The sequence below is a fragment of the Chionomys nivalis genome, chromosome 2, assembly GCF_950005125.1.
Source record: "Chionomys nivalis chromosome 2, mChiNiv1.1, whole genome shotgun sequence".
Lineage (NCBI taxonomy): Eukaryota > Metazoa > Chordata > Mammalia > Rodentia > Cricetidae > Chionomys > Chionomys nivalis.
This window is the reverse complement of record NC_080087.1, coordinates 113,541,382-113,613,470: the sequence shown is the minus strand read 5'-3', so window position 1 is coordinate 113,613,470 and position 72,089 is coordinate 113,541,382. Positions and strand designations below refer to the sequence as shown.

Here is a 72,089-nt window from a genome sequence, read left to right as displayed (position 1 = left end):
GTCATTAGGTTGATAGCAGGCCTAGCTGGCTCCAGTGCTGTAAAGAAGACAATGGTGTTGGCCCTTGACAGTGACCTTTGAATTTGTTCTTATTTTCTCCTTTCCTCTCCCCAGACTTTATTTGGCAAGTCCTCTGAAGGCAAAACCTATGCTTCACCTTGACTTGTGGACATCTCAGAAGCCCACAGACGATCTGGCCCAGGGGTTTCCTGAGGAGGCCTGTGGTCTGTAAGCCCTGCCCACAGCTCACAGAAGGACATGATCTGATCACTGAGAGGGAAAATGGAAGGTTTCCTGTCACTGACAGCCTATTCCAGTTCCTGGAGCCCAGAATTCTTTTCAGGAATGTTCAGCCCTTTTGATTCATTTTCAGGAATGGTAAACATGACAGAAATATGCAGAAGTCAAGGATATCTGAGAAGAGAGATAAATAAGAGGTGGTGAGATTCTCACACATACAGGAAGTCAGATGACAGAGGAAGTGGTCACGTGCTCCTTGCTGGACTCCCCAGCACTGGGATAAAAGGAGTTCACCCAGCAGGGAGGGTCATCACATCTCTCTTTCCTCTCCTGAGTCTCTCTCCTCACTGCACCTGAGTCCTCTCTACTGACAACATGGGTTGCTGTGGCTGTGGAGGTTGTGGTTGTGGCAGCTGTGGCTGTGGTGGCTGTGGTTGTGGCAGCTGTGGCTGTGGTAGCTGTGGCTGTGGAGGTTGTGGCTGTGGTGGCTGCGGCTGTGGTGGCTGCTGTGGCTGTTGTGGCTGCTGTGGCTGTGGTGGCTGCTGCTGCCGCCGCTCCAGCTGCAGCTCCTGTGGTTGTGGCTGTGGGAAGGGCTGTTGCCAGCAGAAGTGTGGCTGCTGCCAGCAGAAGTGCTGCTGCAAGAAGTGCTGCTGCTGCTAGGATGACTGCTGGCTACTGGGCTTCTGCTTCAGCTGCCAAATAGAGGAGAGTGTGTCTGCCTGTTTGTCTCTTTGTCTGTCTGTTCTGTCTACTCCTGTTGGAACTGTATTCACTAAGCAAATGAATGAATCCCAGGCCTTCTCTGTCAGTTCTCATTCAACCATGACTGTGGCAGATGCAGTCCAGGTAGGTTATGCTATGACTTCCTACAATGCCTGTAACTCCGCGACAATGTCCTGTTTCCCCATTGCATTGACATATCTATATTCACAATGCTATTTTTGCTCAATAAACTTCAGTAAATTCATCTCAAACAGTGACTCTTGTGTGTCTCATTTCCTTTCCAGTCTCTAAACTGTCTTTCCATGGTGGCAGGAGGGGAACAAGTCCCGTGTCAACAAACACAACAATGCTAGATGTGCAAAAGCATCAGGTGAAGAGATAAGACAGAGTGACATACATAGACAGATGTGATGCTGACCCTAGGGAGGTCTTCTGCTGTTGGTCCTTGCAGTGAGTCATGGCACCAGCTCAGAATCCTCCTTTTCACCCCAACTACTAACCGTGATCAAGGCAGTTTTGGTCTTTCATGAGATCCCTGCTAGAGCATGCTGCCTCACAATGGGCCTCTTTGTTCGACCAAAGCACTGATATGGTTATTTTCTGGGTCAGCTTGCATGCATTTAGATTGGCCTTGCATAGAGATGTGGAAAACCCTAGATATGTCTGTGGGGATGTTAGCAGAGGATTAACAAGGTTCGTGTGAGAAAAAATTCATGCTAATTGTGAATGGAATAATCCCATGGGCCTGGAGTCCAGATGGAACAAAAGGGAAAAAAAGAGAAAAGCAGAGTGAATACAGTGTGGCACACACCTTTAATCTCAGCAGTTGGGAGGCAGAGAAAGACAGATCTCTGTGAATGCAAGGCCAGCCTGGTCTACAAGAGCTAGTTTTAGGACAGGCTCTAAAGCTACAGAGAAACCCTGTCTCAAACTACAACAACAACAACAAAATACAAATAAAAAAGAAAATGAAAAACGAAAAAAAGAAAAATAAAAAGGAATGATATGATATTGCTTCTTCTACAATCCCTTATTTTTCTTTTTGTATTGAGCTATATATTTTCTTTGCTTTCCTCCCTTCCTCCCCTCTCCCTTTCTAGTCTCTCCCACGATCCCCATGCTTTCAATTTACTCAGGAGATCTTGCCTTTTCTACTGCCCATGTAGATAAGATCCATGTATGTTTCTCTTAGGGTCCTCTTTGTTATCCAGGTTCTCTGGGATTGTGAAATGAAAGTCATTTTTTCTTTGTCTTCTGTCTAAAAGCCACTTATTACTGAGTACTTAATATATTTGGTTTTCTGCATCTTGGTTACCTCACTCACTATGATGTTTTCCAGATCCATCCATTTGCCCGCACATTTCAAGATTTCATTACTTTTCCTGTTATGTAATACTCCATTGTGTAAATATACCACATCTTCTTTATTCATTCTTCAATCAAGGGGCAATTAGATTGTTTCCAGGTTCTGGCTATGATAAATAATGCTTCAATGAACATAATCAAACGCATGTACCTATGGTATGATTTAGCTTCCTTTGGGTATATACCCAAAAGTGGTATTTTTGGGTTCAGGTAGGTTGTTTCCTAATTTTCAACTGACTATCAACACGTAGAAGGATGAAAATAGATCTATATCTATTGCCATGCACAAAATTCAAGTCCAAATAGATCAAAGACCTCAACATAAAACCAACCACACTGAATCTCATAGAAGAGAAAGTGGGAATACACATGAACACATTCACACTGGAGACCACTTCCTAAATATAACTCATAGGACAGACACTGAGAGAAACAATTAAGAAAAGGGATGTTCTAAAACTGAGTAGCTCTGTAAAGCAAAGGACATAGTTAAAGAGACAAAATGTCAGACAACAGAATAGGAAAAGATCTTTACCAACCTCATATCACATAGAAGGCTAATCTCCAAAATATACAAAGAACTCAAGAAATTGGTCATCAAAAGAACAAATAATCCAATTTAAAAAAATGGGGTACAGACTTAAACAGAGAATTCTCAGCAAATGACTCTAAAATGGCTTAAAGGCCCTTAAGGAAATGTTCAACATCTTTAGTCATCAGAGAAATGAAAACCAACTCTGAGATTCCATCTTACACCTGTAAGAATAGCCAAGATCAAAAACAGTGATGACAACTTATGTTGGAGAGGATGTGGGGTAAAGGGAAAGCTTCTACATTGCTGATGGAAGTATAAACTAGTACAGTCCCTTTGGATATCAGTATGGCTATTTCTCAGAAAATTAGGAAACAACATTTCTCAAAAACCAGCAATACCATTCTTGGGCATATACTGAAAGGATGCTCAATCATACCACAAGGACATTTGCTCAACCATTTTCATAGCAGCATTATTCATAATAGCCAGGAACTGGAAAATACCTAGATCCCCCTCAACCAAAGACTGAATAAAGAACATGTTATACATTTGCACAATGGAGTATTGCTCAGATATTAATAATAATAATAATACCTTTAAATTTGCAGGCAAATGGATGGAAATTAAAAAAAACATATTTAAAATGAGATAACCCAGACCCAAAAAGGCAAATATACTATGCACTCACTCATAAGTTGATATTAAACATAAATAAACCAGCATACAATCCACAACCCCTGAGAAACCGGGATCCTAATCCATAAACAGAAGGAAGCAGATGCAGAGATCCACAACTAACCTCTTGGCCAAGCTCCTGGACGACAGTCTTTGAGAGAGAGGAGCAATAACAAGAACAAAGGGGTGAAGACCATGATGGGGAATCCCACTGAATGAGCTGCCCTAGCTAGTGGGACCTCACTGACTCTGGATTGACCACTGGGAAACCTCCAAAGAACTTAACAAGGCCCAAGAGTGCAGGTGACAGTGGTATGGCTTGGCAGTTTGTAGAGCCACTGGCAGTGAGACCAGGATCTAACCCTAGTGCATGAAGTGGCCTTGTGCATTCTGTTCTCTGTGGAGAGATACCTTGCTCAGTCTACACATGGGGGATGGGAAGGCTGTGGTCCTGTTTCAAGAGGTAATGGAATAGACTTATTGACTTCCCAGGAGAGCTCTTACAGTCTCTGAGGAGCAGATGGAGTGTGGTAGGGGGAAGATGGGGAGAGCAGGAGAGGAATAAGGGGAAATTGCGATTGGTATGTAAAAAGAAAGAAAAGGAAAAAAGAAAAAGGTCATACTGCCCATTCTTCTGGAACCCCAGGTCAGGACGAAAAGCATTATGTGTTTTATACGAGTGAATTCCTATTCCACAATAGGAAAAAAGATAATTCCCGATTCATAGTGGGAGACGGCAAAAGTTACATCACTATAATATGGATGGTTATATAGAGTCACAAATTTAAACCTGTCATTAAATCTGAGTGCCCCACAGATAAACCACATAGTACTGCTTCATATGCAGAGGTCATGAGGTTGACTGCAGGCCTAGCTGACTCCATTTCTGTAAAGAAGACAATGGTGTTTGCACTTTGGCAGTGACCTTTGAATTTGTTCTTATTTTCTCCTTCTCGCTCCCCAGACTTACTTTGGTAAGCCCTCTGAAGGAAAAGTCTATGCCTCATCTTGACTTGTGGACATCTCAGAAGCCCACAGACGATCTGGGGTTCTCTGAGGAGGCCTGTGGTCTGTAAGCCCTGCCCATGGCTCACAGAAGGACGTGATCCGAGCACTGAGAGGGAAAATGGAAGGTTACCTGTCATCTGGACAGCCTTCTCCAGTTCCCAGAGCCCAGAATTCTTTTCAGGAATGCTTAACCCTTTTGATTAATTTTCAGGAAGAGTTCATGTGACAGAAATATGCAGAAGTCAAGGATATCTGAGAAGAGAGATAAATAAGAGGTGGTGAGATTCTCACACATACAGGAAGTCAGATGACAGAGGAAGTGGTCATGTGCTCCCTGCTGGACTCCCCAGCGCTGGTATATAAGAGGCTCCCCCAGCAGGGAGGGTCATCACATCTCCTTCTCCTCTCCTGAATCTCGCTCCTCACTGCACCTGAGTCCTAACTACTGACAACATGGGTTGCTGTGGCTGTGGAGGCTGTGGTGGCTGTGGCTGTGGAGGCTGCGGCTGCGGCTGTGGCAGCTGCGGTTGTGGTAGCTGCGGCTGTGGTAGCTGTGGCTGTGGTAGCTGTGGCTGTGGTGGCTGTGGCTGTGGTGGCTGCTGTGGCTGTGGTGGCTGCTGCTGCCGCCGCTCCTGCTGCAGCTGCTGTGGCTGTGGCTGTGGGAAGGGCTGTTGCCAGCAGAAGTGTGGCTGCTGCCAGCAGAAGTGCTGCTGCAAGAAGTGCTGCTGCTGCTAGGATGACTGCTGGCTACTGGGCTTCTGCTTCTGCTGCCTGATTGAGGTGAGTCTGTCTTTCTGTTTGTCTCTTTGTCTGTCTGTTCTGTCTACTCCTGTTGGAATTGTATTCACCAAGCAAATGAATGAATCCCAGGCCTTCTCTGTCAGTTCTCATTCAACCATGACTGTAGCAGATGCAGTCTGGGTAGAATATGCTATGACTTCCTACAATGCCTGTAACTCTGCAGCAATGTCCTGTTTCCCCATTGCACTGACATATCTGTAATCATAATGCTATTCTTGCTCAATAAACTTCAATAAATCCAACTCAAACAGCGACTCCTGTGTTTCTCATTTGCTTTCCAGTTTCTAAACTATCTTTCCATGGTGGGGGCGGGGGGAGGTGGGGAACAAGTTCCATCTCAACAGACACAACAATGCTAGATGTGCAAAAGCAGCAGAGCCAGAGACAAGATAGAGTGCTGTTGTCCCTTGCAGTGAGTCATGGACCCAGCTCAGAATTTTCCTTTTCATACCACCTAATGGCCATGATCTGGTCAGATTTAGTCTTTTATAAGAACCTACCAGGGCACGCTGCCTCCCCATGGGTCTAAGCTGCTGGGATGTAGAAAACCCTGAATATGTCTATTGGGATGTTAGCAGAGGATTAGAAGGGTTTGTGGGAGAAGAAATCAGGCTAAATGTGAATGGAATCATCCCCTGGGTCTGGAGCACAGATGAAATGAAAGGGAAAAAGAGAAAAGTAGAGTGAACACAGAGTGGTGTTTTAATCCCAGCACTTTGGAGGCAGAATCAGGCGGATCTCTTTGAGTGTAAAGCCAACCTGGTCTACAAGAGCGAGTTCCAGGACAGGCTCTAAAGCTACAAAGAAACCTTTTCTCAAAAACACAACAAAACAAAACAAAACAAAAAAGAAATGAAAGAAAAAAAGAAAAAAGAAAAAAAAACAGAAAGAAAGAAAAATAAAAAAGAATGTGGTGACATTGTTCCTTCTCCAATCCCTTCTTTTTCTTTTTTATTGAGCTATATATATTTTCATCTGCTTCCCTCCCGACGATCTCCAGGCTCCCAATTTGCTCAGGAGATCTTGCCTTTTTCTACTTCCCTTGCATATCAATCTTAGAGTCCTCTTTGTTATCTAGGTTCTCTGGGATTGTGAATTGTAGGCTGGTTTTTCTTTGCCTTCTGTCTAAAAGCCACTTATGAGTGAGTACATATTATTTTTGCCTTTATGGATCTGGGTTACCTCACTCACTATGATGTTTTCTAGATCCATCCATTTGCATGCAAATTTCAAGATGTCATTACGTTTCCTGTTGTGTTGAACTCCATTGTGTAAATATAACACATCTTCTTTATCCATCCTTCAATCAAGGGACAATTAGATCGTTTCCAGGTTCTGGCTATGACAAGTAATGCTGCTATGAGCATAGTTGAGCACATGTCCTTGTGGTATGATTGAGCATCCTTTGGGTATACACCCAAAAGTGGTATTGTTGGGTCTTGAGGTAGGTTGTTTCCTAATTTTAACTATATATCAACATGTAGAAGAATGAAAATAGATCGATATCTATTGCCATGCACAAAATCAAGTCAAAATTGATCAAAGACCTCAACATAAAACCAATCATACTGAACTTCATAGAAGAGAATGTAAGAAGTACACTTGAACACACTGGCACAGAAGACCACTTCCTAAATATAACCCATTAGGACAGACACTGAGAGAAACAATTAATAAATGGGATGTTCTGAAATGGAGAAGCTTCTGTAAAGCAAAGGACATAGTCAATAAGACAAAATGGCAGACTACAGAATGGGAAAAGATCAACCCTTTATGACATGGGCTGATATCCAAAGAATACAAAGAACACAAGAAATTGGTCATCAAAAGAACAGATAATCCAATTTTAACAAAATGGGGTACTGACCTAAACAGAGAATTCTCACCATATGAATCTTAAATGGCTTAAAGACCCTTAAGGAATTGTTCAACATCATTAGTCATCAGAGAAATGAAAGCCAAAACAACTCTGAGATTCCATCTTATATGTCTAAGAATGGCCAAGATCAAAAACACTGATGATAACTTATGCTGAAGAGGTTGTGGGGTAATGGGAACACTCCTCCATTGCTGGTGGGAGGGCAAACTAGTATAGCCCCTTTGATATCAATATGGTGATTTCTCAGAAAATTATGAAACAATGTTCCTCAAACCCAGCAATACTATTTTTAGGTGTACACCCAAAGGATGCTCAATCATACCACAAGGGTATTTGCTGAAACATTTTTATAGCAGCATTATTTGTAATATCCAGAACCTGAAAACTACCTAGATGCCCCTCAACCAAAGATTAAATAAAGATCATGTGGTTCATTTTTTATAATGGAGAACTGCTCTGAGGTAAAAAACAAATAATAATGACACCTTTAAATTTGCAGGCAAATGGACGGAACTAAAAAAAAAAAAAAAAAAAAAAATTTTGAATGAGGTAACCCAGACCCCAAAAGGTAAATATGCTATGCACTCACTCATAAGTTGATATTAAACATAAAGCAAAGGATAACCAGCTTACAATCCACAACCCCAGAGAAACCGGAATACTAGTCCATAAACAGAAGGAAGCAGATGTAGAGATCCACAGCTAACCACTGGGCCAACTCCTGGACGACAGTCTTTGAGAGAGAGGAGCAATAACAAGAACAAAGGGGTGAAGACCATGATGGGGAAACCCACTGAATGAGCTGCCCGAGCTAGTGGGACCTCACTGACTCTGGAATGACCACTGGGAAACCTCCAAAGAACCTAACTAGGCCCCCAGAGTACAGGTGACAGTGGTATGGCTTGGCAGTTTGTGGAGCCACTGGCAGTGAGACCAGGATCTAACCCTAGTGCATGAAGTGGCCTTGTGTATTCCGTTCTCTATGGAGAGATACCTTGCTCAGTCTACGCATGGAGGAGGGGAAGGCCATGGCCCTGCTTCAAGGAGGTAATGGGATAGACTTAGTTGACTTCCCAGGAGAGCTCTTACAGTCTCTGAGGAGCAGACATAGTAGGGTCGGGGTAAGGTTGGAAGAGATTGATTTCTGAATCAAAGTGGGAAATAGCAAAGGTTACATCCCTATAATATGGATGGTTATAAAGTAGAGTCCTGAATTTAACCTGTCCTTAAATCTGAGTACCCCACAGATAAACCACATAGTACTGCTTCATATGCAGATGTCATAGGGTTGATTGCAGGCCCAGCTGACTCCATTGCTGTAAAGAAGACAATGGTGTTGGCACTTGGCAGTGACCTTTGAATTTGTTCTTATTTTCTCCTTCCCACTCCCCAGACTTTCTTTGGCAAGCCCTCTGAAGGCAAAGTCTATGACTCACCTTGACTTGTGGACATCTAAGAAGCCCACAGACGATCTGGCCCAGGGGTTTCCTGAGGAGGCCTGTGGTCTGTAAGCCCTGCCCACAGCTCACAGAAGGACTTGATCTGAGCACTGAGAGGGAAAATGGAAGGTTTCCTGTCACCTGGACAGCCTTCTCCAGTTCCTGGAGCTCAGAATACTTCTCAGGAATGCTCGGCCCCTTTGATTCATTTTCAGGAATGGTAAACATGACTGAAATATGCAGAAGTCAAGGATATCTGAGAAGAGAGATAAATAAGAGGTGGTGAGATTCTCACACATACAAGAAGTCAGATGACAGAGGAAGAGGTCACGTGCTCTCTGCTGGACTCCCCAGCACTGGTATAAAAGGGGTTTGCCCAGCAGGGAGGGTCATCACATATCTCTTTCCTCTCCTGAGTCTCTCTCCTTACTGCACCTGAGTCCTCTCTACTGACAACATGGGTTGCTGTGGCTGTGGAGGCTGTGGCAGCTGTGGCTGTGGTGGCTGCGGCTGTGGCTGCGGCTGTGGTGGCTGTGGTTGTGGCAGCTGTGGCTGTGGTAGCTGTGGCTGTGGTAGCTGTGGCTGTGGTGGCTGTGGCTGTGGTGGCTGCTGTGGCTGCTGTGGCTGTGGTGGCTGCTGCTGCCGCCGCTCCTGCTGCAGCTGCTGTGGCTGTGGCTGTGGGAAGGGCTGTTGCCAGCAGAAGTGCTGCTGCAAGAAGTGCTGCTGCTGCTAGGATGACTGCTGGCTACTGGGCTTCTGCTTTATCTACCAAAGAGAGGTGAGTTTGTCTGTCTGTCTGCCTGTCTGTCTGTCTGTTCTGTCTCCTCCTGTTGGAATTGTATTCACCAAGAAAATAAATGAATTCCAGGCCTTCTCTGTCAGTTCTCATTCAACCATGACTGTGGCAAATGCAGTCCGGGTAGGTTATGCTATGACTTCCTACAATGCCTCTAACTCTGCACCAATATCTTGTTTCCTCATTTCATTGGCATGTCTGTAATCACAATGCTATTCTTGCTCAATAAACTTTAATAAATCATTCTCAGAAAGTGACTCTTTTTTTAATATCACTATTTATTTATTTATTTATTTATTTATTTATTTATTTATTAAAGATTTTTGCCTCCTCCCCGCCACTGCTTCCCATTTTCCTCCTCCTCCCCCAGTAAATTCCCCCTCCCTCAGCAGCCCGAAGAGCAGTCAGGGATCCCTGCTCTGTGGGAAGTCCAAGGATCTCCCACCTCCATCCAGGTCTAGTAAGGTGAGCGTCCAAACAGCCTAGGTTCCCACAAAGCCAATACGTGCAGTAGGATCAAAACCCAGTGCCATTGTTCTTGACTTCTCAGCAGCCCTCATTGTCTGCTATGTTCAGCGAGTCCGGTTTTATCCCATGCTTTTTCAGACCCAGGCCAGCTGGCCTTGGTGAGTTCCTGATAGACAAAAGTATATGCTCAACTATGTTCATAACAGCATTGTTTGTAATACCCAGAACCAGGAAACAACCTAGATGCCCTTCAATGGAAGAATGGATGAAGAAAGTATGGAGTATATACATATTAGAGTACTACTCAGCAGTAAAAAACAATGACTTCTTGAATTTTGCATGCAAGTGGATGGAAATAGAAAACACTATCCTGAGTAAGGTAAGCCAGACCCAAAAAGAGGAACATGGGATGTACTCACTCATAATTGGTTTCTAGCCATAAATAAAGGACATTGAGCCTATAATTCGTGATCCTAGAGAAACTAAATAAGAAGGTGAACCCAAAGAAAAACATATAGTTATCCTCCTGGATATTAACCTTCATCAGAAAGCGACTCTTGTGTGTTTCATTTGCTTTTCAGTCTCTAAACTATCTTTCCATGGTGGGGCCGGGGCACAAGTTCCATCTCAACAGACACAACAATGCTAGATGTGCAAAAGCAGCAGAGCCAGAGACAAGATAAAGTGACACGCATAGACAGGTGATGCTGACCCTAGGGATGTCTTTTCTTGTTGGCCTTTGCAGTGAATCCTGGACCCGGCTTAGAATCCTCCTTTTCACCCCACCTGCTAGTCATGATTCAGACAGCTTTGTTCTTTTAGGAGATCTTGCCAGGTCGTGCTGCCTCCCCGTGGCCTGAAAGTTTGGACCCAAGCACTGATGTGGTTATTCCCTGGGTCAGCTTGCCTGCTTCAGACTGGCCTGGGAGAGAGATGTAGGAAACCTTGGATATGTCTGTGTGGATGTTAGCAGAGGATTAGCAGGGTTTGTGGGAGAAGATATCAGGCTAATTTTGAATGGAATTATCCCACTGCCTTGGAGCCCAGATGGAATGAAAGGGAAAATGAGAAAAGCAGAGTGAACACAGAGTGGCGAACACCTTTAATCCCAGCACTTTGGAGGCAGAGGCAGGCAGATCTCTGTGAGTTCGAGGCCACCCTGGTCTACAAGAGCTAGTTCCAGGACAGGCTCCAAAGCTACAGATAAACCCTGTCTCAAAATCCCCCCCCTAAAAAAGAGAAAAAAGAAAAAAATAAAGAGAATAAAAAATGTGGTGAGATTTCTCTTTCTCCAATCTATTATTTTTCATTTTAATTGACCTATATATTTTTCTCTGCTTCTCTCCCTTCCTCCTTTCTCTCCTTCTACCCTCTCCCATGATCCCCACACTCCCAATTTACTCAGGAGATTCTTGCCTTTTTCTATTTCCCATGTCTCTCTTAGGGTCCTTTTTGTTGTCTCGGTTAACTGGAATTGTGAATTGTAGGCTGGTTTTCCTTTGCCTTCTATCTAAAAGCCACTTATGAGTGAGTACATACTATATTTGTTTTTTCTGTGTCTGGGTTTCTTCACTCACTATGATGTTTTCTAGATCTATCCATTTGCCCACAAGTTTAAAGATGTCATTATTTTTCCTGTTGTGTAGTATTCCATTGTGTAAATATAACACACTTCTTTATCCATTCTTCATTCAAGGAGCAATTAGATTGTGTCCAGGTTCTGGCTATGATAAGTAATGCTGCTATGAGCATAGTTGAGCACATGTCCTTGTGGTATGATTAAGCATCCTTTGGGTATACACCCAAAAGTGGTATTGTTGGGTCTTGAGGTAGGTTGTTTCCTAATTTTAACTGGATATCAACATGTAGAAGAATGAAAATAGATCTATATCTATTGCCATGCACAAAACTCAAGTCCAAGTAGATCAAAGACCTCAACATAAAACCAACAGAGCTGAAAGTGGGAAGTACCCACATAGAAGAGAAAGTGGGAAGTACACATGAACATATTTTCACAGGAGACCACTTCATAAATACAACCCATTAGGACAGACACTGAGAGAAACAATTAATAAATAGGACGTTCTGAAACTGAAAAGCTTCTGTAAGAAAAAAAAAACACAGCAATCAAGACAAAATGACAGGTTAAAAAATGGAAAAAGATCATCACCAACCCCATTTCAGATAGAGGGTCGATCTACAAAATATACATAGAACTCAAGAAATTGATCATCGAAAGAACAAATGATCCAATTTAAAAAAATGGGGTTCAGACCTAAACAGAGAATTTTCAACAAATGAATAGAAATGGCTTAAAGACCCTTAAGGAAATATTCAACATCCTTAGTCATCAGAGAAATAAAAACCAAAAAACTCTGAGATTTCATCTCATACCTGTAAGAATGGCCAAGATCAAAGCCACTGATGACAATTTATGCTGTAGAAGATGTGGGGTAACTGGAACACTTCTGCATTGTTGGTGGGTGTACAAAGTGGTACATCCCCTTTGATATCTGTGTGGCAATTTCTCAGAAAATTAAGAAAAAACATTCCTCAAAAGCCAGTAATACCAATCTTGGGCATATACTGAAAGTATGCTCAATCATAACAGAAGGGTATTTGCTCAACCATTTTCATAGTAACATTATTCATAATAATAAGAACCTGGGAAACAACCTAGATGCACCTCACGCAAAGATTGAATAAAGAACATGCGGTCCATTTGCACAATGGAGTACTGCTCAAAGGTAAGAACAATAATGATGATGATGATGATGACACCTTTAAATTTGCAGGGTAATGGATGGAACTAAAAAAAAAAAACCCTGAATGAGATAACCCAGATCCAAATAGTACGCACTCACTCTTAAGTGGATATGAAATATAAAGCAAAGGATAACGAGCATACAGTCCACAAACCCAGACAAACTAGAAATTTCATCCAGAAGAAGAAGAAAGCAGATGCAGAGATCCACAGCTAACCTCTGGGCCAACTCCTGGACGACAGTCTTTGAGAGAGAGGAGCAATAACAAGAACAAAGGGGTGAAGACCATGATGGGGAAACCCACTGAATGAGCTGCCCGAGCTGGTGGGACCTAACTGACTCTGGATTGACTACTGGGAAACCTCCAAAGAACCTAACAAGGCCCAAGAGTGCAGGTGACAGTGGTATGGCTTGGCAGTTTGTGGGGCCACTGGCAGTGAGACCAGGATCTAACCCTAGTGCATGAAGTGGCCTTGTGTATCCCATTCTCTATGGAGAGATACCTTGCTCAGTCTACGCATGGAGGAGGGGAAGGCCATGGTCCTGCTTCAAGAGGTAATGGGATAGACTTATTGACTTCCCAGGAGAGGTCTTACAGTCTCTGAGGAGCAGATGGAGTGTGGTAGGGGGAAGGTGGGAAAAACAGGAGGAGAGAACCAAGGGGAAACTGGGAACGGTATGCAAAAATAAAGAAAAAGGGGGGAAAAAGGTCATACTTCCCACTCTTCTGGAACTCTAGGTCAGTACAGAAAGCATCATGTGTTTTATACAAGTGGATTTCTATTCCACAATCAAAGAAAAAAAATAATTCCTGATTCAAAGTGGGAGATAGCAAAGGTTACATCACTATAATATGGATGGTTATAATGTAGAGTCCTGAATTTAACCTGTCATTAAATCTGAGTGCCCCACAGATAAACCACATAGTAATGTTTCATATGCAGAGGTCATTGGGTTGATAGCAGGCCCAGCTGGCTCCAGTGCTGTAAAGAAGACAATGGTGTTTGCACTTGACAGTGACCTTTGAATTTGTTCTTATTTTCTCCTTCCCACTCCCCAGACTTTCTTTGCCAAGCCCTCTGAAGGTAAAGTCTATGCCTCATCTTGACTTGTGGACATCTCAGAAGCCCACAAACCATCTGGCCCAGGGGTTTTCTTAGGAGGTCTGTGGTCTATAACCTTTGCCCACGGCTCACAGAAGGAAGTGATCTGACACTGAGAGGGAAAATGGAAGGTTACCCGTCACTGACAGCCTATTCCAGTTCCTGCAGCCCAGAATTCTTTTCAGGAATGCTCGGCCCTTTTGATTCATTTTCAGGAAGAGTTCATGTGACAGAAATATGCAGAAGTCAAGGATATCTGAGAAGAGAGATAAATAAAAGGTGGTGAGATTCTCACACATACAGGAAGTCAGATGACAGAGGAAGTGGTCATGTGCTCCCTGCTGGACTCCCCAGCACTGGTATATAAGAGGCTCCCCCAGCAGGGAGGGTCATCACATCTCTCTCTCCTCTCCTGAATCTCTCTCCTTACTGCACCTGAGTCCTCTCTACTGACACCATGGGTTGCTGTGGCTGTGGAGGCTGTGGTGGCTGTGGCTGTGGAGGCTGCAGCTGTGGTGGATGTGGAGGCTGTGGCGGTTGTGGCTGCGGTTGTGGCAGTTGCGGCTGTGGTAGCTGTGGCTGTGGCGGTTGTGGCTGTGGTGGTTGTGGCTGTGGTGGCTGCTGTGGCTGCTGTGGCTGTGGTGGCTGCTGCTGCCGCCGCTCCTGCTGCAGCTGCTGTGGCTGTGGCTGTGGGAAGGGCTGTTGCCAGCAGAAGTGTGGCTGCTGCCAGCAGAAGTGCTGCTGCAAGAAGTGCTGCTGCTGCTAGGATGACTGCTGGCTACTGGGCTTCTGCTTCAGCTGCCAGATATAGGTGAGTCATTCTGTCTGTCTGTCTGTCTGTCTGTCTGTCTACTCCTATTGGAACTGTATTCACTAAGCAAATGAATGAATCCCAGGCCTTCTCTGTCAGTTCTCATTCAACCATGACTGTGGCAGATGCAGTCCAGGTAGGTTAAGCTCTGACTTCCTCCAATGCCTCTAACTCTGCACCAATGTCCTGTTCTCCATTGCACTGACATATCTGTAATCACAAAGTTATTCTTGCTCAATAAACTTCAATAAATCCATCTCAAACAGTGACTCTTGTGTGTCTCATTTCCTTTCCAGTCTCTAAACTGTCTTTCCATGGTGGAAGGCAGGAAACAAGTTCCGACTCAACAGACACAACAATGCTAGATGTGCAAAAGCAGCAGAGCCAGAGACAAGATAGAGTGACACACATAGACAGGTGATGCTGACCCTAGGGAGGTCTTCTGTTGTTGGCCTTTTTAGCGAGTCATGGACCCAGCTCATTATCCTTTTTTTCACCCCACCTACTGCTCATGATCTGTGCAGCTTTGTTCTTTTAGGAGATCCCTGCAAGTGCATGTTGCCTTGCCATGGGTCCGAAGCTGCTTGTTCAAAGCACTGTGATAGTTATTCCCTGGGTCAGCTTGCCTGCATTCAGCCTGGCCTGGGAGAGAGATGTAGAAAAGCCTGGATATGTCTATGGGGATGTTTGCAGAGGATTAGCAGGGGTCATTGGAGAAGAATAATGCTAAATGTGAGTGGAACCATCCCGTGGGCCTGGGGCCCAGATGGAACGAAAGGGAAAGAAGAGAAAAGCAGAGTGCCTCCATTTTCCCTTCTCTATGTCCATTGTGTGCCTGAGAGTGGCTGTTTAGATCAGAGGTGTTTATTCTCATAATTTCCCATCCTACAAGTGCAAGTCCGAGTGTTCGCAGACCTGGATGCCTCTCTGTCTTCGCAGGATCATGTCCGTACACTCCTTTCTTCCTTTGCCAGACACTTCAGTCCTGATGAATTTAAACCTACCTTTCTCAGCTAGGGTTACCACTGCTGTGGTGAAATACCACAGACAAAGCATCTTGGGAGGAGAAGTTATATTCACTTTACACTTCCACATTACTGTTCATCGCTGAAGGAAGTCAGGACAGGAACTCAAAGAGGACAGGAACCTGGAGGCAAGAGCTGATGAAGCGGCCATGGAGGAGTGCTGCTTACTGCCTTCATCGTAACTTGCTGAGCCAGCTTTCTCCTAGCACCCAGGAACACCAGCTCAGGGGTGGCCCAACCTGAAATGAGCTGTGCTGTCCCACAGCAATCATTACTTAAGACAATACTCTGCGTGCTTGCCTACAGCCAGATCTCATGGAGGTATTTTCTCAACGGATGTTTTCACCTCTCAGATGACTCCAGTTTGTGCTAAGTCCATGTAAAATTATCCAGCACACACTACCATAGTGACTTTGTGTTGACCAAGTGCCTTTTGTAGTTGCTGTAAAGATGATTTCTCCATCTTTACAGATAACATCTATTTTCTGTGGTCTTGGGAGTTATGTCTTCAGTATATGGATGAGTGGGCCCAGTTCAGCCCCGTAGCAGAAGAGTAGAAAATAGAGACTACACGTCATCCTTAGTTCAGGTCACTTTGAAGGAGACCTTTGTACAGTCTGACATGCCCTTTCTTTTGTTTATTTTGTTTCTAGTGGCCATTATATATTTACACTTAAATACTTTTTTTTTTTCAGTAAAATGGTATTCTGTAAGAGGACCCTACACCATGACTGATAAAGTCGTGTTTATTAAATGGCTGTGCTACACTGTCTTGGAAATTTAGAGCATTCTTTCAGGTAGTCAGATGCCCCTCTGTTAAGCTAGCATTGGCCACACAGGTTCTCCTTGTCCACCTCTGCGGACTAGCTCGTAGAGACACCCATAGATTCCACCTTTAGTGTGTATGCTGCACCCTCACACTCTCTCAGTCTTCTCTTCAGCCTGGCTGGTAAGCTTTCTCTCTTGCTTGTGACCCTCTTCCTGGTGTGCAAGCTTTTTCCTGGTGTGCAGGCCTCTTCCTGGTGTGCACTCCATCTTCCGGTGTCCAAGCCCTCTGTCTTTCCAGAATTCTGGGTAAAACAAACTTCTGTTGCTTCCCCGAGTTTTTCCTTTGTCCTCTTGTGACCACATCTGACATCTATTTTAAGAATAAACCAGTATGGGTAGATGGGGCAGGGAAAGGCAAGGTTAACCAAAGCTAAGGGCGAATATAGAAGCCTTAGGGAAATCTCCTAGCTTGTAAGCCAATCAACCTACAGACGAAAACAGGAGTTGTAGTGAAGGTTTCTTCATTGGTGACAACAGTGCTTCCAGGAAACATCGATTTTTTTCAAGTAATTCTTAGCACCAGGCATGGACTTACCTCCCTATTGGTCAGAGAGGCCCTGGGGAACCCAGAATAATACAGACTATTGCCATGTCCTTGGTTGCCCATCATAACTAAATGGTAAGACCTTAATGCTGAAGATGCCTCCCACCTTGGTTACATACAGAACATCGAGAAGTCAGTCTCCATCTGACCAGGAAACGTTCTTCCTGTTGGTTAGTTTACATTGTGCAAGAAGGTACTAATCAAACTGATTGCATGGGTGGGGGTGGCGAAGACAGCAATGGTCTTGCCCCGAGAGTACTGTGATGTAAGCAGAGTGGTGTTGGGAAGCCCTCTGGATACCTGTCGGATTCATAGCCACCTTCCATGTTTCCATCTCTCCTGATCGACACTTCCTTGATGTATTGCCCAGCCTGCCATAGGGTGTGGCTCTTCTTAAGGCCTTAGACAGTTTACATGCCTCTTCAGCTCCAGCTTCTAAAACCAAGTCTTAATTTTTTTTTTTTTTGGTTTTTCGAGACAGGGTTTCTCTGTGGTTTTGGAGCCTGTCCTGGAACTAGCTCTTGTAGACCAGGCTGGTCTCGAACTCACAGAGATCCGCCTGCCTCTGCCTCCCGAGTGCTGGGATTAAAGGCGTGCGCCACCACCGCCCGGCTCCAAGTCTTAATTTTTCACACAAGACAAGGCTTACCATAAAAACAAGCAGCAGGCTCGAACCAGCAGGGACCATGAATGACCTGCTATTTTTTCTCAGATATTGTGATTTTTCTTGCCATCTCTGTCTTCATTTCCATTTCTTTGCATGTGTATGTGTTTTCATGTATACGGGACATGTGTACGCACATGCACATGCACGGACATATATTTGGAAGTGTGAGGTTGAAGTTGGGTGTCTTCTTCAATCACTACTTGCTTCATTTTTGTTTTGCATTATTATTGAGTCAGGTTCTTTCTATCTATAACCCAAAGCTCACCAATTTCAGTCATCTAGCTAGCCTGCTTGCCCCAGGATCCCCTGTTTCCTATCCTTGAACATTGGTATTTCAGTCGGGCTGTGTGTGTGTTTTATTTGAGAGAAGGCCCTGTGATGTCCAGGCTAGCCTCAAACTTTCAATGAATCGCCACTCAATGACTGGAAACTCCTGATTCTCCTGGCTTCCCTTCTCAAGTGCTGGGATTGCATGTGCTGCCATGCCCAGCTGCCACCACACTTTATATCACAAGTTATTGAACCCTGTGGGATAATTGTTCTTCTTTATTGAACACTCAACAGGAACACAAGTGTTGAGTTGCATTATGATAAAAGTGATGTCGAAAGGAGAGCAATCAGAGTCATTATCCCAGCTCCTGGGAGCTGAGGCAGGAGCCTTGCAGGTTCTAGACCTGCCTGTACTACAGAATGAGCTCAAAGTGACTCTGGGCAACTCTGTGATACCTTGCGTCAAAATAAAAAGTGAGCTTGGAATATTGCTGAGTGGACGAGAGCTTGCCTTGAACATGTGAAGAGCCCTAGGTTTAATGTTTACACACACACACACACACACACACACACACACACTGGGTGTGCAGATGGGGTTCTAAACACTGACAGGACAGGCCGTTTCTGACCCACTCCAGTAGCGGTGGTTAGCACCAGCTCACGTAAATGAGAACGGTCCCACTCCACCACACATTTAGTTTCCACTCTGTTCAAATGTTTCCACATCGTATGAAAACCCGTGGACAGCATTTTCACTTCCGCTATTAATTTTCTTTTCCTGAGAACTAACTGAACTTTCAAGAACCAGCTAAATTTTTAAGCCATAAATGTGGAAAACAAACCAAAACAAATCAGCAAATAAAACATTTTTTTTTTTAAAAAAAAAAAAGAGAGAAATGCCTAAATAAGCCCTCTCAGATGATGCTTGGGTTAGCTTGAGACACATGGAGATTGTCCTGCCTATTCGAATCATTCATGAAGACATCCATATAAAATTATTAGAGATGAAAAGAGATCCTAGATAATAAAGCACAAATTTAAAATGCTTATGATCTCCAGCATGTGTATCTTTGCTACTATCACTAAAATAAAATTGTGAATAAATTATATTTAAAGACATTTCTAATACAGCAGAAATCTAATTTCACTCCAAAGCCATGTAGTGTAGATGATTTCAGAAGCTGCTTTGATGCAGTCCAGAGCAAGGCAATGATCCAGGCCACTGAACTAAGTCAGGCATGCCACAGGCTGGAGGTGAAGCTGACGGGTGAGACCTGCTCAGAGTGCAGTATCCACAAACTGTTACAGCTTATGCTGAACACTTGACCATAAAACGCTTGGCTGAAAGTTGTTCTGAGGGCTGAAGAGATGGCTCAGTGGGCACAGCGTTAGCTGGGCAAGTCTGAAAGTCAAGTCTTGATCTCTGAGACACATGTCGAGTCGGGAGTGCTGGTGCACACCGGTAATCCCAGTGCAGGGAGACAGGAGGATCCCTGGGATTGCTGGTCAGCCAGACTAGCTAAATCACTGACTTCTAGGTTCAGTGAGAGATCCGGCTCAACAAATAAGTGATCAAGGAAGACACCCAATGTCAACTTTTGGCCCTACGTGCACACACATGCACATGTGTTTGCATACATATGAACCTATCCACATGCATGGGTGTTTTCATGCACATGCATACAAAAAAGTTGTATCCTCTAACAATATATTACATTTCTTGTGGCAGAAACAATGTGTCAATCCAAGGATACAAGAGGAAGGAGGAGGAGATACAGGGCACAATGAGCAAGCCCTTCTGGTCACCTGTGATCTATCTTTGTGTTTTATGTGTTGTTGGGAAGGCGGTATCCTGGAATGGGAACCTTTAATTTGTCTATGTCCTGTTTTCACTCTTTTGTTTGTTTTATTTACTTGGATCTAAGTGCCCCACTAGTACTGTGAGGGGAAGCTGAATGGACCAACGGATACAATGGTTTGACAGCAGCCCTGGGGTTAACATACACTAGAAGACACTGTCTATTTCAGCTGCGTCCCCAAGAAGTTTCAGACAACAGCACGTGGGTACTGAGTGGGGAAAATGTAGTTTCAAGTTTCTATAGCTATAGATATTAAGAAGGGGATGGGAAAAGGGAGGAAAAGAGAGAGTAAGTGTGAATAATAAGGAAATATAAGGTACATGGGCTACAAGTGTGAGGGATAAGATAAAAAATAGAAATGGGAAAAAGACAGTCATCAAAATATATTTCGGAGAGATACAAGCTCACACAAAAGAAGCAATTGAAGTATAGGTGTACAGATAAAAAAAATACAAAATTAAATGTAAAAATGAAAATAGGAAATAGAAAGAAATGGAAGGTGTTTACAGCCTCGGTCAAATACCTCTTCCTTGTTGGGTATATTGTCTACCCAAAACACTGTGCTGAGCCCACTCAGTTCGAGAAGGCCAGCTTCAGTCATTCTTCATCTTGTTGCTCCCAAGAAACCCCATCTAAAAGAGGGGAAAGCATTTCACCAGCTAGGCTGACCCTATCTGGGGTGGGACATGCCAACCCTGTTGGTCTATCTCAAGCTCACCACTCCCATGGCATCCATGTCTGCAAAGGGGCTGACCTCTGCTCAGGGTGAGCAGTGCAGCGAGACTGGGGGTCGGCTGGTCTTTGTCCTTTTCCTTTGTCTTTGAAATGAGATTTTCCTCCCTATCAACTATCCAATGGAAGAATCACCGCCGTTGTCAAATTTGCAGTTGGATTTGCCATGAAGGTATATATGACTACAAGCCTCTTTGCTGGATATAGTGATATTTTCTTCGTATTTCAGTAAATAAAGGTTGCCTGAAGATCAGAATGCAAAGCAACCACACTAATCAGTCATAGAGGCCAGGCAGTGATGGCATGCATCTTTAATCCCAGCAGCCATGCCAGTTAGCTATAGAGGTTGGGCCGTGGTGGTGCATGCTTTTAATCCCAGCACTAGAGAGGAGATAGAAACTCTCTTTCTTCCAGTCTGAAGATTTCATAGAGGTAAACTCTCTAGAGGCTTGGCTGCTTTGTTTCTCTGATCTTCAGGTGGAATCCCAATATCTGTCTCTGGGTTTTTATTATTTGGGCTACAGCTGGGGCTGCCTATGAGTGTGTTTTTTGGTGTTTTTGGCATCCCCAGTCCACCTTTATGTACCACCTCATTTCTCTTTCACCCGCTTTGGCTGTCCTTTGTGTATTTCTAAGGATTTCATCTTTTGCTTTCTTTTGAATTGTCTGGTATCCCCCCCACACCCCGCCCGCCGTATCCTAACCCTTCCTTTAGTTTTCTTTCATGGGGGCATGAAAATGACAGTTCCTAGCCTGCCATCCTGCCTGAAAACTCCCTTTTCCATTTTAAAAGACATTTTGTTGGTTCTGTTTCATGATAATTGTTAAACATTTATTTATTTCTTTTGTGTGTTTGTGGGCATAGAGGGTGGGGTGGGGTGGGGTGAGGTGGGTCGGGACAAGGTGGGTGGGGTGGGGTGGGGAGGGGTAGGGCGGGGTAGGGTGGGATGGGGAGGGGTGAGGTGGGGTGGGGTGAGGTGGGGTGAGGTGGGGTGGGGCGGGGAGGGGTGAGGTGGGGTGGGGTGAGGTGGGGTGGGGTGGGGTGGGGCGGGGAGGGGTGGGGTGGGGCGGGGAGGGGTGAGGTGGGTGGGTGGGGTGGGGAGGGGTATGTGCATGGGGTGCATGCACACGGGACGGGCGCACCATGTGGTCGTGACCAGAGAACATCTTCAGGGTGGTTTTGTCCTCCCACTAGAGGCTCCGTGGCTAGAACTCAAGCTGACAATTTTGGTGGCAGCCTTACCGCTGAGCCATTCTGCTGACCCAGTTCTTCTTATTTTTTTATTATGTAAATTTTTTAAATTTAAATATATCTTGATCATATTTTTCTCCTCCTCGAAGTCCTTCCAGATCTTCTCCCCCTCCCTAACTCCCAACTTTAGTTTTTTTTCTCATGAAAAACCCCAAAACAAATAAAAAACCAACACAACAACAAAATATCCCAAACAAAGAAAACAAAATAAAACCACTCCCTAAAAACCACAACACAACACAACACCAACTATAACCAAATAAAAACATATACACAAAAAACTTTCAGAATTCATTATATATTGTCCAGCTACTCCTGAACATGAAGCTTGTCCTAGAGTGGTTGATATACACAGTGTCACTCTATTGGAGAAAACTGGTTCTTCTTCTCCCAGCAGGTATGAGTGACAATTTAATTGTTAACATTTACCCTAGTGGCTAGGTTTTCACTCATGCATTTAAGAAAAAAATATAAATGTAATATATTATATTATATATATTATAGTTTATATTTAAGTAGCTTATATTAACTGTAGTATATTATTATATACAATCACATAATTATATGTAACATAATTATATATAATACATATATTATGGTTTATAAATATATAATATAACATAATATAATATATATTAAGATAAAACAAAAATTATCTCATTGAAGTTGGACATGACAAACCAACAGGTATGAAAACCAACAGGTAGAGCCAAGATAAGGTACAAGATTCAGAGTCCCACTGTTTTCATACATAGCCAGAAATCCCATAAAAACCACTAAACTAGTAGCCATAATATAAATGCAGAGGTCCTGGTGCTGACCTTGCAGGCCCTACGCAGGCTGCTTCAGTGTCTGTGAGCTCAAATGAGTCTTGCTTATGTTGATTTAGTGACCTTCTCCTGGTGTCCTCCATTCTCTCTAACTCTTAAACTCTTTCTGCCTCCTCTTCCAAGGGTTTCCCTGTACTCCAAGGGCAGGGATTTGATGGAGACATCTCACGTAGGGCTGAGACCTTGTTCTTTTTTATCCTCTGAATAATTACTTTAACTACTTCTGGAGGAAATGTGTTACATTTTTCTGTAAGGGTAGCATTTAGTTTATAACTGATTAAAGAAGGTCTTACAGTTTTGTGTTTTTTTTTTCCAAGCCAAGAACAAGGGACAACTTTCTATCATTAGGTGTCATTTCTTTAACCCAGAAGTGTTTTCAGGCCCGTTCCTGTGCTTTATACATTGAATAGAGTAAATACAACCATACCTATTTATCATTTTCCCCACTTTAAGTGGGCCAGTAATGTCATAAATGTCTTTACCAGTAATGTCATAAATACAGCTGTACAAAAGTTGTTGGTGTCTCACTTTTCAGCTGAGCCTCGTGGGTGTGTTCTTGTAGTTTTTGGAATCATTTTGCTTCTCTTCCAATTTTTTTTCTTGTCTTGTTGTATTGACTAGCATTTCCGGTAGAAGTTGGTTGATTAGAGTGTATCCCTTGCATTTAGGTAGGTTTGTTGTGAGTTTTTCACAACTTTCAGTGGGTGCTGAAACGGTGGACAGTAATGGGACCTGCATATGCTATGTTTTTACTTAAACATACACCTATGATGGTCAGCGTCTCTTTGGCGTGACTTCATTCCCAGCATCAACACTCCAGCTTTAGGAAAAATAAAGTTTGCTTGGATGTGACTACTGAGATAGCACCACAGCTGACTTGAAAATTGAGACCATGAAGCTACTAAGTGGGTAACTTGGACACATCCCAGATAGGATGGATAGTGAGCTTCTGTTTGTGCCCGTCAGAACAATATGCAGTTTAAATTATGTTTACTGTTTATTTCTAGAACTTCCTGCTTAATAGTTCCTGACTGTGGCTATCTGTAGGTACTGAAATGACAGGGAAAAGGTACCAGTTAAGAAGGTATTGCTGCTTATGCCTTTGGGATAAATTTTATTTTCAATCCCATTGAATAAATTTTGGAATTTGGAATAAAACATATTTATATTCTAAATCAGTATTCTTTTTTCTCCTGATGCAGACTGCTTGACAAATACTCCACTGCATTTCAAATGGCAAAAAAATCTTAGGCAACACTCAGAGAAATGCATAAATTTGGATTCTTTTAAAATTTTCATATTTTATTGAACATAATCTCTTACCATTTAAAAATTAAGCATGGGCCCAAGGATTGTGGCATAGTGTTTCTCTGGCCTATGTGAGGCCCTGGTTTGATCCTTAGCACCAAACATAAAGATAAATTAGACAGTGCTTAATTTCTGCAAGTATTTTTTTATGCATAAAAACTGCTGGAAAGGCTGGAATTTCCTTCAGAAGTGTTCTATGCTCATCAATCAAACACTTATCTAGGTCATGGTGGGTCGAAGGCTCATTACCTCTCCCAGGCCATTAAGAACTGATGTGGGAGAATTTCAAGAACACACGGGAGCATCTGCAGTGACCCCGGGGTAAGAGTTCCTACACAAAGTCCAGAAGGGACCACAAGGTAAAAAAAATGAAAACAGTGAGACAGTCCAGTAACAACTTGTGAAAAAACGCTGGTATTTTCAGAGTTGAAAAGGGACTCTCAGGAATGAGAGCAAACCAGCCATTCTTTCAGAGGGTTGTAAGTTGAAACAGACATATGTATACTTAGTGGACAAGGACGAAAACTGTCTCAGGTGATGCCTTTTTAGCCGGTTACAGGACAGTCCTGTGGGTAACTGTGCACACTCAGGGGTCGTCATCTTCAGGAGGCTTACGTTTCTTCACGGCTTGTTTCCATGCCCTTCACTTGTTCTTCGAACTCATCAGAACTAGAATTTCCAAGTTATTGCTATTCTTGGGGCGGGGGTTCCCAATGTGGCTTGTTTAGTTGCTAGTATTGAAAGTCAGTACTGTCAACTTGATGGGATTAAGGGTCATTGAAGATGTAAGCCTCTTCGAATAACTGTGAGGGGTTATCTCCATTAGGTTAGCTGAGGTGAGAAGACTCATCTTAAATGTGGGCAGCACCATTCCCCTGCCTGGGATAGTATGTTGAATAGAAAATGAACTGGATACCAAGTTTCACTGTTCTCAGCTTCCTGATTGCAGATGCAATGTTTCCAGCAGCCACCTTTTTCTGCAGCCATGCCTTCTCTCCCATAACGGAATATACTTTCCAAAACTGTGAACCAAAACAAATTGAGTTCCTCCCTTGAGTTGCATTTTGTTAGGTATTTTTCTAGCATTCAGAAAGTAACCAATACAGCAATGATGGCCTATATGGAGTGCCTGCAATTAGCTGAGCACAGAGACATATAGCCTGACGCTGAGGTTTGGTTGTAATTTTTGAATCCTTACTGGCAGAGTATCCGGGTGTGGCAAGGCACTTCTGGTTGCCCAACTCAAAATCCTTCCCTTTTGTGACTGGAGTTGATGTAACTGGGTTAGAACTTTGTTGACACATCTATTGGCTCTTGTAGGTGTGGTTCATTAGGACTCTGAGCAGCAGCAAGGCTTTCCACTTCCTTTCGGCACTTGGCTGAGTAGATAATATATGTGCTTCGTATCAGGAAGACTGCAGCAATGACAGCAAAGTAACTTCCATAAACTAAAAACTGGAAGAAAAGAAACAATTAGCTATTTATAAAACCTGACAGTTCATATCATTGGTAATATATAGCAACCTTCCTTGTTTGATTGAATTATGGGGTAATTGGGACCCAGAACTTAATAAGGGTATTCTGACTGGACTCTTCTATCTCAAATGAACTAAGGTTAAGTGTGTAAGCATGTGGAGTAGTGACTAAGGGTCTGCCTTTTCAGCAGGCTGCTTAGGTTCAATCCTAGCTACCTCAGCAAGGATAAAGGGAAACTCCAGTAGCTCCGGGGTTCTGTCTGTGTTCTGTGTCTGAAGGCTGATTAAGTGTAATGACTTGTAAAAGCTGAGGTTTCTTCTTACCTGCCTTCTTCAGGTAGCTATAAATCTAGTTACTCTAAACTCAGTTGGTGTTATAATTAAGGGCTGCATATTTTAAAATGTTCATAGCCAAATAATTTTTAAAGCTTTCCACATTGCTAGTTTTATGATCTTGGAAGCAACCTAGGTCTTCTATATTCCTAGTTACTATGTCAAGAGGAACCAGGAGTCCTGCGGCTTACCTGAGTGGTGACTGGCAAGTGGAGCCCTCTTTGATCTGCCACAATCACAGTCATGATGGCTTGAATCACCAAGGCAATAAAGGTGTCTATGCCAAACACCAGGGCATAACGTTCTACGCTCAGGTTAACGGCAATCTGAAATCTGTCATTAAAGGTTGAGTTAGCATTTAGCAACCATGGCATAAATAAAATTCTTTTCTTTAAAAAAATTATTTGCACTGGTATTTTGCCTGCATGTATGTCTGTGTGAGAGTGTCAGATCTCCTGGAGGTGGAGTTATGCACAGTTGTGAGCTGTCATGTAGATGCTGAGAACTCTGGTCCTCTGGAAGGCCAGTTAGTTAGTGCTCCTAACCAGTGAATCATCTCTTCAGCCCTAAATACATAAAATTCTTAACTAAAGGAAAGGCAGAAGCTGGGCATGGTGAAGTATTCCTGTAATTTCAGCATTCAAAAGGCTGGAAGAATCCAAGGTTGTTCTTTCCCACACATCAAATTCAAGGCCACTTAGGAGGTACTTGAGACCTTCTGTTAAAACCAAACAAAAAATCAGAACAAAAGAAGAGTTGAAAACAATGTTGTTAAGGCATGCCTTACCTAACTCCGATTTGCAAAAGAATAATAACAGTTCTACCTTTCAATCCTCATCATAAGAAATGAAACTAGGCATTTTGAGTTTAATGCATTAAACCAAGATATTTCAGTGAGAAACTTAGCTTTCTGTGATGGCTATTAACTATCAACTTGATACAACCTATTACTTGGGCAGTCTTAAAGATGATTGTTTAGATCAGGCTAGCCTGTGCACACTTCATTGCCGGACTGTCTGGATTATTAGTGTGGGGGAAACCATTCCACAGGCTGGGGAGTTGGACACAGGAGACAGAGGTCTGAGCAAGAAGCAAGGGTGCATTTATTCTCTTTGCTCTTGATCACGGATATAGCATGACCCCTTTCCACAAAGGCTGAACTATAACTTGGAATTATAAACCAAATTAATCCTTCCCTAGCCTCCGTTGCTTTTTGCCAGAGTAGCTGTCACAGCAACCGAAATGAAACCAGAACATTTGCTAACTAGTGGTCTCTCCGTTTTCTTCAGATATTTGCATTAGGGCTCATATTCCAATGTTTTACCGTTTGTCAAATGGTTTTCACAAATTAAAAGTGAAAGTCGATGAAGCTTGTCATGATGTTTCAAATGTATCTTGGAACTAAAAGGCATGTTTTTCATCTCTTTTTGACTAAAACCAAATGAAACTATATTCTCCTTCTCTCCTTCTCCTCCTCTTTTCTGAGTCAAGACCCATGTGGCTGACTTCAAGCTTGTTAGGTCATCAAGGATGACCTTGAACTTCTGATCCTTCTGCCTCCAGGTCCCACGTTCTGAAAACAGGAGTGGTCTACCATGTCCAGTTTGACGGGGCAATAGCCCACTTGAGTACGCGGCTCTGTCAGGCCTTGCTCTTCTCCCCCATTCCTGCTACCTTGCTAAAAACGGTTAGATTACATTCCTAAAGCTAGCCACCAAGGTCTACTCCCTTATTTTGCCACTTCCTCCTCCTGTGGCTGACCACCAAGGTCCAACTATCAAAAGTATTGAAGTCTAGCAATGAAAAGCCCCCTTTGGCTCACCTCATCAAAATGTTCAATTAAAAACAAAAAAACCTCACCTTATCACAGGGTTTCCCCTTTGACCTTTAATAATCTGCCAATTTCCGATGTGCCACATCTGTCTCCTCCCTCTATGGACAATACCCTTCTCTTTCTTCCTGGTTCCCTTTCCTTCTCGCCTACTTCCTGTCTCTGCCATCTCCTACTCCTTGCCCTTTGTCCCCCTGGGGCAAGTCAATCTTCTTTGTGCCACACCTCGGTCTTGGGGTCCTGAGCTGATACTGATCTCTTTTGCAGTTTTTATAGTGCTGGGAATCGAACCCAGGACTTCATGCAGATGTGACAAGCACTTTACCAACTGAGCTACATGGCCTGCTCCCGAAGAAAGCTTCTTGTAGTCAGTCTGCTCCCATATAAGCCACATGCTTTTAAATAATTTCTTAAAAAAGAAATGCAAACCGAAACCTCTTAAAAAGCAGATCTAAGTATTAAAGGAGATTGAATTTCAGAGACCTTATTTGGAAAAAAAAAAAAGATTCAAAAGCAACAGTTCCAGGTGTAAGTGAAGCTGAAGCTTTCTTATCATTTTTGCATCATTTTTCCCCCAAGTCCAACTTTTTTATAACTTTCCTGAGAATGTTTTGTTCCCAGAAAGTATGTGCTTAGAACTTCTTAAGCAACTAAATGAGGCTAGGGATAAAATCTAAACCTATGGCATTTAAAACTAAGTCACACCACGCCTTATTATGACAAGCCATTGGAAGTAAGAAGAAATCAGAAGTAGACCATGGATCCTTGTGTTGGATTTGCACATCCCAGGTTTGGGTTGCTGTTGTTTTGGTTTTTAATTTGCCCTTCGATGACTCAGCAATATTCAGCTGAATGAAAAGATGGCTTCATTGAATTCCCTTCAATGTGGAGTTAGCATTTGACCCTGCAACTGACTGGAGCATCTCTAGGAACCCAAAGAAGAGGAGGGGGTTGGGTGGGAGGCGGCACTTACACTGCTATGGTTATAAGAAACATATAGCTAGATTTGACCACCAAATAGCCCGCATAGCACACCCAGATGTTGAGTGTGTAATTCATGAGAAACAGAGCGCCGGAGATGAGAGCTGAGAAGACGGCCAGACCCAGCTCTCCCAGGAGATCCCAGTTGACCTTGACATAGCCCACGGTGAAGGCAGCCAAAGCTCCTGGAAACAGACAGAGACAAAGAAGTCAAGCTTTACAGGAAGAAAATAGCGACACAGCAAACAAGCCAACAAAACTCAGCTATTGAACAATCCTAAAGGCGATGAATGTACTGGTTTTTTTTTTTTCTTCTTGGATTTTCAAGACAGGGTTTCTCCATAGCTTTTGGTTCCTGTCCTGGAACTAGTTCTTGTAGACCCGGCTGGCCTCGAACTCATAGAGATCCGCCTGCCTCAGCCTCCCGAGTGCTGGGATTAAAGGCGTGCGCCACCACCCGGAGTACTTTTTTTTTTAAAGGACTTTTTTTTCCAAGTAGGTTTTCTTCTTTCATCACCTGCTATTGTTTCCAACTACTTCACTCCTATACTTTAATGAGTATAGATGACATATCAGGCACACACTAGGCAGAAGGGACAAAAGTGCCTAAACACAGCAGTGTGAGGAACACAGTGGCCCTGTCATTTAAAAAACACCCAGGAGAGCAAGCCTGAAAATGTCTTAGAAGTAAGTTGCTCTACTGTTCTCAACTGTAAGTTTTCAAGCAACGGGTGCCCCAATTTTCTTTCTTCTTTTTTTCTTCCTATCTTTTTTCCTTCCTCCTTTCATCCATCTTTCCTTTCTCTTTCCTTCCCTTCCTTCCTAGACCGAGGGGACCTTTTAGAGGTTTCCCTGTATTGCCGTTGAACTCCTGGGCTCAAGTAATCCTTCTGCTACAGCTGACCTGATTTTCTTAAGGCTTTGGACAAAAAGGACCTGAACTGATATATAGGGTTTGAGAAGGTGAAGAATTGACTGTAGTCAGTCAGTTCTTGAAAAGGTCTCTTGAACTGAAGAAATTATATTTAGGGCTCAAATTATTGATAACTGTTAAACCACTTTTTTCCCATAGGCGATCTGCAATAGAAGAGCTCTTCCCGAGAATTTTGGCCGTAAGAGCAAAAATTTCAGTGATCTAATTCTGGCATTGCCTTGGCTTTCAGGAGTTAGCTGCAGCCTCCCCAGAGGGAAACAGTAATAAATCAGAGGTTCCCCGTATTCCTGAAGCTTTCCTTAGAGGAAGGTGTGGAAATATCCCACTTCCTGAAACACATCTTCAAAGTCTTAGGTAACATTTACGTTCTACTGACAAGTATATAAATATTTATGGAGAGTGTGCTTCAAAGGAAAATGTCTTTTTGATATTAGAATCCAAGTCTAGCAACACAGAAACTGCATGAAAAAGCCTCTTGTGAAAATTGTTGGTGTGTAACCTAGAGTTGTGAAGGTCCCTAAGAAGACTCTCCACGTAAGATCCTTAAAACCTTCATGTATTTTCCAGAGTTAATAATAAAAATTCTGCACTTTCTTTTAATATTAAAAACTGACTTGACTCTACTAACTCGGGAAATAAGGGCAACGGTCAACAAATGGGACCATGTGAGATTCAAAGTTTCTGTAGGGCGGAGGAACTCAGTCAAATGAAGAGGATACCTACAGAATGGGAAGAAAGTCTTTGCTATCATACAGCAGAGGATCCATGTCTACAACACCTGCATCCAAAACTCTAAACAGGAACTCAAACAACAGGGAAGGGGAATGAAAAGGAAGGGCACATAAGCACAGGAGGACGTGTGCCCAACATACAATATATGCTTGTATACAAGCTTAAAAAGACCAAAACAAAGAACTGACTTAGCTTAGTCAGTAAAGTCCTTGCTTTGCAAGCACAAAGACCTGAGTTTGAGCCCCAGAACCCACAAAGAAGGTTGGGCATGGGAGTGTATTGCATTCACAGTGATTGGGAGGCAGAGACAAATGGAGCCCTGGAGCAAACAGGCCAGACAGTTTGGCCTGTTTGGTGAGTTACAGGCCAATGAGAAAACCCTGCTTTAAAGGAAAAAAAAAAGAATAAGATTGATGGCATCCAAAGGATGATACTTAAAGTTGTCCTCTGGCTTTCACATGTACCTGCATGTGCACACACATGTGTGTATACACACACACACACACACACACCAAGAAGATAAAGAATAGAAGTTGTGTTGATGCCACTCATCTTTAAACTAAGAGTAAAACAAATCATCAAACTTTCAAACTCATGAACGTACTTTCAATACTGAAGGAACGGGGCACATTACCAATATTTATTTTAATAATAAAATGGATTGTGGATTCTACTAGAAAGATATTCCTTTCTAGTTCTAAGCTTTATACTCTGGAGTTATTTATAACTGCAACATATACCATAAAAAGTCACTGTGCCCTTATTTTTCCAGTGCCTTCTTTCCTTGAATGGGGAGATGGTTTAGTGGGTAAGAGGTCTCTGTTATGGAAGCAGAGTAATGGAGGAGGGTCATCTGTTTCAGGTGTAAAGCTAGCCATGTGGGAGCCAGGCGGGATGAAAAGCAGACCTGCTTGCCTCATCACTATAAATGGCGCCCAGACGTGGATAACTGAATCCACAGAAAGCCTGAGAAAGCGTGGGAAAGAATAGAGTAAAGCATGTTTTCTTGGTAGCAGCAATTTCTCGGGTCTGCTCCCAACACTTGGGAGGCAGAGGTAGATTGACCTCTGTGACTTCAAGGTGTGGTAGCCACACCTTTAATCCCAATGCCTGGGAGGCAGAGACAGATAGATCTCTGTGAGTTCAAGGTTTGGTAGTATACACCTTTAATCCCAGCACTGGAGAGGGAGAGACAGAAGGATCTCTGTGAGTTGAAGGACAGCCTGGTCTACAGAGTTATTCCAGGACAAAGATATACAGAGAACCTGTCTCAAAAAGTAAAAATAAATGAAATAGAGGTTAAAATAAAGCCACACAAAGATGGAAAATACACAGAGAATCTTGATACTGTATGCAATTATGCTCTCTTTGAATTGTTTGAATGCTGAGGAAGGAGCATCAGCTGCTAAAAGATATTTGTTTACAGGTGCGGCTGAACTAATCCAAGATAGATATTTTGAAAATACCTTGACTTCAAAATTTGGATCTAAGGTTATGATGCTTTGGAAAAGTCCTTCTTTTGTTTTCACAGAGGATGAGACCCTGTGGATTGCTTCTATTCCAATATGGTATGATAGACAACACCCTCCTGAAAGGTTGCCGTGAATACCTTCAGAAATTACTTCACTCAACTGATGACTGAGATGAACCTACATACAGGTTATTCCATGAAAGACCTAATTAACAGTGCCCCTATACAGCAGGAAGAAGTTTGGAGAGAAATAACTACGTCCATATTCCCAAATATTATTTATAAATGTTCTTTTATATTTAAAGGAGGAAATGATATAGATATGAATTTGGTATAAATTTTACTCTATTGATATAAATTTAAGGTCAATTTTGTTATATGTATATGTATTTCTGACCTTGTCTAAGGTATTGTGATTGTGTAGTTCATTTAAAAATGTAATGTATATAGGTTGTTAATGGATAATCATCAATAATAGTCAAGCTTGTAGTCATGTTAGTTAGATTTTCTAGATATATAGAGATATATTTCAGTTAAATAGGCATTCTTCATATCTTTCAAAGACTACAGAATATGGCATTTAATGTTTTAATAACATAGGGCTTTTCATGACAATGAGACATGTCTGCTCCTGGCAGCACCAATCTACTTCAAGAGGAAAATGGGCATCGAAGAGGCTCCTTATGTAGTTGGTTAGCCATTTGGGCAAGAAACTGCTCTTGCCTGGACTGTTGCATAAACTGGACACAAAGAACTCCCAGAAAGAGGACTGCTGAACTTGCCTAAAGGTGAGATGGTCTTTCTGGGTTCCTGATTTAAGAAAGAGTCTACACGACATTCTGCAGGACACAGCAGAAAGTGACTGAACTGTCTTTGGAATTTCCTGCTTCATGGGAATGTTCTGCTGGATAATATGGGCCTGAGGGTTGAAGATGGATGCCCCAATGGTCCAGAGAAACTTTGGGTGACTGTCCAGACAGCGAGATGTCTCTGTCATTTCTAGAATTTTGAAAGTTACTTCTCATTTACTTAGGTAATATTATATCCTTCTGGAGTCTTTGAAGGAGTTGAAGAATGGTTAGTTATAGTTATAGTTTTCCTTAGTTATAATAAAAGATAAAATAGATATAAATACTGTAACTATAATTCTTGCTTGATAACTGTTTTGTTATATGTAATTTTACTATGTTAAAGTTAAAGCCTTTTTTTGTTGTTGTCGTTTAAACAGAAAAGAGGGAAATGATGGAGGAGGGTCATCTGTCTATGTGTTACTTTCATTGGCTAATAAAGAAACTGCCCTGGCCCTTTGATAGGACAGAAAATTAGGTAGGTGGAGTAAACAGAACAGAATGCTGGGAAGAAGGGAAGTGAGGCAGTCTCCACGATTCTCCGACTCAAGATGGATGTAGGCTAGAATCTTTCCCGGTAAGCCACCACCTCATGGTGCTACACATATTAACAGAAATGGGTTAATCAAGATGTGAGAATTAGCCAAAAAGAGGATGAAACTAATGGGCCAGGCCGTGTTTAAAAGAATACAATTTGTGTGTAATTATTTTGGCGCATAAGCTAGTCAGGCGGCCGCGAGCCAGGCAGCAGGAATGCAGCCCGTCGCCTCATCACTATACTTGAGGACCTGAGTTCAAATCCCTAGAACACCTGTAAAAAGTTGGATTGCATTGTGCATGTGTGCCATCCCAGTGCTGCAAGGAGTGGAGACAGTTGGATCACTGGGGATGACTGACCACTAGTCTAGCTCTGGGGTCAGCCAGAGACCCTGTTTTAGGAGACAGCTGATGTCCTCCTCTCTCTTCTGTGCACTTACAGCCATACACACATACATACCCTGCCCCCAACTTAAAAGAAATTACTCTACTTTCTGAATATAGCTAATTAATCACCAAGGAGAAGCTCAGCATCTGGAGCAATACCCTTCAGATGGTAGCAGGGGAGGATAGAGATGTCTACTTACCTCCAAAGGTTGCAGCAGCTTCCACTGCTCCATTATAGATAGAAGAGTCTTGAGAGGGTGCCTTGTGTTCCCATAAGACTTGAACATAGTTCAGGATTTGGTTATAGCCCGACGTAGCAAAAGCCCACCACAGGGACCAGTAAAACAGGTGCTTTGAGGAGTAGCACTCCTTCAGATCTTCAAACCAACGCACAAAGACCCTCAAAGTCACATTTTCTGGCTCTGGGTTGCTCAGCTTTCTGTCCCCTAGATTCCCTGGAGTGGCAGGCAATTCTGTGCGAGCTGTCTTGTGGTTCTGAGCTTCCTCGAGGACGGTATCTTGCCCCAGTGGCTTTTGATGGGCTTCTCTGTCATACGTTGTATGGAAGAACATGCTTTTCTTAGGCATTGGTAGAAAAAGCGAGAAAATGAATGCCCCAGAGACACAGGCCAAGGATATGTAAAAGAGGTAAGAGTATGGTACAGTTGCCAGGGATACCAGGAGCTGGGCCAGCACCGAGCCCATTGTGTAGGCCACCAGGGTAACACTCCGACAGTAGCTGCTCACCTTCTGGTAGTGCTCTGGGCTGACCATACTGTATATGTAGGAATAGTAGCCTATCTCTGTGGCTGAGACGACCCCAAAAAAGAACTCGGCCACCTGCATGAGCATCACACCTTGGCCAAACAAGAGAATCAGGTAGCAGACGACGAAGGACATGATGTGTAACATGATGACCGGCTTGTAGCGCAGGTAATCGGTGAGGACAAACACAGGGGGCAGCACGGCCAGGTAGGAGTATGTCCAAACGGGAAGGACCTCGTTTGTCATCTGTGGAGTTGATATGTAGGGGTGACTCCAAAGCACAGCATATCTCATAGGGACATGGGGTAGATTTTTACCTCAAAGTCACATCTAATCAGGTATTCATTGTATTATGGGGGAAAAGTAATAGAAAACTGATCTACAGGTAAATTGCTAAAAGAAAGTAATGTCCTTGCTAAATGAAAACAACAACAACAACAAAAAAACCCAGCATGGGGTTATGGGGGGATGGTAAAGAAAAAGATAAGCAAACCAGAACTCCGAGCAGCTTACATACTTAAGGGTATCGCAGTAGAAGAGTTCTAGTGAGATAACGTGTCCTCGGAACTATATAAGAAATTTAAGTATAAGTAGCATGTAACAGTTGAGTAAATTAGTTTTTAAGAATTCCAAGTTCAGTTTAAACTTAAATATTCTGAACTCCCTGAGATTTCCAAGTTCTTAAAAAAATCCCAGTCTACAGAGTGAGTTCCAGGATAGCCCAGGCTACATAGAGAAGCCCTGCCTCACAAAACCCAAACCAAACCAAACCAAACCAAAACCCAAGCCTGGTTGGAGAGATAGTCCAGTTGTTAAGAACACTGACTGCTCTCCCAGAGGACCTGAGATCAACACCTAGCACCCACATGGCAGATCACAGCTGTCTGTAACTCCAGCTGTTGGGGATCTGACACAGTCGTAGAGACATACATGCAGGCAAAACACCAATGCACATGAAACAATAAATAAATTTAAAATTTATTTATCTACTTGTATGCAAAGATGAGCAATGTCAGGTACAGAGTTCACAATGTAAAGAGTAAAACAGCTGATCCATACCACCTTCCCTCTGTCGGAAATCTAAGTGGACACACACGATTGATAGCAAGAGCAAATGGTCTCATCAAATTACCAGGTGGGGAACAAGTAATGCATTTCATTTCCTTCTGGTTTGTATTTGCTGGGCTCTCAAGCTCCTCTCGCCCTATCCATGGCTATAGATTTGTCAAGTCTGATGTGGGCCATATCACTCTTTAAAGGCAAACACATGAGCATTCAAGTTTCATAGGCAGGAAAGGTTCAAAAGATTGTTAGTGATCTCTAAGTGTGACGGGTGAGTGTGCAGTCTTTTGAGTCACGGAACTTGCCCTCACTGACATCTGGATCCCCCAAGGTCTCAGGAGGGCCCAGAACTGACCTGCGGTTATGGAGCAGAATTAATTCACTTTTCCATAGTGTATACAGAGGCAAGCCTGGAGGATGGGTTAAGTTAATTCTGGCCCATCTCTGTGACCTTGGTCTTAAGTATGACATGCTTCTGTCCCAGAAACTTTGAAGCCATTGTGTTTTACACAATGAACTTGGCTACTGTCTTTGCCAGTTTCTTACTGATAACCAGTACCAATCAGCTTTCTCGACAATGCCACACTCCACACAGTATTTTCATAGTTGTGGTGGGCGACAGTAAGCCAGCCTACGGTGATTTGCTAGTTGGGTTGGTACATTTTCTTCTTGCAGCTTTTAGATAGAAAGAAAAAAATGAAGGGAGGGATATAGTCCTGGCTAAACTGGAATATACTATGCCTTGAGGCCACAGAAATCCACCTGCCTTTGCCTCCAGAGTGATGGGATTAAAGGCTTGTGCCACCATGTCCAGTAAGAAGCATCTCTTTAAGTAAGAGAATCTGGCCTTCCAGGTAGAGAAGTGGATCAGGGAATTAAATCTGTTTATATCGTATTTGCTGATAAGTGGTTTTTCCAAACTGAGTAAGTGCCACAAAGAAATACAATCAGGTGTTGCCGATAGGCTTTGAAAACATGTCTTTGGCCAATTTGCTCTGTGCAAAGCTTATAGAGAGTACTTTCAAGAACTTACATGTTATAGTACAGACCAGCAATCTAGTGTATAGCAGTCTATTGCTCTTAGGAACTTGATAAATAAGACACAAGGTTAACTTAATCACGGAAAAATGCGATGTAATCAAAAGATACAGTAACCACAGGATGCACGGGTTGATGCTAGGGTAGTATGGTACTTTCATTTTTGCTAAGCAGGAATATACCTCAAGATAATGGCAAACGTATCAGTGAATGCATAGACAGTAACACCCATTTACCATCATTATCAAGGTTTACCCTGCATATTATATGTAAATATGTGTTGTATTCTTCTGGCTGACAGAGCAGTAATCTTGTTTACACTGGTGTCACATAAACACAAACATAAAAGTTTAGGTGTGATTTTTCAACTGGCTGCAGTGTTATTAAAGCGACAGGAACTCTCTGGGATGCTATGGTTTTAGCTACAGTTAAGACAACGATAGTTATAATCATGGGGGCGCCATTGCCTATGCAGTGCACTTTCCTCTGGGCATTGTCACGTGACAGGCAATTGTATTACACTTTCTTTTTTCATCCTGCTTGAAGCAGCCTATCGGTTTCTCAGAAACAATCCCGAGGCAGAGAACAGCTTCATTTCGGGGTGAGTGTAACAGAACCAATGGAGATCTGGGAAGCTCCTGTGTACTCAGACTAACTTTGACACTCTGAAAATTAAAACACTCCTCGTCCACGTGAAGTGTTTGCTTAATGTTTTTGCCGGTGTGAGGAGGAAAGAGCAGTTCTATTATGTAATAAATTATGTGAGAATGGAGCTCCCTGGAGTTCAAAGTCTTTATCTTTCTGTAAGTTGAATGATACCCCTTCCTCCTTGTTTAAGTCCCATGAAATTAACCCCTCTTAAGATACATACCCATTAGCTTACCTCTGTTTCGGTTAGATTCTTACTGGGATCAGACAAAAATGGGATTAAGAATGACTCGGAGGGCCTGAACATGGAGAAAAATCCGAATAAGCAGAGTATCACAGTGGGATAGACCCAAGAGTTGCTTGGTGGAGTTCTGAAGCAATTCATGGCTGGTCAAACGGAAAGAAAGCAGAAGTTTAGCCTCGCTTATCCTGCTCTGGCATCTCGGATAGCACCAAAAGCTGGTTATTTCCACACATTTTATGAAAAAAATGATGTTCGTCCATCTACTGTGAAGCTGGAAATGGGAGGGATGAATTACTGTTCACACATTTTCCTGGTAAATCCCCCCCCCCCAGAGGGTTCCCTTTTCACTGTTGCCAGAGGGAATCGGGTTTCTTTAGTGTTTTCTCAAACTATGGCTATGGGCAGCTACTAATAACCCATGAGCGCTGAGTCAGTACATGCTTGACCCTAAGCCAGACACCAGCTAACGAATCTGTGTCTAGCTGTAGCAGGGCAAGTGCTTCCAGGTGAACAGACTGAATTAATCAAGCCTTCTGATATCTGCACACTACACTTCCCATGGATCTGAGAACACTTAACACATGGACTGACATTCGTTTATTATAAATTCATCTTTCCACCCGACTGTCCCTTGTCTGGAATCCTACTTGTTGTACAAGAAACAGCTGAGATATCTGTTAGGTTTCCTATCCTTGAAGAAGTTCTAGTTGTTCAGTTAGAAGAATCGCTTGGGAAATATTTGGATGGCTCAGCCAAGCCCGATGGTCTGAGTTTGATCTGCTTACCCTCCCTCTCCTCTTTGAGACAGGGTTTCTCTGTGTGGTCCTGACTGTCCTGGAACTCACTCTGTAGACCAGGCTGGTCTCGAACTTAGAAATCCACCTGCCTCCCAAATGCTGGAATTAAAGGCGTGTGCCACTAAGTTGCATGTGATGGCAAAAATCTGTAACCCCCAAACTCTTATCCTAAGATGGGAAGCAGACAAAGAGAACTACCCAGGAGCTCACAGGCTGAAGCCTGTAGCACACAGTACAAGAAACAAAGGGAGACCCAGCCCTAGCAAGGTGGAAGTCCAGAACAATCTCCCGAGAGTTAGCTGCTTCTGAACTCTAGACTCTGCAAGTGCAGCATGGCACACACGTGTCCATCCCCACCCCAACCCATGCTAATAATAAATAAAAGAAATGTTTCAGATAATTAATTGGATAAAGGTCCAGCTTTCTAAAGCTCCCTCATATCTCCACCCCCACCCTATGTTTTCCACTGGCGCCAGGAATATCTGGAAATGGGAGGTGTGGCTTCTTCTTCTTCTTTTCTTTTCAAGACAGGGTTTCTCTGTCACTTTGGAGCCTGTCCTGGAACTAACTCTTGTAGACCAGACTGGCCTCGAACTCACAGAAATCCGCCTGCCTCTGCCTCCTGGGTGCTGGGATTAAAGGTGTGCGCTACCACTGCCCGGCAAGGTGGGACTTCTAAGACAATCATTCCACTTTTTATTATGAGTGGGCTCTTCTCTAAATGTGTCATTGCAGATTGTTCATAGGGTGTGTGTGTGTGTGTGATTAATTCTTCACACTTTTTCCTAATGTTGATGCTGCATGAAGTTCAAACTTCAGACATAAAGCATAAGATCTTAGTCACTGCCTAGAAAGCAAATGACAAACACGACCAGCCTGTGTGGTGACTATATTTGAAAATACCTATTCTCCATTCCTCATGGATTACAGAGAGCACAAAGGTGTTTATTATATCTTCACTTGAGATCAGACTTCGTAGGAAGAGATATTTTTGATGGTCTTGATTTTGGCTATATTCTGAGATAATCTATAGGAAGGCTTTGGATATGATGCCTTCCTGTGTATTTTGTATCAAAGCATTATAGTAATTATAATTTGAAGATGACTAGATGAAAAATATCTAACCATTGGATTGGAACTGTGATCAAGACTGGAATCATCATCTCCTAACTCCTACCAGGATCGTTTCATCCACTCCACCTTGCCTCAGGGTGGTGGTGCTTTTCCATCTGTCACTTTATGAATTTACAGACACAGCCTCTTTACATGGGGAAGATAAAGTGTTTGTATAATATAATGACAACCTTGCTCCACAAATCCATGGCAGACACTGAGACTTAACATAAAACCTTTCAAACATGAACGCTGAGTGCTCAGAACAGTTAAGAGGGCACTCATCCCAAAGAAGCAGGTGTCCAGGTAGAGGTGCCATTCAGGCACACCACATCCTTTCCTCTCTCAACCTGTGCAAGGTGCTCTAAACAGCTACACAACTTTTTTGTTACATTAAAGCAGGCCAATATCATTTCCATTTATGTCAACAACGCTCTGGACTTCTCAGCTTAGAAAGCATGAGAATTGCATTCTGGAAGGCTCCAACAGCAAGTGATGCTGACACTGTAGAAATCCTGTCAGAGGTAAATTGGAGTCAGCCACTCTCCACTTAATGCCCTCAGCCCAGAAACCATGGGCTTTCTTTTCCCATTTCCCGGGATTCTGCTGGGTCTGCTGGGATTCCCTTCCTATCTTATTAATGGTCTCATAGGAATAGTTATCTCATGCAGCCAATTACTGAGGCTAGACCATCTTTGAAGGCTGGTGTTAAGAGGGTGGCATTTTCTGGTTACATGTGGAACACTCCATCTCTGTTAACTAAGGATTTGGCTACTGACCCAAATTTATCTTCATGCATTTGAGAGATTTGGGACTGTGCCCTTGGTGCCTGGGATGCTGAAAGGACCATGGATTCTTTATCTCTTGACTCCTTATGTGGTCCAACTACAGTTAGTTGGGAAGGCAATAAAAATTATGCCCCTGGTGTATAAGTCGCACCAAGTCAGGCATGTTGTATGGTTCATTGTTCCATTCTAAGTGATTAAAAAGTACCTGGCAGTCACTGAGCCCTCAAGGATCACAGGAAATGAACTTAGCAAGCAAACAACTTTAGCCTATGTGGACAGTGGGATGGAAAGGGAAGATGCCAGGATCAGGCAGGAGATACAGGGTGTGAGAATATACACAAGTTCCTGCCAGTTCTTCTGGGCACACTCCACTTTCTAGGTGAAACAAAAATGTCAGATCTCTTGCGGTAATTTTTACACTGCAGGAAAATTAGTTTTGTAGAGCTGGAGGTAATATTGGTCTCATTTAATTTAGTTTTTACTTTTAGTTTTTGAGAGTGTCTCATGTAGCCCAGACTGTTCTCAACTCCTTGTGTAGCTGAAGATGGCCTTGAACTTCTGATGCTCTTGCTTCTACATCCCCAGAGCACTATTCTGCCTGGCTTTATACAGTGCTGGGGTCTGAACCCGGAGCTTCATGCATGGCACACAAGCACTCTACCAACTGATCTATAACCCTTGCCTTTTGTTCTCATTTTACAGAAGGGAAACAGAAGGCTCGACCTTGGACCTGGACTTGGTTCTTCCAGTTCCAACTTCGCTAATCTTTTCTCATCTCTGTGTTGAGAAAGCCCAGATATATTTTCAAAACTTCAAGTCTGGTTTACTTTAGGACACTTTTCTTCTGACTGTGGTATCAAGGAAAGTTTAATGCTCACCAGCAGGATGTCTTTTCTAAATGCAAACCCATTAAAATTAGAGTTCACTGCAGAGTCAATGAGGGTTTTTCCCGCCATGTAATTTTTGCTTATTTTAATAACAACGAATACGCAAACATGGTTACAAATGCGACAAACGTGAGATAGTCTGGGGTCAGCAGCTGAAGAGGAAAGGGATGTAAGCACACATGCCTCAAAACACACCGGGGCAAGTCATCCTAGAACACCTGTGTGGTCCTGCAGTGTTGCGGGAGCTCCTTCCACTCCTTCAGCCAATAGCCGCTGAGATACCAGCACATTGGGGCATGGTCTCTCTCCCTTTAAAAAAGCGGTCACTTCCCTCTGCGCTCGCTCTCTCTCTGGCTCAGCTTCTGGTGACTAGGCTCCCTTCCTGATTGCATTGAGGGCTGTTGTCTGGGATGGTGATCTGTAAGTTATTCTCCTTTAAATAAATAACCATTCTGTTAATCATAATTCCAAACTGGTGTGGAATTGTTTGTGACTTACGCCTTCACTGGAGGGTCACAGCCCCTATGCTCTAAGCCATTGGGGCTGTGAGATGGCTCACTGCGTAAAGACACCTGCCATGCAAGCCCGGCATCCTGAGTTTGATCCCTGGAACTGCTGTGAAGGTGGAAAGAGAACCAACTCCAGAAAATGATCATGTGGCTGCTATACTTAGGCTGCGAGGCATGTAAACACACACACACACACACACATGCACACATGCACACACACACACTATTAGAATAATCTATAGACTTCAGTGTCCTGCTTCCATTTCTCATGCTCATCTGACCACCCTACCATCCACATTAACAGTACCGACTGAAGTGTTGCTTGTTTTGGTTGCGTAACTTGAGGACACGAGCTGGAGGTGATACTTCTGAAAGTAAATTTACCTTTCCCCTTCATCTGCTTGCTTTCCAAATATGATAATCCTTTTTAAAAAGTGCTCCATAGTGGCAGTCCTCATGCATTACTCATAAATCTCATATATATGAGATTTATATATACATTTATATATAAATATATATATGTATGTATGTATTTAAGGTACAAGAATACCATGTGGGCTGTAATTAAAGAGAAGAAAAAAGCAGAGGAAGCAGAAGAAGGAGAAGTAGAATAGAAGGAAGAGAGGAAGGAAAGAAGGAAGGAAGGAAGGAAGGAAGGAAGGAAGGAAGGAAGGAAGGAAAAAAAAACAAAAAAACAAAACATTGCCCAAGCAAAATCAAGGCTCCCAGATTTGAAGCAGGGAGCAAACATCCTCTCCGTGAAGACTCTAGAAGTGCAACACACACAGTGGAATTCATCATCCCCTCCTTCTAGCTCAGACCTGGGGTAGCTAAACCTAGAGCAGAATTTACTGGGGTAGCCTGGGAAGAACGTGGAGGATTTTGCAGAGGGAGAAAGGAATCTCATGGTATAGAGGGAGAAAGAAGAAGGTGGCTGGACCAGGAGGATAAATAGTAAGTCTTGGCCTCAGTTTCCCTTGCTCCTATGCTGGACACCAGCTGGTCTCACCTGGTCCACCCACTCTGATAACAAGAGATCATTGCGTCACCATATCTGCCCTTGTGCTGTTGGGCTCACACAAGGCAGCGTGTGTGACCTTTAAAAGAGTCCACCAATATGTTCACCAGGAAAGTGACCATCTAAGTCACCTTCAGAGTCATTCTTTACTCCTTTGGCTGGCCTGAGAATAGGGCTATTTTCCATCTTGTGCAAAAAGCAATGGCTGAAGCACTTGGAGATTTTGGCACTTGACCATTCTGTCCCCAGACTTTCTGTCTAGTTTGGGTCTATTTCCACGTTACCATACACAGTCCCTGTATTTTATTGGTTTCTGCTCCCAGATATGGGAAACACTGTAGCTTTACAAAAAACAAGTCCCTTGCTAGTACATCTAATCTTCATTAAAAACAAACAAGCTAACGCATAACTTTATCTCTTATAAAGACGTAAGAGTTACTTGTGTTTTGATAGTGATCACATTTGGGTGGGTGGCTTCTCACCAGTTTTGGTACTTTGAGAAAATATCTTTTTATCCTGCCTCTTGCGTGCTGGCAGTCCTTAGTATCAGAGTTTGATGTATCCTCCAAGTCATGACCATGTTATTAATTTCTTCTACTTTCAAATACTGCCTAAAAATGTTTTTTCCTAAAAAGTAGGGAATAATACTTGACGTTCTCCGTTTTCATATTTGACTTCTAGAGAAGTTCATTTGACATCTCAACTCCATGACAGTCCAGAAAGTAAGGTCTTCCTTCTTTCAGAAATATGAAGCAAATGCCCCACTTCCTTGCCAGGATCCCATGCAGGGGTGGGGGTGGTTACAAGGGAAAGCTAGAAGTCACTTTCTGATTCCACTGCTGTTCCCTGGACTCGCCGCTGACATCACTGGTAAATAAAACTCTTGTCACGATGGTTGTGTATTGGTCATATATATACTGGGTTCTACCTGTCCCATAGATGGCTTATGGCGCTCAGGAGAACATGTTCACTGAATGATTATCGGAACATTACAAAGGTGACTGGTGGTCATTAGCTAGGATGAGGTTAGGAGATGCTGCAAGTTCCAACCCTCTAATCCTTAACCCCTTGGTCTCCCTAGTGATTAGCACTATAGTGAGGTCATCTAAGGAGCCCACTTTAGGATAAGATCATTAGCATTAACCATAGTGTTAACAAAAGGCTCACTGAGATAAAAACAAAAGAAAAACAAACAAAAAACTCAAACACTCCAAACACTCTGGAATTCCCAAGAATGACAGGAAGCAGCACTATGATGGAGTAACACATGTTTTCTTTTGTACCAGCTGTGTTTTCTAAAACCCCACCTCCTAGGCTTTCAACACTACCTGTCAATTCCCTCACCAGACAGATACAAACTAGAAGTCTGCTAAGCAAAAATCGAAATAGTTACTTTAAACCAATATCAAATCATAAAAGCGAAGTATGATTTTCCCTCTACTCACGGGGAGAATTTAACTTTGAATGGAACAGTCAGAAAAGGAAAGGCCTGCAGGCATGTTAATCAAGGCAGACCTGCTGGAGGAGGCATAGAGAAAGGGTGCTAGGCTGCTGCCAAAGCCTATTCCTGTGTTGCAAACCCTGGACAGGAGCTTGAATCCACGCATTTCTACCTATGCTACTGTATTTTGGCTGTGACTGGTCAAATTTAAAAATGCCTGTCACTATCATGACCTCTGGTTATGTAAAAACCAATCTGATATATAAAGTGTAACACTATCACAGATTACCCAGAAAAAAACAGATCTTTGGGACCAAGGAACTGGTAAATATTTCAAAGAAAAGAAAAAAAACACTGACAAGAAAGGAACAAAAAAGAAAGGAGAGATATAGAATTTTATAAAAGTAAAACCCACATATATCTGCTCATTGGAGAGATACTGTTCAAAAACTGGGAAGGGAGCTCTAGATCTAACAGCCACACCACTAGCTTCTGTCAAAGGAATGCCATCCACAATGTGAAGTAAATCCCTAGAGGGCAGGGAGAAAAGGAGGAGCTGGAGATCAGAAAGCTTCACGGAAATGTGGCTGTCTGGAAGCACAGGGAGATAGATGCCCCTCAGAAGTTCTCAGAACTCACACCTCCCAGCTGCTGCTGATGACACACACTCGCTGGGAAGGCTGAACGAAAACTGATGAGCAAGCATACCGAACGCCGGCAAGGATTTCAAGCTGACGAACGTGTGTACGTTGCTTTGAGGAAGGACAAAACAGTGAACGCCATTTGGAAAGCTGTCCGAGGGAGTTCCCATTTCCACGATGTGGTGAAAGGTGAGGAGCCACTGAAAGGTTAGTTGGGGAAAGGAATACACAACCCAGTACCTTTTCATCAACCAATAGCAATTGATGGTTACAAGGACCACACTATTGCGAGCCGAGGATGGGTAGCAAATCATTATGCTATTCCAGACGACCCCACCCTCACACACAGAGTCCTAGGCAAGTAAGCCTGACCTAAAGAGACACGGAGTAGATGGGTGGTTTCTCTGAGTGAATTAGGGGAGGGGAACAAGAGCAACAGAGAACATGGAGGTTCGGGTTGAGAAAAGAACGTTCTCGCGACAGCTTTGGCTGTGGTGACAGCTGTAGATTTTTATCCATCTCATAAGGTACACCTTAGCACAGGGAGGCCTTACTATAACAAAATTCATATATATATATATAACAAATTCATATATATATATTCATATATATATATATATATATATATATATATATATGGAACAAAGGTAAATTAACCTCAGACACTATGTTCCACAAAGGAATCCAGACACGAAAAAAGACACTTTGAGTAATTCCATTTATACCTGGTCCCTAAGTAGGCAAAACTACCTTATGTACTTTATGTTGACTGAAACCAGAACTCTGACGAGGCAGAGAGCTGGGAAGGGGGAGTGGGTACATGAGGACACTTTCGGGGTTATTAAATATCCTGTACCTTAATGAGCTAAGTATAAGTAGGGGTTTAATTACAAACACTCAAATTTAAATCTGTTCTCTGTGTTGAAAGTAAGTTATACCCCATATGATGAAAGGCAGCCTCCCCCTCCCTCCTCCAACGCGTTTTAGAGTAGCCTTCCATTTTCCTTACGGGAACAGTGATTGTGGTATTTCCAATTCAGGCGAGAGCAGGGCTCCTACATGAATGGAAAGCCCAACACTGTCTTGAGTCTGTCTAAGCCCGAGGAGACTTAGAGTAGAAACAGGAGCGCAAGACAAATCCGGGACAAGCGAGGAAGCCTAAATCAGGTCCCTTCAGATCAATTCAGATACATCAAGTACCTCTTGCTTCAGCGTCCTGAACTGGGGACTAGCTTCCTGCCTTAGACTCACTTCCACGCCTTCGAGCTTCTGCGAAGCACCCCGCTGCAAGCCCTTTAACTTGAGAGGAAGGCGTTCCTTAAGAACCCATCTGCCAGGGCAGTAGCCCTGGCCCCTTCCGGAAAACTGGCTGCTCCAGAGCCTACACCCGGCCACCGTCTTTTGGAATCCTGGCAAATAAAACAAGCAAGCACCTAGGATCAAAACTTCCCGAAACATTAAGAGTTAGGAAGGTCTACAAATTCAAAAGAACATCCTCTTTGCTCTGAATGTCATCCTTAGAGGAATCTAGTTTCTCTAGAACGTTGTACTAAGCGGTGTAAGCACTGAGAAAACTAGGAAGGAGCCCCAAACTCACTGGTCAACCTTCATGCCAACTCTCAATCTTAGCCGTGGGAAGGCACATTCCACACAGATTCAAAAGGGGTGAACCGGGCCCAGATACTCAATAAACAAGACTGAAGGGCTCTACTTTGGGTCAAAGCTACTGTCAGAGTGCACGTGACACGGGAAACACACGCTTCACGCTCTATTTTATCATGTATGCTATTACTCTTTTTATTTGGGTCTGGCATCATTTCCTCAGGTATGTTTTCTCTGCATTTCTATGGCTTAACCAAACTGTAGGGAGACATCTGATTAGCAGAACTATAAAAGTGGGGAGCAGCTTACCCAGAAAGAAAATCAATAAAACCTTGTCACACACAGGGAAGGGTGAAGAACGGTCGAAAGCATGCCGTGAGGGTGGGAAAAACTGTGTTTCAACAAAACAAAATTAAACCGTGTAGATTGGTCCATCTATTTTATAGCTCTGTAGTGGCAACTGATAACTTTGTTTAAAAAAAAAAAATCTGGTCCATAGATATGCAATTTGCTTTACCTAGGTAAGGGACAAGATTCTAATTATCGCACTCTGCATTGCTTTACCCAATATTCAATGTCCCTGTTCCATGAATGTACCCATTCTTCAGAATCTCTTTCCATTACCTGTGTCCTCCCGAGTGACTTAAAATCATTAACACCTTTACCCCTCTATTCTTGACTCAGAAAGACTCAGTCACAGTTGTTAAACTGTCCACCTGTCTTAGCTGCAAACTCTCTGTTCGCTTGTTACAGCTTCTTCATTAGGTTTGAGTCCACAGTGGTAGCAGTGTGGGTCTGTGGAAAGAACCTGACTTTGAAATCTGACCCTCTATGCTCCTCCTGGCTCTGGATTTGCTTGTCCTGTGTCTGGCTTCTCAATACAGAAGTCAGGGGGGTTGTTTCCTAATTTTCTGAGAAATCACCACACTTGGATATATAGCCAAAGGATGCTCAATCGTGCCACAAGGACATGTGCTCAACTATGTTCATAGCAGCATTGTTTGTCATAGCCAGAACATGGAAACAACCTAACTGCCTCTCGAGCGAAGAATGGATAAGGAAAATGTGGCACATTTACACAACGGAGTACTACACAGCAGAAAAAAATATAACGACATTTTGAATTTTGCAGGCAAATGGATGGAGCTAGAAAATATTGTTTTGAGTGAGGACCCTAAGAGAGACATACACAGATCTAATCTACATGGGAAGTAGAAAAAGACAAGATCTCCTGAGTAAATTGGGAGCATGGGGGACTTTGGGGGAGGGTTGAAGGGGAGGGGAGAGGCAGGGAGGGGAGCAGAGAAAAATGTAGAGTTCAATAAAAATCAATAAAAAAAAAGGAGTCAGGGGGACAGCTCAGGTGACAACACTGCCGTGGAAGAATTCCATCCAGATCTTGGCACATGACAAGCTCATCTCTACTCATGCAAGCACACATCACACACAGAGCGCTCCAGAACTGATGCTTCTGCATTCTCACGGTTTAAGGAAAGATTTCAAACAGGTAAAGAGCAAAAAACTTTATGTTAATGGCTAAGGGGCGGGGCGGGGGCAGAACAAATTCATCTTTAGCTACTTATGCCTGTTAGATAAAAAAAAAATTACAGAAGGCCATTGTTTTCTTACAGAGTGCAGGCACTAGGCCCCACTGGCTAAAAATCAAGAGTCCTCCTTGCCAAAGTCCTGGGTTACTATGGTATAGTTAAGCTGTTAGCTGAATAACGAAGTTTCCTGAGTTAATTCTTACACCTATCATTAACATGTTACTTATTTTCCTATTCTTCTGCCCCTGTCACCTCAGGTAGAGACAGTGACCCCGAAGGGACTTGTATAGTTTTCACTCTTACTATAAACCCACCTCCCTGTCCAGCCCGATGAAGTGACCATTGTAGAACCCTTTCGGACCATTAAACTGACGTACTCAAATGTTGTCCTTTGACATTCTTGAATTACAGATTTTGCTCCATTAGCAAAACTGACTGATTCAGGTTCGGATGTTTTCCGCTTTTGCTACTTCTGAGGCAACACGAAAAAAATAAACATATTTGGAAAATTAGTTAATGTCTAGGTCTATTTAAAATGTATGCTTAATACAAAGATGCCATTTGCCTTAGGAGACAGCAGGGTGTGCGTGTGGATCCTGGTGGAACCAGGGCTCTTTGCAGTTCTAGAAAGCATTTCTTTACCACAGAGGCACTGACCGGATACGATACACGGGCTTTGTGTTCGTTTCTATTGAAATAGTTTTCAACAATCTTGATTCTTTTAATTTCAAAGTTAGCCTTTCCTTTCCTCCTTTGGAAGGAACTTTTCGTTTTTTTGGCTTGGGATTTGGTATTGCTTTTAGTTAAAACCTAGTAAGCTGACTAAAAAAATAGTTCTTGTCATTATGAGAAAAAACATGGATTTTTTAATTCATGTCTTTTGTATTATTTTGCTATATTCATTATCTCAGATACTCTCTTTTACTGTCTGTTAATATTTGCTGGATGGATGATCATACTATTTCCAGATAATAATATTTTTATTGCTTCTCAGGCTCTCACTTGTTCCAAACAGCAAAATTTCATTTTGTTTTATAACCACTAAATAATATTCATATGTATACGTGTAAGTATTGTCAAATCTTTTGTATCTCAAAATAGAGCATTTTAAAATTGAAAAAAAACAACAACAACAAAAAAAAAAACCCTAGTAAGCTGGGTGTGGCCGTGGCAGCTCCCGGCACTAGACCAGAATGGTTTTTACTTAATCTACTCTTGGGAAGGGCTGTATAGGAATCCTGGCTAGACCAGCTTGGGTGGGTTCCAGCAAGCCAGGAACTCTGCAGATCACAGAAGGTTCCTGAAACTGAAGCCAGTTGGTGTGCAGGCTGGCGCATGCGTAAGGCACAGCTCCTCCGCAGTCTCCCACCCCCACCTCTCCTCCAAACAGGCCAGCGGGGAGAAGCAAGTGGCCCCGAGTTCCTGGAATTTCTGTAATTAACTTCACTTCTCGGAAGAGCTTACCTATGGAAACGGGTGTTGCTCACTTACCCAGGACATCTAGTACCTTCAGCTATGTAGGTGCGCGAACTCTAATAAGGTGGACTTGGCCGCTGTGTCACCGCTGACTCGAAGGCCACGCCCAACTTTGCATATGCTAATGAAGCCCCCCAGGGGGTTTGGATCTACAAACTAGAATCCCAGGTCCCTGAGCCGGTTTGTCGGTTTGTCGTGGGCTGAAAAGTGAAAACAGTATCTGAAGAGACAACCTTGGTGGGCTGACTCTCCACGTCAGCTTAGTAAAGCAAGATGTTCCGTTTGTCTTTTCCAATGAATTCGTTTATTTCAACTAGGAATCAGGGGAAAGATAAGCCGTGATCCCCAGTTTATCAAGGAAGTGACTGATAAAGAGACATTAAGCTTTCAGTCCGGACACCAGTCTTCAGAGCCAATTCTATATGCACTGTCTCTGGGCTCCAAGAAAGTGGGCGGGTGTTTTCCTGGCGCGTTAAGAGTGTTTGGTACGAATAGTTCATATTTATTTGCTACAAATAGTTCCCAGGGCCTTGAGCATAGGTATGTGCCACCGACTATACACACCAGCTCCCAAAGGCTTTTCAATTGAATTTTATCTACTTAACATAGATTTCCCACTGGTTAAAATGGAAATACTTAGAATGTCTTGCAGGAGTCTTGGATCTCTGTACCCCTAGTTTGGATCTTTCTGCCCCACCCCTATGGTTTGTGAAAAGGTTACTTGTGAGTGTGTAGCCACAACCTGAGCGTGGGAGAATTCTGTGCATTGCTCAACACACCGGTTTTGCAAAACTGGCTCTCCCAGAGAGGGTTTGACATATTTTGAAAGGTGAAAGGTGTCTTGGTCTGCTCCATACCGGTCTGGGAAAGAAGACCTCAGATTTTGAGAGGTTATTTTGTTTCTTTGTTACTGAACAGCAATAGTTACCATCTTGGGGGAGTCAGTCACAGAAATGTATTCTATTTGCTGATGAGATCTGGATCCTGTGCTGGAAAGGGCACCAGCAGCCTAGCAGGAGAGGCTGGCTTAGGGAAACGCTGGCTGGAGTGTGGCTCTTGGCAAATTTCGGCATTTGCATTACATGCAAATCTCAACATTTGCATGTAAGAAAACCACATTTTAGAAATCACTTATTAGGAAGTTATTAATTAATTAGATACCATGTATCTGTCAGTCAAACCTCTAGGGGCTTTGGCTCTGTCAGTACTTATCTTTCCCTTGATGCAGTCACAGCCTAGTCTGAGATGGGGTTAGGTAAGGGGAACACCAAACCGTAGGCCTGGTAAGTGTATGATTAGAAAGTATTTTGTTCCTGGGAAGCAAAAACTAGGGGAGAGTGGAGATCATATGAGAATGGAGATCTGATGAATGAGAGGAGAGACCTAGCTAGGGACTGAGACTTGGGGTTCCCGTGGTGGAAGGAACAGCCAGACAGGATAGCAGGAGGTAAAAGAGCAGCCACGAGGGCACTCTTTAGAGATGGTGCGGGAAGCCTGGGAAGGAGGGTCTGGGGAAGGCTGCTCAGTTCTGTCCAATGATCAGCTTGGTAAAATTACTGGGAGGTCAAATGTCAAATGTCTAAGAAGAAAAAGCCAGGGTGCAGTTCTGAAGGGAGGGAAGGTCTATCTCAGAATAAATCTCTCATCAGTGGAACCTAGAGAGTAAACTTCTCTGAGGCTAGGGTTTTACCAGGGCCGGGCAGTGTTAATGGTTAAACTAGGATGTGTGTGTGTATGGTAACTGTTAGCTGCAGGGAAGGGGAGAGGGTGGAGTGTACTCACAGAAGGGGAGGGGGCTGGAATGGGAGGATTTCTGAGTTGCACTCTTGTTTTCAGGGCTGTGGAAAGTGTGGTCAGCAAGCGAACTGAGAATCTCACCATGCCAGTAGCCTGCAACAGGCCTCCACAAAGCTCACGAACTACTTACATAGTCTGTGTAGGAGGGGGGAAAGGGTGACCAATCAGAGAATGCTAGGCATTAGGGAACCGTTGTAATTGATTCCAGTTTATTCATCTCCCTCTTTGATGCTGACCCTCTGAAGACCAGCGTTGCTTTAACTCTGGATATCGAGTGCATCGCGGGACACCTGGCCCAATACAGCACTCACCACCTGTGTGCTGGCATGGGTGATAGTGGAGGGGTGAGGCTGTGACCTGTCCAACACTCTACCTGTTGCTCAGCTGCACGTCATGAAGGTCCCTGCAAGAGCAGGCTGGGATTTTCCTCTATGACACTGATGGCTGAACGTTGGCGATGCTAGTTTTTATCTTTATTGTAAAATTTATTCTAAGATGTGATAAGGACTAGACATCCACCAAGGAAATCTCTCTGGAGTGTGAATGTCACCTCCTCTTGTCCCACTGACCCCCCCCCCATACAAGCGACCACATTTTACAAACCAGACAGACACATTAGAGTAGCTTGTATTTTTATTTTATTTATTGAGAATGAGTCGCTTTCATTTTAAACAAAGTTGCAGTTAGGAACCAAGTTAGTGAAAATATATAACAAAAGAGTAAAAGGTTAGCCATAATTCTTTTCTTAAGAAAGTGATACTATGTTAAACTCATTATATACATATATTTTGACATATATAGTTTTGTTCTTACCCATAATGTTGAGATTATGTGCTAATCAAGATTAGAAAGCTTACCGCAAATATAGGCCTAGTGAGGACAAAGTCCCAGAGAACAGGAAGAACTGCAGGAGCCTGAATATTACCAACAAGGTCAGGAAACAACCCTGAAACTTCAAAGTACAGAAGAATGAAAAAGCATTTCCAGTGTACGTGGGTAGATAAGAAGGAAGGAAGGCAACCGGATGGGCGGCCAAAAGGCTTACCACATGCAGGGAACAAGGCCCCAAGCATTGCTTAGCTTAGAAGCAGAGCCAACAGCCATGCTAGCAACAGCACTTCTTGCAGCAGCACTTCTGCTGGCAGCAACCACACTTCTGCTGGCAACAGCCCTTCCCACAGCCACAGCCACAGGAGCTGCAGCAGGAGCGGCGGCAGCAGCAGCCACCACAGCCACAGCAGCCACAGCAGCCACCACAACCACAACCACCACAGCCACAACCGCCACAGCCACAGCTACCACAGCCGCAGCTGCCACAACCGCAGCCACCACAACCACAGCCACCACAGCCGCAGCCACCGCAGCCACCACAACCACAACAACCCATGGTGTCAGTAGAGAGGACTCAGTTGCAGTGAGGAGAGAGACTCAGGAGAGGAGAGGGAGGTGTGATCGCCTTGGCTTCAAGGGGCCCTTAAATACACCTGTGGACCTACACGGGCAGGCAGCCACTTCCTTGTTTCTGTCAACTTGAGAATTCACAAGACCCTGAGTGTGTTTCCTCATGGATTGCACCTCACCCCGTGGATTTGTTTACCTCAGTATTTACTTCCTCCAGCGATGCCTCCAGTAAAAACACAGTTCTGAAATAGTTAGTCTTGCTTGAACATCAGTTTTCAAGCTCACATGGGACCATCCTGTGGCCTCTGGTGAAAATGCACCTCCTGGGCACGGATCAGGATTCCTTGGCTCCCACTGTGTGCCTTCTCTGAGCTTCAGCGTAGCCTCCCTGCCCTGTTTCCACCTCCATTCTGATTAATGGAGAGAAGCTGTCACCCCTTATAAGGAGGCAAAGCCCCCTTAAGCCTCTTACACTGCAGCTTCTGTGTCAGAATGTCAGGATGTCATCTTTCCCTTGATTCTCAGAAAAGCAACCTGGCAAGGTCACTGTGCGTTTGGAGAACTTGTCATATATTTCAAAGTGAGCTTTCTAGACTGGCTCCAAAATATCTCCCTTTCTGCTCTTGTATTTCCAGGGTGGGTGGGCACCAGGGTCTGGAGCCTCCAGCACCAGCTGGCTTCATGTCCCAAATAAACTGTGGTTTGTTGTAACTTGAATTCCCATGAACTACAAGAAAAGGAAGGAGAAGAAGAAGAGGAGGGGATGAGGAGAAGAGAAGGAGGAGGAGCAAGTACCTCATCTCCTTCCACCCGACATCAAGCAAGCTAACACCCAGGATCATGGACCCCAGGAAGTCTCACCAAAAATTCAAGAGGAAAGAAGAATTTTTCTATATCAAATTCAGATGCGTGCTTCAAAGGGCTAACTGAAACTAACTACCCCCCCCCCCTTGCTTGCTGTGATATGTGATATTCCGCTTACACTGTCACAGAAGAGTGGATTACAATCACAGGGAACTATTTTGCCTCCAGGACTCACTCGGCAGAGACATTTTCAGGGATCATACATGGGAGAAATGTTGTCCTTATGCCTGGCTTGGGTTCAGAGACGTTGCTCAGTGTCTTACCATAGACAGGACAGTCCTCCATAAGAAAGAATTTTCTGGCTCAAAATGTTAGTGCCAAGGTAAAACACCGTCACATTTAATCTTCCCACAGCCTTTCCCCATCTGTATTTCTCAGCAGTATAGTTGCTGGAAACTCAGAAAGAAAGAAAGCATTTCTCAAGCAGGTAACAAAGATGCCTGGGGGTGGTCCCACCGTGTTCCTGCTGAGAGGTCCTGAAGCTGAGCCCTGCGCTCCTTGTCTGGCTTGTGTCTTAAAGCTGAGTAATGGGGTTGGCACTGTGTCGTACGCCGTTATGACCAAGTGAAACTGTGTGATGCTAATCATGTTGGTGATTTTGAACGTGTCTACAACACTCATTCATTGACTGTGTCTGTATGTTTCCGGTATTTCCAGGCCCTTTCCTGCCCACCACCTCATCCTCAGTTCCACTTTGCTGAAACAGGACCACATTCCTGATGCTCGCTGTCTACATGTTCCTATTCATTCCGCTGCACACACTGTTTCTTTTTGATGGACGATGTTAGTTTAAATTCAGATCTGTGGCAATTTACCTCTTCCATATTACTTGTGACGTATCTGTTTCACTATTTTCAGTAAAAGCTGAAATTGATGATTATTTTATTTTTGATAAATACTGCTCATGGTAGAACCAATTATTGCACTGTGATGAGATGCCCTCAAGTAGGGTAATTTACCCCACCCTGCCCTAGTCTGTTTCATTTATTTTCTCTTTGTGTGTCTACCCTTGTAGACCAATAGCTCGGCATGCAGATTTTCCTTTTGGATATCAATGAATAACATTTTCCAACTCCCCAATTAAGTTTTTATTTTAACATAAACTCTCTACCCATTTAAAGCTCAATGGGGGACGGTTATAAAAAGAAAATAGATCCTAGAATGTTGTGAAGGGTTCCTCGTGTTTTCTAGACATCACAGTATCAAACACACTGGATATTAGAACGGTATCTCATGCCGTAACCGTGCAGAAGGAGGGAGGCAAATCTCCCATTGCGCAGTGAATGAGCCCTGGCAGGGCTCTTTTGATTCTTTGACAATGACGTTTGTGCCTGAGACTTTTTATTTTTTCCAGTTTTGGGTAAGAAAGTGGCACCACACTGGGAGAGTTTCCCGATAATGGTTCCGTGTCCGTGAGATGTGAAACGACCAGCTTGAACATTGCTAGTGGTGCCATGTGGGTTTTCTATAACTTTAGGCACACCACACAGGAAAAAGGAACAAAGGAAGTAATCTAATAAATCCAACTGACATTCCAAAGGGAAGTAAATAATGCCTTTGAGAGTCTCTCATGACAACTGAACCAAACAACAAGGAAGTGGTCATGTGTGCTGTTCTTTCCCCGGGAGGCTCCCCCAGCAGAAGTGGGATCACACTTCCCTCTCCTCTCCTGAGTCTCTCTCCACTCTGCACCTAAGTCCTCTTTACTGACACCATGGGTTGTTGTGGCTGTGGTGGCTTTGGAGGCTGTGGCGGCTGTGGTGTCTATAGTGACTGCAGCAGCTGTGGTCGCTGCTGTGGCTGCTGTGGTTGCTGCACCCCTGTGGTCTGCTGCTGCCGCCGCACCTGCTACCACTCCTGTGGCTGTGGCTGTGGCTGTGGGAAGGGCTGCTGCCAGCAGAACTGTGGCTGCCAGAAGCAGTGTTGCTGCTAAGAGGACTTGACTTGGTCCCTGGGAAGGTGCTGTAGGTAACTGTGGTTGGTAAGACTTTCTTCTTGCTTGTGCACTGTGATTCAAGTTACAAGAGTTTCGTCTATATCCCTCAGTCCCCGAGAGTCTGTCTCCAAATGAGAAATACCAACAAGAATCTTGCCTACAAACAACCAATCTTAGCAGGAACTCACCAAACATTGTAATGATTCTTTTTATAAAAATTATTCTTTTAGATTTATTTATTTATTATGTATACAACATTGTGCCTACATCTATGCCCACACGCCAGAGGAGGGCACCAGATCTCATTACACATGATTGTGAGTCACCATGTGGTTGCTGGGAATTGAACTCAGGACCTCTGGAAGAGCAGCCAGTGCTCTTAACCACTGAGTCATCTCTCTAGTCCCATTGTAATGATTCTTAATGTTATATCTTTTGAGATGTCCCCTCACTTAAATGCTTCTGTCTACTCTTCCCCTTGCTCCATAGCTTCCACATAGTGTATCTCAGATACGGTTTTTAATTTCTGTGAAACTAAATGAAGACTTTATCCCAAAAAATAACACAAAACTGTCACTCTGTCTGCTCATTTTCTTACTCTGGCATGTCTAACCAAATCCACAACTCAACCCGAAGAGTAAACCTCCTGTTGTTTGTTCAAGACAGATATAGAAGGGATAGTCTCTACCACAAGGTTTTCAGACTATTGTAAAGATGAGGTCTCTTCACCCACCCCTTATATAAGTAAAAAAAGATCTCCCGAGTCCATCAGTGGTGTTATATTTCATCAGTGTCTCTTAACCTGTGGAGTGCCCTGTTCTGGCAGATTCTGATCTCTGTCCAAGGCTGGCTGACCCCTGAAAACTACAGCAATTTGGTCTGACCTATTTGCTTGGTTCTAATCACAGGTTCATATTTGATGACAGGTTTGGGGAGATGGCTCAGTGGTAAGTGCTTCCTTCAATCTCACACAGCCAGGTTAAAAGCAAGTTAAAAACCTGGTGGTACGTGCATCATTTCTAGCACTAGGAAGATAAAAATGTGGTCTTTGGGGCTTGCTGCCTGTGCAGTGTTGCCTAATCACTGAGCTCCGACTTCATCTAGAAACCCCGTCTTAAAAAAAAAAAAAAAAACAGTAAAAGATAGAAATGATTAAGAGTGACCATAGTGACCATGATGCTGCTCTCTGGCATACACACAGAAACACACACACACACAGACACACACACACACACACACTCAAATGCACACACACACAGGTACAAATACACACACACACAGAAATGCATATGTGTGAACACAAAAATGTGTAAGCACATATATACATAAAATATTTAGAAATAAGGTGGTGAGTGATTGATAACGACTTGATGCTGACCTCTGTTCTTGGCATACCCATGCACATGTGTACACACATTTCTATGCACATACATGCACGTACACATGAACAAATACATACATACATACTTGATTGCAGTTCAGTGGACATCTTTATTTCATCCCCAGTACTTGTTAACTATCTTTCTGGTGTACTTTCTGCCTGACCCTCATTGTTCTCAGACACACCAAAAAGATAAAACGCTATGATGTTGGCTTTGAGAACGGCAGAGTGCTAATACTTGTTTGTAGGTGGAGTTTTTTATTGGGACTGCTGGCTCCCCAAATAACCTCACAGAGACTCATTACTAATTATGCATTCTTGGGTGATAGCTTAGGCTTATTACTAGCTAGCTCTTACAATTTAAATCAACCCATATTTCTTATCTATGCTCTACCCTATGGGAGTACCTTTTCTCAACATGACATATTCATCTTGATCTTGCTTCTCTTCAGATCTCCTGGAGAGTCCACCCTTTTCCTTCCCTGTGCTCTTTTTTCTTTGTTATTCACAAGTCCTGCCTAACCTCTACCTGCATAGTGATTGGCCATTTAGCTCTTTATTAAACAAGTAAGAGCAACAAATCTTCACGGTGTACAAAACGATTCTCCCCCAGCACTTGCCATTTCCCTGAACCCTTGGCATTATTATGGGCATAAGAAGAACCAGATAATCATATAAGGTAGGTCAATCTGCTTTAGTGTACAATTGATAATCTCCAATTTCATGTCAAACATGGGTATGCACCGTGAAACTCACAAAAATGCATCATGTTTGGGACTTTGCTCGGGTTCATTTGGTTCATCTTCTACTCTAAAACCATGGATTCCACTTACAAGTGTATAAAAGATTGCATGTGTGTTCATTCCAGCAGACACATGCCAGGATGATCATGATAGTATTGCCAAAATAGCACAGGAATCCCATCATCTGGACAGCAGATGAGCAGATGAATTTTAGTTCATAGAAAAATGCATGTGATTGCAGTAAAACCATGTCCAAAGCAAAGCAATGATGCATGTAGGCTCTAGGTTAGAGGCTGTCTTGGGAGCGGGATGCCTGGGGGATGGGAATGCAGTTAGACCATACTTTCAAGGCTCAGATCTGTTACTTTATTTTGAAGTAGCCAACTAAACAAAGACAATGCTTAGACTATTTTACAAAGCCATAAGATTATGCCTCATTATTTTCATGCCTCATAAAATTATGGCAAAACGTGGCATTGTGGGGAAAGAAGAGCAAATGGGGAGGCCTTGTGATTATGGAGGCCAAAGACGATTTGGGTAGAAAGTGCCATATTAGCAGAATAGAAAGCGATGAGAGAATGAACTATCCAGTTTGGAGAACAGGAAAAATCTAGAAAGTGGTAAAGGAGTTGAAAGAAGACAGTTCTAAAGAAACCAATGTGGTGTTAGGAATGGAAGCCAACAGGAGGAGGAAGAAGTAGTGTTTAGCTCATTGTGAATGTCACTTGGATGGCAAGAAGCTGGCAGGGCAGGAGGACGGCTGCTTTCATTTTAAAAGAATTAACTTTGAACAGAAATTTTACTTGCCCAGAACTTCCTTAGAATGGACAGGATGAGTCCTGGACTCTGAAGTAACAGAGGAGGCTCTGAGGTTTGCTAAAGGATCCGCTATAGGGTCTGAAGAAACTTGGAGTCACGACGGCAGCCGTTCCTTCTTGGCCTATGCAACTGCTGTGAGTATATTACTCTCCTCTCAGACTCACTGGAATGACGTTGGCAGGAAAGGAACGTACAACAGCAGTGAAGATGGAAGGGAGCTAATGGACCATCAAGAACTCAATGGGTAACATAAAATTAGCCTTGCCAGGTGCTTCCCCTCCTATAGAGAGTCCCCTATAAAACCTTGGTGAGTGAAGAGAAGTATCATATAAAAGTTAATGCAGGTTCTGTCATGAATGTGGCCTTCAATTACACTGCAGGTGTGGTCCTTTGTAGACTTTCACCCTACATGATCCAGGAGTCGGCATGGAGCATCTATTTGGTCATGTTGACATGGAACATAGTTTTGTTGTGCTGGTGTGAAGCTATGTGAATGGACACACCCTCTTTCTGTGTTTAGACTCAGACTTCTTGTCTGAGTGACAGGCAGTGTAGGCACTCTTTTCAAATGGTTGCCCACTCATGTTTTGGTGCATGGACCTCAAGGCTCTGGAAAAGATGTAGCAATCTGATTTATTTTTAAGGTAGTTTTTATGTGTATGGATGCTTTGCCCGCATGTCTGCCTGCATGTGTACCATGTGCATGAAATACCCTCAGACGGAAGAGGGCTCAAGTCATATCACAGCTCAGACTTGGATGTAGCTGGGACCACAGGTTATTAGTCTCCAAGGTCAGCCTCCAAGGACACAATACTCATTCTGCCCACATAATGCTTAAAACAAAATACTGTGTGTCATGCGATACTAAAACTGGTTCATTGAATCCTAAAGTTACGGAGCAGCTGTGACCTTGGGATCAAGGCAAAGCCATCATTTGTGCCTGCAGGAAGACAATGAGATTTCTCCAAAAAGGATCAGCTACTCTGTCATCTTGGGTGGAGACAGACGTAAGACAAGAACTGGAATGTGGGAGGTCCTCCTCCTTCCATGGCACTTTAAGTGTGCCCTCTGGATGGGCTCCCAGTAGAGTAAAGGTCCCGGAGGGCATTCCTGAGGGAGGACAGGATCTAATCAGTACTGCCAGCCTGGCATCAAGGGAGAGGGGACACGAGACAGAGGTCTGAGCCTTTGTCAGGGGTGCTCCAAGGCTGTTTGGCTGTGATTTGAAATTGTCCTCTGATGTCTTGGAACTTTAGTAGAGCTGTCCCCAACAGTTATAATCTCGAGTCTGAAAGGTATTGGAATATCATGAGAAAAATCCTGGTTCACCCTGCAGATGGAACAATTGGAGCTTGGTTCCATGGTGGACAAGCGTGGACATCAGTAGAAGTATTAGGATTTGGTCTGCTGTGAAGATTTTACTCGAAAGTGAGTACCCTGTTTGGTGCTGTGCTGCAACTGTGTAAGACGGAACCGTCAGGTCTGGAGCACATGAGGCTCTCACACTGTTCTTCTGGCTGATTTTGTTTATGTCCCTTAATTGTTCAAGCAAGTGGCTCTGGTTTGACATTTCCATGCACGTGCGTATTGTGTTTAGCTCATGTCCAGCTTTCCTCTGCCCGCTCTCCTCCATGCTATATTGGTAGCCAGGAAGCTATGACTGTTTCATAGTAACAAAGTGTATGAGTTTATTTTGTTGCCTCAATTGGAATCTTCAGTTGACCCATGAGCTCAGAGATGAGGCTCCTGAGAGTTAATTGGGACTGGATAAGGTCCCTAGGATGCAGTCTGAAGAGTAAGTCTGGTGGCTTTATTAAAAGAGAGGGATATACCAGATAGACAGAGAAATGTGTACACTTCCTGTTTCCTGCCGTGTGATATACCGCACCATGTCATTACTCTGCCGCAGAAAGGACATCATTGTTCCCCATCTCCTACCATTCTTTCTTTCTTTAGCTGAAAATAGATTATTTTCATAAATATGTTTTGATTGTGGTTCCCCCAACTCTTCCTTTTGTAATAGGAGCGGCGGGGCTGTGTCCCCGGCACCCGGCCGCCCGCACGACTAGCTTATGCCCCGAAATAATTACATGGAAACTGTATTCTTTTAAACACTGCTTGGCCCATTAGTTCCGGCCTCTTATTGGCTAGCTCTTACATATTGATCTAACCCATTTCTAATATTCTGTGTAGTACCACGAGCTGGCTTACCAGGGAGGATCTTAACCTGCGTCTGTCTGGAGTGGGAGAATCATGGCGACTCCTCACTCGGCTTTTTTCTCCCAGCATTCTGTTCTGTTTACTCCACCCACCTAAGGGCTGGCCTATAAATGGGCCAAGGCAGTTTCTTTATTAAATGAAAGTAATTCCTCCATCATCTTCCCAGTTTCTCTCCACCTTGCCTCTATCTGGTCACAAACAAACAGGCATCTAAATAATAATAAACATAAAACACAATAAGATAAAAGCAAACAAATTTGAATATGACAAAACAACCAAAAAAGAAAAAAAAAACAAAAAAAGAGCACAAGAAACACATGTAGATACAGAGAAACACACGTTTGCATGGGCGCACGTGTGTGCGTGCGGATGCGCGCGCACGCGTGCGCGCGCACACATACACACACACAGAGAAATCTCATAAAAAACCCAAACAGGAGACCATAATATAGACGCAAAATACCTGTAAGATAGAGGGAAAATAATTGTCTACCTTAATATTATGAGACAAAGAACCTCCAAAGATGCCACTGAGTTAATTCTGTGTTGGGCATCTACTTCTGGGTGTGGGGCCTGCCTTAAGAGTGGTTTGTTTTCCCAGGGAGGCTCCCTTAAAGAAAACTAAAATTTCATTTACAAGTGGCTGTCAGCTTGAGACAGCTTCTGGCTTAGGGATGGGATGTGTATCCACTTCTTTCAGTTTTAGGACCCATCCTGGGCAGTCCTATGCTGGCCCAGTGCATGCTGCCATGGTCTGAGACTGAGCTCATGTGTGTACCCTCCAGGTTGGTGTCTAGGAGGCTTTGTTTTCTTGGCATCCTTCTTAACCTCTGGCTCTTACACTCTTTCTGCCTCCTCTTCTGCAGGGTTTCCTGATAACCAAGGGGAGGGGCTTGAAGGAGACACCCCTTTAAGTTGAGTGTCCCAAGGTCTTTCACTAGGCATACCTGACTGTGGGTCTTGGGATTTGTTCTTCTCTGCTGCAGGAGGAAGTTTCTCTAAGGATGGCTGAGCACAGCACTGATTTATGAGTATAGCAGAACATCATTAGGAGTCATTTTATGGCTAAGTTCCTTTAGCAGAACAATAGTATTTTGTTTTAGCCTAGGACCCTGGCCTATCCTCGGGTTGTTGGCCATCCAAGCAGTGTCAGATAAGGGTTCCATCTCATGGAGTTGCCTTAAATCCAATCAGATCTTGGTTTGTTCCTCCCACAAGCTTCGTGCCACTATTGTACCAGCATGTCTTGTAGGCAGGTCACTCTTGTAGACGGAAGGATTTGTGGCTGGGTTGCTGTTTACATTCCCTCGTTGGTGGCATGCAGAGAACCTTCAAGTACCATGAATATTAGTTCTGAGGGGTTAAGGGTTTAGCTAGGCACCAGCTCAACTTCTCCATGTTTGATGCATTGTATAGGTGCTGTCTTCAGCAATAGAGCCGTACAGTTAGTTTGTGGAGAGCCTCTAAAACCTTGGAAACAGTTTGGGTAATAGTTGCAGGTTCCCATGGGATCTCTTTGGTCAACACTAGATTAGATGTAACCCATTCCTGGTCCTGGTAGCTTTCTTTGGTGACAGATGTCGAGCTGGGGCTCTGCCTCTCTTGTTATTTAGCAATTTCATTTAAATCCCCTTCATATGTCTAGGAAGCTTCTGTTGTGTTGTGTTTCCATACAACCTCCGAATGGACCTTATAGCTCTCCCATCCCTCCCTTATTTCCCCCTTCCTCCCTCTCTGTTTGATCCTCCCATTTCACCCTCTACCCCATCTATCCAGAAGTGTCGATTCTATTTCTCCTTCCTAGGGTGATCCCTCCCTCCCCACTAGTTCCTGACTCTACTTAACCTCTGTGGTTATATGTATTGTAGCATAGCCTGCTTCTCAAGGTCTTAACAGCGAACATCCACATATAAGTGATGCCACATACCATATTTATCTTTCTGGGATTGAGTTATCTCATGCAGGATGATTTTTTTTTACTAGTTCCATCCATTTAGCTATGAAAGGAAGGCCATAATTAATGAGATCCTTGGCCATTCGTCTTCAGAGCCATGAACCAAAATAAAAATCCTTTCAATGAGCTTACTGACCTTGGGGCTGTGTTGATGACCGGGTAAAGCACTTGAATTGGGGTCCACCAATGGACTGGGCATTGTAGTCCATGTCTGCATCCCAGCTCCTTGGTGAGATGTGAGGTAGAATCCCTGGAATTTTGCAGGTGAGCTAGCCTGGTTGTACACCACAGTAAACAACAAGAGACCCCTTCCCAAACAGGATGGAAAGAGACGACCTACGCCCGAGGTTGTTCTTAGACCCTCCACATGTCTCATGTGCACCCATACTTAAACATACAAACACATATGCCATATATACATTGATAAAAAGTAAAATCAAATTAAAGGGGAATGTTTTTCCGCCAATGCTACCAACAGTAGAAAACAGACTAATTCGTGCTATCTTTTAAAAGTTTCTTAAGAGAAAATATTTAGTAACAAGGATATTTATGCATAATTAATTATATGTGAAAAGTCAGGATACAAATCTATATATTCATACTTCTTTAAATTTTGGGGGTAACATCATATTAATTAAAAGAGGAGAAAAGGTGGGTTTGACAAGGGAGAAATCTTGTAAACATCAGGTTACTGTGGTAATCCAATTTAACATTACCAGTAATAGAATAAACTTAAGCCCCACACCTTTGGTTTGATGTATTATGTAACGATCTTGTAAGGATGTTAACCAGACTTTGACCTTAGGAGGCAGGGAGAGGGAGAAACTATACCAGTCCACACTAAGGACTATTTTGCATTACAGTTTACTTATACATAAAAATAATGACCACAGAGGACAATTCTAGATTAAAGCAGACTGAAAGCCCAGCTTTGATTACATCTCGAATAAAATGTCAGCCCTGGACATTCTTAGGATATTTAGGGGAAGCAAAGTTTGAGAGTATAGGACATAAGAATGCTTAACACGTTTACATTTCTTGACTCTGATCATTGCCTTGTGATTCGAAAAAGAATATCTCTTTTGGAAAATACTTGATAAAATTTTTATAGTTGGGTGTCATTTATGTACTTTATCACTAAAGAGGACACACAGAGAAAAAACAAGAAATATGGTAAAATGTTAATTACTAATGGACTGAAGCGGCTGGATACATATTGTAGTGTAATATTCTTGGTCTTTGGCTATGAGTTTGAGATTCTCCGTAATAATAATACAGGACAGGGGGAGAAGGCAGACAAAGATGATGGACAACAAAATAGTACATGAGGTTGTGGCTGCTAGTCTTGATCCTTGTCTTGCTAAAATTTAGAAACACTTCTGGGAATGTCTATGAGGTAGCCAGAGAAAACTGACTGAGGTGTGGCGATCCATACTGGATATGGACGACATCATTCCACAGGGGAGGGGCCCAGCATGAATAACAGAGCGCTACTCTATTTCTCTCCTTCTGCCTCCCACTCGACCAAAATTTGAAGAAGTGACAATTATCAGTTGAGCCTTGAGCCATCTGCCCGATGCATTCCCCCCCACCATGATGGGCCATGCTCTTAACCTGTATGCACCACCCCCGGGATACAGCGGGCGTTTTGTCTCATTTTGCTGTGTTGGAACTTTTTATTTATTTATTTTTTGTCTTATTGGTCTTTGCTTGTATATTCTTATTTGTTGTAACCTGCGTAAATAATGAACACATCTCTCTTCCCTTAGTGATCACAGTGGTGAAAACGGGGGCAAAGAGGGTGCTTGATATTATTGCTGCCATTTTCTCTTTTTCCTTTTCTGTATTTTAAATCTATTTTTAATAATCTATGTTATTTAAAATTCAGAAGATAAAAATCTTTAAAGAAAGAGGAGGGAGCAGCGAGAAGGCTCAGCAGGTAAAGGTGACTGTTACCAAATCTGCTGACCTGAGTTTGTTCCCTTGAATGAAGATGAAGAATAGAACTGACTGCTCTAAGTTGCCCTCTGATCTATACACACAAACCATGACTGTCCCTCTCTCTCTCTCTCACACACACACACACATACAGACCATGATAAAAATACACACACAAACCATGACTCTCTCTTTCTCACACACACAAACAATAATATAAATACACACACACACACACAAACATACTGAAAATAAAATTAAGAAAGCAAGAGGGAAAAACCATCTTATTATTTCCATTATTCTTTTTTAATTTAATTTTTTTCATACAATGTATTTGTTAATGTTTCTCACCTCTCCCAATTCTTCCCAAGTCCTCCCCAATTCCATATCCACCCAGCTTTACATTCTTTTTTCCTTTCTCCCTTTAAAAACAAGCAACCAAATAAACAACAGCAAATGAACAAAAGCCCCAACACATTCAAATATCCCATTAAAGCAAATAAGAATATACAAGCAAAGACCACTAAGACAAAAAAAAAAGCCCCCAAACAGCAAAACGAGACAAAAAAAATTGGCATGGGGCCGTCCCTGAAGTGTGGTTCCTAATAAGACTGCATTGGAGAGAACTGATTTTTCTTTTACTAGTGGGTATAGGCGTCATATAGTTTCCTGATTAAATGTGAGAACCCATGTCCATGTCCCACTGTCCGTGCTGGGACCCCATCTAGCTGGCCCTGTGCAGGCCCTGTGCATGCTGCCACAGCCCCTGTGAGTTCTTATGTGCATCGGTCCTGCTGTGTCCGGGAGACACTGTCTCCTTGGAGTCATCTGTCACCCCTGGACCTGTGGCTCTTATTCTTTTTCCATGAGGGAGACATTTAGGACTAGGTGCTCAGAGTCTTTCACTGTCTGCACATTGTCCAGCCATGGATCTCGGTGCTAATTCCCATCTATCGCAAGAAGACTCTGATGAGATCTGAATTTTTTCCGTTTTCCCCTCTCGATATTGCAAGTCAGTTCCTATAAGTGGGAGCACACATGACCCAGAAGAGAGGGAAAGGCAGTGTTGATGTCCAGGATGGGTTCTTCTGGACTGGGAGGAAAATACCCCTCGCCTTACCTGAACCCTACTCTAAGTTTTTGCATCTGTTGTGGACATGTCTTAGGAGAAGTCTATCTCTCATCTGGATATGTTTCCTTGGAAATCAAAGAAATGATTGTCCCACATGGATTCTGAAACCTTGAGGTCTTTGACTAGTTGAAGGCTAGGCATGACAGTGAAGGCAACCATTAGGTTGCTTCCATGTAGGGATATATATTGATTACTCCTTCAGCCTTATCTCCAAAGAGAAGAATCAGGAACACCACTGTCCTTGCCTAACGACATCCTGTACTGTGATGCCACAAGATCACTATAATACATGGCAATGATGCTTGTGCCATTTGAAAGCCTTAGGGCTTCCCTGGGATAATGTCATGGACTAAATCTTCCTTCCTGAAATATGCTCTCGTTTGCCTGATTTTGTATCCTAGGCACCTGGACAATATTCTGTGAGTATCTCACTGAGAATGCCTTTCCTCGACTGTGCATTTTAAATTGTGTAGGTAAATTTCTATTTATATAAATGATGTCACACAGAACCTACATTGGTTTTTAAATATTTGTGAGACTCAAACCATTCCTTTTGAATTTCCAGCAATCTGATTTATTCTTTTGACATTGTCCTACGCTCTCTTGTATGCATAGATCATGTGATCTGCCCTCATTAACAGACTGACCGGTGGTTTGGCTTTCCTTCCCGTTTTATGCCATGAACTACTAAATGATGAGCATATTTGTTTGTTTGTGTTAATATACAGACTGGTAGATTTCTGTCTTAGGAAATAAGTCATCTCACATTCTTGTTTATATTGCAAAAGAATAACGCTTCCTCCACATCGATGCCCACAGTTTGCCATCCATCCCCTAACGTGACTAGTGAGACTGAAAGAAAAAGTGCTGAAGACGTGAAGGATGAGTTCCCTAGACATCTGCATCTAATACAAACTCATATCAGCGGTGGCATGCATAAATGTGCACGTGTGTTTGTGTTAGCATGCGTGTGCTTGCATCTGTGCATTTTTGTGCATATTTACATCTGTAAGTGTGTTCGTGGGAGTGTGCTTGGATGTATGAAGTCCCATGGGTAACTCATCTTTGCAAGACAGATGATGGAATTTACCTAAAAGTTTCCTACGTCGATAGACTACTCTGCTCACAGCTGGTGTGAGAAGAAGCTCAACACGAACTGTGTGTTATGTGCTAGAAAATAGTTAGATGATAGGTAGACCTGCACTTGACTAAAACCTAGACATTCATCCTAATCTAAGCTAACTTTACTTGAAGAAATATCCTTGTAAAAGAGACGCTAGTCCTAAATTAAAATTGTATAAGAAATCCATATTTTCACAAAATGACTTCTGCTGAATAAAGAATATGTGTGGTGAGCAAGTTCAGAAATTATGCCCAAGGTAAATTTTGTCAAGTTGGTTTTATTTTACTTTTTTTTTGTGTGTGTGTGCATGCATGAATGCAAATGTATTTTGTCAGCTTACTTAAGCTTTCAAACAAAAACAACAAAAAAAACGGAAATTATTTCAGGCTAAAATATAGATTTCAAACAGATAAAGCATTTACAATTTCATTGTTAGCTAATACAAACCTGTCTTTATTGTAGTTCAAGCTCATGGTAAATCCCAGCAGGTCCTTGAACACCCTCTTCTCCCACCAGTATTACCCATCCCCCTCCCTCAGAAGCAACCACCAAACAAGAAACATTTTTGAGTCAAAAATGTTAAGATATTTTGTATAGTTTATTAGACATTGAGGAGATTGCATATAGTAACTACAAAACAGCAATAGAGACACTGGGAATCCACTGTGCTCAAAGATAGGGAAGACAGACACTGGCAGACGGCAACGTGAACATATGAGAATCACATACAAACAATCCAGCCCCACGGGGCTGTGGTCCCAGTGACCGGAAGTCCTACTGATCTATAGTTACTGAGAGATAATCACGTGCTTGCATTTAACGACTGTGAGTTCAGACTGCTTTTAACTGGGAGGGCTTGGAGTTTTCAGATAATCAGAAGAGAAAGAAGCCGGCACAAAAGCAAAGTTCCAAAACAATCCCACACAGCAGGCACTGGTCAGGAGCAGCAGGAAGGAACAGCCTGAAGGACTTACCCAATCTCAGGGTCAGAGGCCAGGTGTGATGCTCCAGAGAGCAGTCAGGAAGTTTCTATGTTAGCCCTCAGAGGACCTTGTGAGAGTTAGCCATGTGACTTCCCTAAAGAGCAAGGAAGAAAGGGTGAGAGAGTTCAAGTGACAGACAGACAGCTGGAGACAGGCAGGATGGGGTGTAAGAGACCTTTAGTGACAGGAACCAACAGAGTCAAGGACTCACACAGCTCCTGAACACCCCTCTGCCTAGCAGCAGCACTTCTTGCAGCAGCACTTCTGCTGGCAGCAGCCACACTTCTGCTGGCAGCAGCCCTTCCCACAACCACAGGAGCTGCAGCAGCAGCGGCGGCAGCAGCAGCCACCACAGCCACAGCAGCCACAACAGCCACAACCACCACAGCCGCAGCCACCACAGCCACAGCTACCACAGCCACAACTACCACAACCGCAGCCACCACAGCCACAACCGCAGCCACCACAGCCACAGCTACCACAGCCACAACCACCACAGCCGCAGCCACCACAGCTTCCACAGCCACAGCAACCCATGGTGTCAGTAGAGAGGACTCAGGTGCAGCGAGGAGAGGGACTTGGGAGCGGAGAGGAAAGTGTAATGACTCCGTTCTACAGGGAACCCCTTTTATACTACCCTCCTTTATTTTTAGCCATGTTTCCGTGGAGAACTTCCCAAGACTTGAGTTCCTGTTCCTTCCTGAGTTGGTATCTCCTAACATCAGAGCTATTTTTGGCTTTACTATCTTGAAGATTCTTTAAACATTCACGTGGGAGAGTGAAAAAACCTGTGGTGCACATTTAATTCAAGTGCAGAAAATTGGTTCACAACATGTCGAGAGAAAGGAGTGGTAACGTCAACAGGTGATTTCTGCATCCAGAGACTTGGGGCCACGGGAGACATTTAGGCTGTCCTCTGCATGAGGTTGGATTCTCAGGATGCTCCCAGCCATGGGTTGACAAGAAACATACCAAAAGAATGGGTTTTAATGCTTGAGTTCTCCTGCTTTTCCCTCTGGCTTACTAAAGAGATGCCAATGGGAAGCCCTAGCCCATGGGCATGCTGGAGTAGACACAGACCCTGAAAAGCCACGTCTTCCATTGTGACCCACGTCTTCCACGTAAGTTCAATAGGACAGTGGTACAGTATGAGTCTGATCTCTGCTGTGGTTTGTTGATAGCATCGAAGTCAGTCAAATGGTCTCCAGCTTGGAGAGAGTTGAGCAAGTTCATACAGCACATGATGGCTGCAGGTCCCTGGGACTGGAAGTGGAGACCTGGCAGGCTGAATGCCCTGGACAGTTCCAGTCAGCATCCCCTTTCAAGAGAGTGTCATGATTTTGAAAATAATCATAAAACGGGTAAACAAAAAACAGGAGCCTCACCCTTGCAGGTAGCTTAGGGCTAGGCTGTCTCAAAATTGCACGTTTTGTGCATCAAACATCATTGATTTTACTGTAACCTTAAAGGTTTTTCTAGTGAATAAAGAATCCCAGCGAGCCATAAAGAGAGTAGCCGTGCTTTACTGCGAGATTCAGAATTTTAGGGCTGCCTGCCATGTCCCTTTCGATGCTAGTTTTCCAATAATTCTTCTGAGAACATTTGCCAAAAGGAGCGTATTCCCAAAGAGAGTCCCCAAAGATATACAAAGACTGTTTTGTCTAACTGCAATGACTAACCAGACATAGAAATGCAGAACTTTTATCTGACCCTAGATTGAGCCTTCATAGCTATGAGAGAGTGTGGCTTCAAATTTGGAACTAGTCACATCCTCTCTTTAATCTGAAAGGTGTGCACTGAATACTTGCAATGTGTGAGGCACCACAGAAAGCACTAGAGCAAAACAAACTCACACGTGACTAGAGAGATCCCAGACTCATGCTGGGAGCTAAATATAGACAGAAGAGCTGAGTAGAAGTTAGAGCTAACTCCAAGGTCAGGATGTCAACAAGGAAGGATGCTAGAGGCCTCATGAGGTCTTTCATGGGAATTTAGATAAACAAGAACTAGCTAAGTAGCCACATGCTGTCTTAAGGAGCTGGTATATAAGGGGCTCCACCCCAAGAAGGAGCATCACATCTCCCTCTCCTCTCCTGAGTCTCTCTCCTCACTGCACCTGAGTCCTCTCTACTGACAACATGGGTTGCTGTGGCTGTGGAGGCTGTGGTGGCTGCGGCTGTGGCAGCTGCGGCTGTGGTGGCTGTGGCTGCGGCTGTGGTAGCTGTGGCTGTGGTGGCTGTGGCTGTGGCAGCTGTGGAGGCTGTGGTTGTGGTGGCTGTGGCTGTGGTGGCTGTTGTGGCTGTGGTGGCTGCTGCTGCCGCCGCTCCTGCTGCAGCTCCTGTGGTTGTGGCTGTGGGAAGGGCTGTTGCCAGCAGAAGTGTGGCTGCTGCCAGCAGAAGTGCTGCTGCAAGAAGTGCTGCTGCTGCTAGGATGACTGCGGGCCCCTGGGCACGTGCTGCGAGGACCTGTCTGTTGGTAAGTCCTACAGTTTGTATGGGATGCCACAAGTTAGCCTGCTCTCACTGCTAAGACGCTCCTCTTCCTAGTCTCATGACACCCTGCTGTCTCTGCAACACCAGGACTCTGGCACGTTCTTCCCTGATTTGAATACTCTGTAGTTCAAGGAATTTTTGTCTTTCTAAAGCCTGTCATAGTCAATGCTAGACAAGCACAAAGATGCAGCTCATCTTGGTTACTGATGTCAGCGAAATGGTGTAATGGGTTTTTTTGAAATTGTATTCTCTTCTTTGAACTTCTGCATAGGCTTTAGGTTTCCTTGTGTTCAACAACGATAATCTATATTCTCTGTCATCATGAAAGTCTTCCAGAGTCTTGGCAATGTCTTAATCCATTTTAAATAAAAGTAGAAAAGAAAATGTAAAATGTCTCATTTAGTTTCATTCATTTTTTTTATTTGTTTGTTTTGCTTTGCTTTGTTTTGTGTTTTGAGACAGGGTTTCTCTGAATAACCCTGGCTGTCCTGGAACTCACTTTGTAGACCAGGCTGGCCTCAGAGTGCTGGGATTAAAGGTGTGCGCCACCACCGCCTGACTTTAGTTTCATTCATTTTGTTATTTTCACCGAATTTCTGTTCATTATTATGCCCTATGACATATGCCCATCAAAGGCACAAATAATTAAGTCCCTGTGTGGATTATTATATAGTTATATACGGATGACCACAAACATGAAGCAGAAAAATGGTAAACATTATAAAATAGCCACACTGATGTGAGAAGGCATGGACAGAAGGGATCAGCACACTGTTGCGTGGAGCGCAGTTGTAATTCAGAAGAGCGAGAGCTCAGGAAACAGGTCATTTGGGGATGTGGTTTGAGCATCAGTAAGAGCTGGTAGAATTGGTGTATAGGGGTAGATGCTGCAATTAAGAGAGAAAAGCGAATAACAGGAGTTGGAGACATCCACGGGTGCTAGCAACAGGTGAGTTTGAGATACCGTATATTGACATCAATAAGCAAGGAAAGGAAGGCTACGACTGACTTAGGTGTCTGCAGGTTGTTGGTGTGGCAGTGGAAGCAGCCCAGCAGCAATAGCCCAAGCATTCATGAGGCCCTTAAAAGCCAGGCATCTGGGGCTGGAAAGACTGCTCTTAGAAAACTGAGTTTGATTGACAGACTCTCCCCGCCAAGCCAATGCACCTGCAATTCCAGTGCTGGTGATGTGAATACAGGTCACTCTCTGGGGCTGGCTGGCCAGTCTGCCTAACTGACTTGGTGTACTCCAGGTCAATGAGAGACTGTGTCTCGAAAAACAGGTGGACACCTCCAGAGTAATGACATGAAGGTTGACCTCTGGACTCTATACAAATGTGCATTCTCATGCATATACACTTGTGTGCCTATGTGCACCCACGTGAATACACACACACACACATGTACACACACACACACACACGAGCCCAAAAAGATAACATGTGAAAACACCCAAATAGAAACATCTATCACAGTCATGCACAGAACCAGCCAGGGGTTGGGGTGTAGATTTGGGTGTACTTTGGGATCGTGCTCACTGAAAACCATGGATACAGAAATAAAAAAAACAGCATTCTCCCAAGAACATACATGTGTCATAAATCACAGGCAAGAAGCAGTGTTATTGTGCCCACTGTGTAGATGGAAAAAGAGCACAGACAGCTTGTAACTTGCTCAAACCACACAGGGAAATTTTGGAGAGACGACTTCTCACTCAGTGTCAACTTGGTGAGTTAGTTCCTTGGGAGAAACAAAGCTATTTTGGTACTCATTGGAGATGCAGTGAGTGCCAAAAGCAACGACAGAGAGGGAATGAGTAACGGTACTCAGGGAATTAATGACGTACTAGAAAATCAAATATATGACGGCAGTGTGTAGAGTTATCCAATAGAGGACAGCAGAGACACAATAATACACCACGATCTCTTTTCTGAGAGATTTGGGTGACAGGACAGGGACACCTACGTCAGCAATGAGAAAAGGAACCAATCAATTCCTCAAGTTTGTCTCATTCTTCAAGGTATAGAGAGAAAGAGAGTTGATAGCCTAGAGGAGAAAGAGTTACCAATACACGTCCATGGTAATTCCCTAGAAAACCACACTGCTCCTGGTCAGGTTGTGTGTTTGATATCATGGATGTAGTCTGGTACAGCGTCTGGAAATCTGTGAGGTTCTTTGCATCAGATATTTTGTCCCTGCAGGTACAAAGTCTGGCTAATACAGCAGGCTGCAGTGTCTCCTAATGGGCGAAGAAAACTTACAGATGCTCAAGTCATCC

At 43.4% G+C, this 72,089-nt stretch overlaps 1 protein-coding gene across 1 annotated transcript; it reads right to left on the bottom strand.

The window, feature by feature from the left end:
• Nucleotides 1-25,102: 25,102 nt before the first annotated feature.
• Nucleotides 25,103-45,609, bottom strand: Slc19a3 (solute carrier family 19 member 3). The gene is made up of 6 exons (XM_057762433.1): nt 45,604-45,609; nt 37,201-37,352; nt 33,653-34,463; nt 28,536-28,728; nt 25,923-26,064; nt 25,103-25,378 (listed from the first exon to the last, which is right to left on the bottom strand). Exons 2-6 carry the CDS (start codon nt 37,348-37,350, stop codon nt 25,208-25,210), a joined length of 1,467 nt encoding a protein of 488 aa, XP_057618416.1. The 5' UTR covers nt 37,351-37,352; nt 45,604-45,609; the 3' UTR covers nt 25,103-25,207.
• Nucleotides 45,610-72,089: the final 26,480 nt, after the last annotated feature.

Excerpts from the sequence above, each read along its gene's own strand:
- Slc19a3 (XM_057762433.1), bottom strand. The coding sequence starts at position 37,350 with ATGAATTGCTTCAGAACTCCACCAAGCAACTCTTGGGTCTATCCCACT. Across the intron at positions 34,464-37,200 it reads AGAATCTAACCGAAACAGAG|ATGACAAACGAGGTCCTTCC; the intron begins GTAAGCTAATGG and ends TCAACTCCACAG. Across the intron at positions 26,065-28,535 it reads TTTCTTATAACCATAGCAGT|ATTTCAGATTGCCGTTAACC; the intron begins GTAAGTGCCGCC and ends CTTTAATGACAG.